At 34.5% G+C, this 72,089-nt stretch overlaps 1 protein-coding gene across 1 annotated transcript; it reads left to right on the top strand.

The window, feature by feature from the left end:
- Positions 1 to 40,021: 40,021 nt before the first annotated feature.
- LOC129902460 (patellin-3) lies at positions 40,022 to 44,487 on the top strand. The gene is made up of 4 exons (XM_055977701.1): positions 40,022 to 41,237; positions 41,850 to 41,974; positions 42,084 to 42,234; positions 43,810 to 44,487. The coding sequence occupies exons 1-4, from the start codon at positions 40,284 to 40,286 to the stop codon at positions 44,062 to 44,064; spliced, it is 1,485 nt and encodes a 494-aa protein (XP_055833676.1). The 5' UTR covers positions 40,022 to 40,283; the 3' UTR covers positions 44,065 to 44,487.
- The last annotated feature ends 27,602 nt before the right edge of the window (positions 44,488 to 72,089 follow it).

Below are 72,089 nucleotides of genomic sequence, written 5' to 3'. Positions count from 1 at the left end.
CTTGGTAAGAATCAAGGGAAAAGTCTTTTAATTCATTAAAGAAGGCCATTGTATCTGAACCAATATTGTGGCTGCCTGACTTTGATCTTCCATTGGAGGTATACACTAATGCATTTGATTATGCTATTGATGGTGTGCTGGTGCATGATAAACATCCTATTGCATTTGAAAGTAGAAAATTAAATCCTACAAAGCAAACATATTCTGATCATGGTGGCAGTACTCTATTGTCTTCAAATCTGGAGGGTGTATCTACTTGGGATGAATTATGTTGTCAAGACGGACAATGTGGCTAATGCATACTTCAAAACTCAACAGAAACAAAGTTCAAAGCAGGCTAGATGGCAAGAGATATGTGCTGAATATGACTTCGTGTGGGTACATAAACCAGACAAACAAAAGCAAATGGCTGATTCACTAAGTCGCAAAGAGGTATTTGTCTTTGTTTATGCAATTACTAGGATTGAATCTGATTGTCTTGATAAAATAAAAGTTAGTGTTGCATATGATTCATTATATGTCAAGTTGATGGACTAAGTGAAAGAAGTTACAATTAGACGGTATTGGATTGAGGACGATCTACTCTATTTAAATGGAGGGAGAATCATTGTTCCTCAAGGTGATGGGATGCGAAGAAAACTCTTAAAAGAGACACATGATTCTATTTATGTTGGGTATCCAGGTGTTAAAAGGATGATGGCATTGCTGTCTCGAAATTATTTCTAGCAAAAAATGGAAGATAACATTGAGTCCTATGTGAAATCATGTCTAGTGTGTGAACTGGACAAGACAAAAAGAAGGAAGGAAGATGGGTTACTTCAGCCTCTACTAGGGGTGTGCAAAAACCGAACCGACCAATAAACTGAACCAAAAAAATATTATTGGGTTATTGGGTTAATAGGTTCTTAATAATTTTATAAAAAAAATTATTGGATTATCGGTTCATTATCGATTTTTAGTATTGGATTATTGGGTAAATCGATAACCCAGTAAGACAATAGTATTTTACTATTTTACTCTTTATAAATATTAACTATTAGTAATAATTTAACATAATAGTATGATATAGTCTTCACAGTACTTCTACTTCACACTAGGTCACTTTAGTCTTTACACAAAACCTAAAGATTAAAGTAAGAACTAAGATTGTTCAAGATTGTCTTGTTTGACTGCTTGGTTTTAGTTTTAGTTTTACTTTATAATTGTAACATTTGCAAGTTCATAAATGTATGTAATTTGATTAACATCAAAAATTTCATATTATGTTTTGGTTGTAACATGTAATTGTAGCATTCGTACTACATATGCTCTTATTGATGCAATTTCTCATTATCTTTTTTGTTTCAGTATATCAAAGCATTTACAGGCTTACCGGAAAATATTAGAGAAGTGTGAAGTCATATATTTATTTTATGAACATTTTCTTATTGGATAAACCATAAATCGAATCGTTAACGACCAAAAATGGATAAACCAAAAACCGATAAAAAGTATCTTATTATTTTATTATTGGTTTAGCGTATTTAAAAACTAAAAATCAATAAACCGAATCGATAATACATAAAATCGAACCAAACCGACCGATGCACACCCCTATCCTCTACCTATTGCGGAGCGTCTGTAGGCTTCTATTTCAATGGATTTCATTAGTGGATTTCCAAGAGCGAATGACAATGCATCAATCATGGTTCTGGTTGACAAGTTCTCAAAATACAGTATTTTTGTTACTGCCCCTACTTTGTGTTCTTCTGAAATAGCGGCTGAGTTATTCTATAAGAATGTTGTGAAGAATTTTGGTGTTCCATTAGATATTGTGAGTGATCGTGATGCTAGGTTTACTTATCGAATTTGAGTGCTTTGTTCAAAATAATGGGTACTAATTTAAAGTTCTTAATGGCAAACCACCCATAAATTGATGGATGAATTAAAAGGATTAATCATCTGCATGAAGAATATATCAGACACTACGTGACTGCAAGTCAGAGGAATTGGGTTGAGTTGCTGGACAGTGTACAATTCTGCTACAACCTGCATAGGTCATCAGCAACAAAGAAGAGTCTATTTGAGTTGGTATTGGGCATTTAACCTAACACACCACTGGAAGTCACTAAGTCTAAACCACAAGGCAGTTGCCCTACTGCTTATAGGTATGCAAAAGACAAATAAGAGTAGCTAGATGAGGCACAGGACAACTTAAGGAAGGCAGCAAAATGGATGAAGAAGTATGCTGACAAACATCAGCGTGCTTTGAAATTTCATGTTAGGGATAAGGTGTTGTTAAAACTTACTCCCCAAATCTGGAAGAAAATCAGCAGCAAGACGATTCTTCCTGAATTGATTTCAAAATATGATGGAATTTTTGATGTCATAGAGAAGGTGGGTGAAGTTGCTTATTGGTTGAACTTGCAGGAAAGATTGAAAATTCACCCTAAATTCCATGTGAGTTTTCTAAAGCATTTTCATAAAGATGTTGAGGATCCAACAAGGTTAGCAACTAGATGTGCTCCTCCTATTATAAGAAACAATTTGAAGAACAGCTTGTGAGGATTCTGGATCATAAGACTTTGGGTCAAAGTAAGAAGAACCGGCAAACAAAATTTCTAGTTCAATAGAAAGGAAAGTCAGCGTGTGATGCTACATAGGAGAAAGGTTCATTATTATGGAAGATTGAGGATGAGATCAAGGTGTACTTGGATTCTACCTTATCGAGGATGCTGAGTTCATCTGGTGGGGGAAGTTTGTTAGACTCTCAGTTTGATGGTTCGAGTGGCTCAGGCATAACTAGTGATTTACATGATGAACCTAGTCAAGGCCCAATGTAATCAGTTAAGATTAAGTTCAATTGACAAGACCTTGGCAATGCCATGGGTAATGCATGCAAGGCAAGATGTGGCTAAGGCATGACAAGGACTGGCAAAGCTAAGGCAAGGCAAGGCTATTGTCACGACCCAACCCCGTAGGCCGCAACTGGGGTCCGACCTGGACCCTCCGTACATATATCTATTAGCTGAGGTCACATTGAATCATAAATAAGACAATATCATGTAACAGAGCCCCACTGGGCGATAACATTTTCATAAACCTATAGCCATTTTCATTTGTACCACAACCCGATAGGGCACGCAAGCCGACAAGGCTGCCATAACATAATAACATATATCATATATCATGTAGACTCAGCTTAATCAAACTGACATACACAACCCACATATACATGTCTGCAGACCTCTAAACATATAAATGACAACATATGGCGGGACATGGCCCCCGCCGTACCCCTGAATGGATAAAACAATTTCTATACATTCGTGGATAGTATCAAAAATTAGGCTCTGATACAATGAAGCCTCTTCCAGCTGAGCTGCATGGAATCCTAAGCTGACGGACTCCCAAAATCTGTATCTGTACCTGCGGGCATGAACGCAGCCCCCCGAGAAAGGGGGTCAGTACGATATGTGTACTGAGTATGTAAAACATAATATAATACAACTGGAAACATATCTGAGATAGAGAATCAGGGGATAAGATATCAATTCGGAAACATGTACCTGTACTTTATGAATTACAAAAACATGCATGTTCGAGTCATATCATATAGCCGGCCCTTTCGGGGGTCCGGTGAATCATCTCTGTAAAACCATCATGGCCCCAGTGCCATCACCACCTTATTACAACACATCATCATATATTTATACACGTATCCTGGCCCTCTATTGAGGGACTCAGTGAATAATGCAATGAACTGTGCACGAGAACATATCCTGGCCCGGGACTCAGGGAAAGAAGTGTTACAATATACACGAGTAGAGTAGTGAGTAACTATATGCAATTTAAATCATTATCAGAGACTCGACAAAATAAGAAAGTTAAGCTTTTGTTTGAGGACCCGAGTAACGGTGTAGTAATCTCGAGTGTCCTATAAATGCCATTATGGGCTGTCTCAATTATAATCTCAGGGCTCCTAGACATGTACTAAAGTAAATCCAAATCGCTTATGGAACCAGAAACATTTGTTAACATATAGTCTGTAAGACTTGGAGCCTGTACATTTGTTACCTTTTTAACATATAAAAGTTTCCAGGGAAATAGTTTGATTATTATAAAAGTTCGATATTCAGACGTAAATAAGAGATGCTAAGAATGGAGTTACCCCGGAACTCATATCATGTTTAACCTACAACCAAGACATGCCAGAAGCAGAAAGAGAATAAACTATATATGGTCTGTACTTTCCTTTATGGGATCTGCATACACATATTTCATATCCGGCCCATCATGGGGCTCGGTGAATCATTATGGCATCATAATCTCACTTTCGTACCAAATACGTATCAAAGGAAATGAGAGATAGCTTTCCACATACTAGTGTTTAACACATAGAAGCCTTACTAGGCAATACTCAATTCTTGCAGAAATTCCAATACTAAGCAGTGGATATGGGTTATGAGGCATACTTGGAGTTTTGGGAATGGAATTATCCCCACATTCCACACACACTTTATTTAAGGCTAAAACTTGCCAAAAGGAAAGAAAGATAGTTGTATGAACTTATACCAAAACATGCCAAGAGAAAGCTTTACATACCTCTTGGGAGTTACCCTTTATCCTGCTCGCCTCATCGTCTTATGAACCTATTCAATATAAATTAATATGAATATCAACTACTCTTAACTTTTCAGCATCTGAGGTTACGCCTTAATGTTAATGGAATCTATTTCCTTAGTCGTTTCCTCGGCTAGTCCTTTAGTTTGTTAAGGCGTTAACGAAAATTGGGCAGCACCTCCCCTATAATGTGCCCTATCCGAATTTCCAATTAGGTCCCTAAGACCTACAGCCAACCAACAACAACAACCTGCAGCAATTCATACCAACAATATACAACATAAATCCCAAACGACTTATTCAAAAATACGATATCTAAATAGGGCGTCTAGCCTTTATTTTTGTGACGCCTTTAATTATACGTAACGAGGGATCATGGGGTCTCAACCAGAAACAACCTAACCCACATTAGATCATATTTAGACCCTGCAACAACCAGCCAATACCCCTGCAGCAGTACTTCACAAAGCAATACTTTATTTCGACAACAATTCAACTATAACGACTACAAATTAGTTTATTCCGAACGCCAAGTATTTCTAAGCCATTTTCATATTTCCAGCCACCAATAGGGCGTGTAACATGCTCCATAAGAACTCATAAAGCTCAAATTTAAAGAAGAAACCTTACCTTACATTAAACTTGTCAAACTCGCCAAAACTATCCAAAATGTGAAATCTGGACAGCTTACTGTTTTACCTTGTCGCTTCATTTCGAAGGGGTAATGGAGGGAAACAGGATTTACGCCCTTCATGAAAGTTATAGACATATGTCTTAGGGTCGCAAACAATTTAGAATCATCCCTACATCAATTTTGTACAAAACGATATGACCAAAATACTTACAGCTGTCCGTGTGGAATTTCCAAAACCAAATTTGAGCAGTACCTCCTCTACACTTCATCACCACTTTTCAAGCTGATACAAGTAGAAATGGATTTTGGAGTCTGAATGAAAGTTATAGAACCACGAAATACCTTTCCAAAAAATATTAAATCACTCGAAACGAATCTGTACACAAGAAGTTATACAAATATTACTAACCACTGTCCCTTCCAAAAACGGGTTTATTAATTAACGTTTTCTCTTATTTTCTCTTCCAAATTCCAATTGCAAAGCTGGAGTTTTACTTCCATGAAGGTCTTAAAATACATATATACGTATCCACGTACTCAAGGTACACCTTATATAATTAATTCACGGAAGAAAATTGGAAAACTCACCTTTAATTCTTCAAAAAATGTTGCTGCCTCTCTATTTCCCTCTTTCACGTTTTGTTCTCCAAGGCTGCTGCTATTTTTTGGATAATGAACAACTAAGGAGTCATATACACATATATATATATAGGGTGACACATGTCATCCCCTAAGAGTGACACGTGTCAAGCCCTTATTGGGCCACCTCAACACACGGCCAATGGGGTGCTGCCACGTGGCAGTGGGGTCCACCTCCCCCAAGCAGGTGGGTCACCTACTTGACCCCAAGCAGGTGGGTCACCTGCCTGCTTGAGGTGCTGCCACGTGTCGCTTCATCATTGGCTACCATGTGTCGTCTTTTTTTTCCCCTTCCTCGCGGGCTCGTAACCTCGTCTTATTTTATGTACCTATGTAATCCGTGCTACGTAAGTTTGATATATGCTTAAGTAGCTCAAGTGCATATGACTTTTAACTTAGTAGCTTACATAGGTAAATCGAGTCCTACGACTCATTACTTGGCCTCCAATTCCTTCCGGACTCCTATGATTTCATCTCCAACCTTCTCTAGTATGGGGTATCACATTCTCCCTTCCATAGAGCCGTTTGATAGTGTCGTAGCATATCCGGTTCATATGGTAATGTCCAAGGAACTTATGAAACATTCTGAGTTTAAAAGGGTGAGGTGTAACAGCTATGATCGTGGCAAGGCCATGGCTAAACAAGTCTGTAGGCTAAGTGGTGGACAAAGGGGTAAAGGCTGAGGAGATTGAACCACAATGGTATGTTGTGCGAGGCAAGACCTGGGCACAGTGAAGATACATAGGAAGGCACTAGTTTGGGCGGCTAGAGATAGATTTTGGTGCCAAAATTGAAGGTTGCCCACGTGTGCCTCGCATATGCATGGGCAGTTGGGTGGTTGGGAAGTTTCTAGCCATTTGGCCTTTGTCAACATTGTAGATAAACTTGTTTTATTTGAAATTCGAATTTTGCCTATCATATAGGGATGTCAACTGACTTTGCAGGCACATGACTGGCATATGACTAGGTATTGTGGCCTATTTATTGGCACAAGCAGACCAATCACAGGCAGAGAGCCTTTGGGTCAAATTTTGTGTGCTTCTTTGTGGAATGAGTTTAATACAAAGTTGGAACTTGTTCATGTATATGCTAGTGTGTTTCTAATTTCGTAAGCATTGTCTAAGTATGAAACGAGATTAAAGAAAAAGAAAGAAAGGTTGAGTCTAAGTGTTAGGCTGCCGAAGTGGGTTAGATCATCTTGAGTTGACCCCCTTACACTTACCACCCGCGCAACTCTATTTTGTCGACATACTTGTCTCTCTTTTCATTTTCTCTATGCTATCACGGACAATGTCCTTGATCAGATCCTACTTGGGAAATCTTTTTTGAAGTCGATCTCTAAAAAATTTATATTTCTAATAAATTTTAGCACTGCCTATTTAGTTTTCTCTCATGTGTCATATCACAAGTAAATTCCCCTCTATAGAGTGGTTAAAAGGAAATTGACAATTTAGGAGTTCGTATGATAAACAGGTTATTTGTATATATATTTAAGGGGCTTGGTTCGGATATGATTATTAAAATTTTGAGTAAAGTTTTTCTCCATCCAATTATTATTTTGGCAAAGTATATTTGGCTATTTCTTTATCTATTTTGATAATGTGTTCAAGTGCCCACCTTCCTAGCAATTTACAAATAATTCTAGCTTCAATCTTAGAAACTAACAAATTGATGAAAGAGATTTATGTGATTTAAATTTTGATCTGCCGTAGGTGTGAATTATTTTAAATAAAATAACATATTAAAAGACTCAAAATATCAAAAGAAGCTCATATTTAATTGCATAAAGGGGATTTGAGTTGATCAAGATTGAAAAACAAATCAACTTATGTGAGGAAGATAGTTGTTAAGTGTATAAATAGTGTACATAGATGTGTTTATATATATGTACACTACTTATACAATATTCATACACACATTTAACTGAAAAATATTTTGGCCAATGATATATTTATGTAAGAATCCCTACTATTTTTTCGTTGATCATTGGTCCAACTCTTTCTTTTGTCTTTTCTTAAAGTTTTTTGGTAATAGTCTTTTCCAATTTACTATAAGTTTATGTACTCTATTTATATGTAATAAGATATTTTGTGTTCTTTCACATAATTCACTATAATCATGTAAGGTTATTTTGTTTATATGTAATTTTGTTTATATCTTATTACTTTATTTATATGTAATAAGATATTTTGTGTTCTTTCACATAATTCACTTTAATCATGTAAGGTTATTTTTTTTTTGTCTTAAACATTATGTATATCTATTTTTATGTGTGTGGATTATAATTCAATCTATCCTAATTAATAGTAACTTGTTAAGGCGTTTCAAGATTAAAATGAAAAAAAAATCAAAATTAGTACTCCTTTCTTTTTAATTTATATGATGTTATTTTAATGTGATATGTGTTTTTTTTTGCAGTAACTAAAAGGAAAATATAATGAATTTTTAGGTCATTTTCTCTGCTTTTTAGTATTTTTAGCATTTTGAGCTTTCCTATAGAGTCATCAAGTCATTTATGAATCACTGGGACTCATAGTTCAGTCAATGAGTCATTCGTTTGATTTTTATGATAATTTCCTCGTTTAGGAGTTTCTAAAGTTTGAACGGTTGACTTCAATCAAAACTTAAGGTAAACGACATTAGAATCCTATTTTGATGGTTCTATTAGCTCTGAAACATCTATTTTGATCTAGAAAGACCTTTGGTTTTGGTCCCCGAGTAACCAGACTCATTTCGAGCAACCTTGAGTCTTATGACAAAAATGAAGCTTGAGTGTGGGACCCACTTTTTATCGAGATGACCTCCATTGAAAGTTTTAACAGATCCATTGATTCTAAAATATCGTTTCTAGTTGGGTACATATTTGATTTACGTTATTTGGGCTTCGAATGAATCACATAGGTCTATTCGAGACTTGTAAATTAAATTCCAATTTTGCTGATACATTGTGCTTAGGCCGCCACCTCGTAGGAGCATGACTCACTTCGGTTGAGCCTCTCCGATAAATGTTCGATCGCTTCGGCGAAGGTGCCCTGTCAGCAGATATCCGCTCCGGTGGAGGGTTCTTCGCACCGACGAATCTGCTTCTGTGGATGTCCACTCTACTTTTGTAAAGTTTGACCGGTCAATGGACCCTTGCATCGGCGACCCATTTTCTTCTTCGAAGATGCCACTCCAGTGATGTCTGATCCACTAGAGCGGCTCTAACAGTGATTATAAGCAAACTCAATCATCCTAATTACCTCTAAAGTCGATCACACAAGCTATCAACATATCTGTCAAAGTCTGAACAGTTCATTTAGTCTGTTCATCTATCCACAAGTGAAAAGATGTGTTAAGCTTAATCTGAGTACCAAGACCTTTTTAAAATGATCTCCAAAACTGAGAGGTGAACTGAGTACCCCTATCTGAGATACTAGACAATGGAACTCCATGCAATCTAACCAATTCCCAAATGTAAAGTCTAGCATAATCCTCAATTGAATAGCAAATCTTAACTAGGAGGAAATGTGTTGCCTTACACTCTATTTGGATTGTGATTTATCATGGTTTTATAATGTATGATACTGTATGATATGGTACAGTACAGTACAATACTATGTTTGGATAGACTGTATGATTTGATATTATTTAATAATAATTTTGCTGTTTGGTTTGACCATATGATACTATATTGTAACTGATAAATTTATGAAAATGCCCTTAATCATTTTAAATATTAAATTTATCATTTTCACCTCTAATCTTACATCCTAAAGGCGACTAGTTACTAGACATTCTCCAATCATTTTAGACTTCTATATGTCAAGTCAAACTTGAGTATGGGACGAGAATGTAGGCTTTCTATCTGATAGAAAATTCACCCTGAGAGAGTACCCTAGGTGTGGCCAGCACTCAGAAACTTGAGAGAGTACCCTAGGCGTGGCCTATACGCAGAAACCATCTCTGGCCTCCAAGAGAACCACTTGGTCTGATCACTTATTCGTCATCAGCGAAAGACTTGAGTTAAAATAAGAATACTTTGTGGGCTCGCCATCATCAACATCAAATGAAAGAAATAATCATTAGAAGAAGTTTCAAAGGAAAACTACTCCAATTACATAATCAAACTCTATCTACGAAGCCTCTAAAACTATCAGACGGTGCCAATGACATGTACATGGCTACCTCAAAAGAAACATAATACTCAACAATAATAAAAGAATAAAGAGTTTCTCTGAATACAAGAAGGACTCACCAAATAGCTGGAAAGTAATGATCTTCAATTATGTGCCTGTTGAGGATCTCTAACAGTTGTATCTGCAACATAAAATGATGTAGGTCGAATGACATCGGTACATGGAATGTACGAGTATGTAAAATGACAGAAAAGTAAGGATAGATATCAAAAAACTCCTATCAGGAAGACTCGGCTCAGAACTCAACATCATCTCAACATCAATATGTAATACAAGTTTAAAAATAATAATAATAAGCAATGCTTACTCAGTTGAAAGTTTTTCTAACCGACAACCATCACTTATGAGCTAGTGATGATACAACGAAGCGATGTCATTGCCACATCCATCAAATACCTTGCCAGGATAAAGTACATCACCATCTTGGATCCAATCATCAAAGTCCTCTTTTGGGGACTTAAAAGGCATAGTCTCTATCCTACGTTGGCTACGTAGTTCTGGGATTTGAGTCAATTAAACTCTTACCCAAATCAGTGTTCAATACTACTCCCAAAAATGTGCTCATATTAACCTCATTATCTATTCTCATTAGACTTTACTTTAAAACATCAAACTCATCTCAATGCATCATCATTACCTCTTCATCAAATCATTATACTTCAAAATATCTTACTCAAAATATCATTTAACCCAAAGAATCAAATTCATTTAAACTCAATTCTTTTGCTCTTTCAAAACTTAATAAAATACATATATAGTATTAATTCAAATCACTCTTTTTGTCAATGAATATTAAAAAACAACATTTTTACTCAAAACATGCATAAAAAATATTTATGAATATCAAATCAATTAGGGTTACTGAGAGAGTAGCCAGAACAATAATTCCAATAACATGAACGATAAAAATAATAATAATCTCAATGCATAAATATATCTAACTCAATAGAAGAAGAATTAACTCATTTAGAATTTAAAAATTAGGGTAAAACTTAACTATAACCCTATTACGATGAATTTAAATATTGGGCGTATAGACGAACTCAATCCAATGCTATGAATAGACTTACATACCTGAAATTCAAAGATTTACTCCGAATTGAAGAATTCAATGGCTACTCTTGAACCCCTAGCCTTTTCTCTTCGCCGGAGCATTTTGTGTACTACCCGGAGTATAAGAATCACCGGAATAGTATTTCTACACTACTAAAAACTAAAACTATATTTGAGAATGAGTAAAGAAGTGTATAGAGAGAAGAGTTGCTTGAGAAAACTTTATGAATAAAAGGAGGAAATAAGGTGGGTATTTATTGGTGTGGAGGAGAGACCTAACAATAAATAAAAATAATTATAAAGGATGATCTTAAATATTCAATTGAGGATTGTGATCTCATAGATGATGTCAAATAGAGGACTATTGATGTCATGGGTGATGTCAAATAGATCTAGATCTTTCCATGATTGGTGAGATGGACCTTCTTTTAACGGAATATCCTTTTTTTGGAGCTACATTTGAACAAGATAATATTGAGTGAATACTTGGAGAAAAATGCGGCGAAAGTAAGATGATCAAACTGAATTGAATTGAGTACGCTTCCAAGGAAAGTCACAACCCTAGCCTCGGTTCACTTTTCTCCCGAAAAAAACGTGATTTCCTAATTAGGATTTGTTGTCTTCATATGAATTGTAGATCTAGAAGTATATTTTCATGTCGTTCAAGAATAAATCAATTTAGAGCATCCCACCGTGAGATATGATTTTTCTTCTACAAACACTCTATTTCGTCACAACACCATGTCTTACAAAAATTAATTTATTTGACCTACGTATCCTCCGAATCTTAAGATATGGTCTCACAAAAGTTGTAGGTAATGCCGTTGGAATTATTCAAAAATTTGAATCACCTAATTTAGACTATTTTATGAAAAGTTATGCCAAAATACAGAAATAGTATCATTTTCGTCGAGAATTGAAACACCACATACAACATTTTAGGGGGTGTTACACTATATTTCTCACATTAATTATCTTTTCGAATGAGGATTTTTTAGTGGCTTTATTAAGTTGATTTCAAGAATCAAAGAGGAACACCTCTCAAGGATTCACGTGAAATCTCAAGAAAATAAATAAATCAACCCTCAAGCAGTCAAGCCTCATATGGAAGCAAGTAAAATCAACGCAACAATTTGGAGGAAGTCACACAAACAGATTGGAACTGTCAAGCTACACATAACTATGGACAAAAGATGAGATACCAAGTCAATTCTCTATTGGGAAGCACATGAGCAGAAGCCGCCAGAAGAAGGAAACCCTAAAGACAAAGATCGACATATTATGAATCAAATCATTATCAAGGATAAATCAAAACACCTTGATCTAGAGCATATCCCTTGGGTTACCTTAGAGCAGCCTACAGAAGATCAAAGGAACTGATCTTCGACTTGAGACGAGCAGCCATGAAGATCTCTATATAAAGAAGACCAAGTTAAAGAATAGAAGGTAAATTAGAATTATTTAAAATTAAGTAAGGGTATAATTAGAAAAAAAATAAGTAAACATGGGATACCACTAGATTGGTGGTTTTAAAAAGTGAGGGTTTTCATGATTACAAAATCATAAAATCAAACCATACCATATCATGTAATTAAAGAAACAATCAAACCAAACGTGATTCTCTTACTAACTATACCATACATTACCACGGAAAACCACCATCCAAACAAGTTGTTAGTCATTCGGTCTACAACCACCCATATAGAATCATATTGTTGATGCGTGCGAGACAATCTTTTGAGGAAGTTCATATTCAAATCTTCCCACTTTCAAGTAGGCATACTAGTATCTTGAGTCATACCGTTTGACTTCTGATGCTCAACCTTAACTTGTTGGCAATTTGGACACTTAGCCACAAATTTCACAATATCCTTGTTCATCTCATTCCACCAATAGACCTCCCAAAAATTATAGTACATCCTGGTGGCTCCCAAATGAATAGAATATCAAGAACTATAAGCTTTCGATAATATTTGTTGCCTCAAACTATTAACAACACACAATTAATCTCGATAACGAAGTACACCATCTTTTCCTTAGGAGAAAGCCTTAATAGTCTTTTCGAGAACAACTTTCTTTAATCAACCAAGTTTGGATCATCATTCTTTTTTGCCTTAACATCAATCACAAGGGACAATTTTGAACCATTTTGAACAATAATTCCACAACCTTCTGAATCCACCAAATGAACTAAACATCTCGAACTAACTCCTTCTCATCTTCAATGTGAACAACACTATTTATGGACAATCTACTAAGAGCATCTACCACTACATTGGCCTTACTTGGATGGTAAAGAACACTCGTGTTATAATCTTTCAACAACTCAAGCCACATTCTTTGGAGAAAATTCAAGTCCTTCTGATTAAACATATACTGAAGGCTTTTATAATCCGTGAACACATCCACAATCAACACCAAAAAGATAGTGCCTCTAAAACTTTAAGACAAACACTACTAATGTCAACTCAAGCATGAGTCGGGTAATTCTTCTCATGAACCTTAAGTCGACTAGAAGCATATATTATGACCTTGCTATGTTACATTAGTACACAACCTAGGCCAATCCTAGAGGCATCACAATAAAACATAAAACCATACCTTTTGGTAGAATCAAAACTGGAGTTGTTATAAGTCGAATCTTCAACTCCTGAAAACTGTTCTCACAATCATCGAGCCACTGAAACTTGATTTATTCTGAGTCTATATGTAAAAACGAGAAGCAATAGAGGAAAACCCTTCCACAAATCATCTATAGTAACCGGCTAAACTCAAGAAACTCCTGATATCTAAAGGAGAAATGGGTCTAGGCCAGTTCTTAACTGCTATGGTCTTTTGAGGATCAACCTATATGTCCTCTTTAGAAACAATATGGCTTATAAATGCCACTAACCTCAACCATAATTCACACTTGCTAAACTTAGCAAACAACTGACGATCCTTAAGAATCTACTAGACAATCCTTAAATGACCTGCATGCTCATTCTCACTCCGAGAATAGATTAAAATGTCATCTATGAATACAATGACGAACATATCCAAATACCATTTTAACACTTTGTTCATCAAATCCATAAAAGGTGTAGGAGTATTCGTTAGTCCAAAAGACATAGCCATAAATTCATAATGACCATATCGAGTCCTAAAGATCGTATTCAAAATTTCAGATTCTTTGACTTTGAGCTGATGATAGCCTAATTTGAGGTATATCTTAGAAAAGAAGTAACCACCCTGAAGTTGATCGAACAAGTCATCAATTCTTGGGATATGATATGTATTCTTGATTGTGACCTTGTTTAACTGGATAATCGATGCACATTCTGAGAGAACCATATTCCTTACGCACTAAGAGAACTAGAGCACCCCATGGAGAAAATTTGAGCTTAATAAAACCTTTATCTAGCAGGTCCTTTAACTGATCTTTCAATTCCTTAAGCTCAGTTGGAGCAATTCTGTAAGGTTGGGTATCTGGAAGAAGGTCTACTCAAAAGTTGATTTTCCTTTTTAAGAGGGACTCCAAGAATATCTTTGAAAAATATTTTTGGGAATTTATTTATGACTGAGACTGACTGAAGGGTTGGGGTTTCGAAACTGGTATACTTAACTAGGACTAGATGGTGATGAAACCCTTGAAAATCATTTTTCTAGCTTTAAGGTAAGAAATAAACTGACCTATGGGCGCTGGGGTACTACCATTTCATTCAATGACTGGCTCATTAGGAAACTAGAAATTAATAACTCTAGTTTTATAGTCGAATGAGGCAAAATAAGAATACAATCAATCCATTCCAAGAACGATATCAAAATCAAGCATGTCTTAATCTACTAGGTCAATTGAGGTGATTTTTGGAAAAACTAAAATTAGACAATTTCTATATACCCATTTGGCTAAGAATGATTCACCAATAGGAGTAGAGATCGAAAAAGGTTCTAACAACATTTCGGGACTGACATCAAAATTCATAGCAATATAAAAAGTCACGAAGAAAAGATTTTCTCCTGGATCTAGCAAAGCATAGATATCAAACTAAAAGACTTGTAACATATCAATGACCATATCAGGGAAGTCCTCTTGACCCTGTAGAGTCTGAAGAGAAAAACTGTAAGACACAGGAAGTAAAGTTGGAACCAAAGAGGAATTTCCCAAAGTGTGGACTGACTTCAAGTCCATGAGTCACTATACGAGTTGTAGAGCTTTCTACGACTCATAGGAACGAGTCATACAGTGAGTTCTTGAACCTTTTCAAGACCATTCCCAGAAGAAGTCCTACAACTCAACATTACAACTCGTAAACCTGTTGACGAGTCGTAAGGACGACTCGTACTAAAACTTCAGAGACTCCTAATTTGTAGGTTTTGAAAACCTGTAGGACAAGTTGGGTCTATGACCCGTAATTCCAATGACGAGTTGCAATCATGACTCGTGGATGCAATATCAGAGGCTCTCAAATCCCAGGAAGTTCAGGACCCTGCACGATGACTCAAGTTCTTTCACCCTTCCGTTGACCAAACCAAATTTGGGCCACATCCTTCAATTGATGCGCGGTCAAGTCCGCCTTCTCCACCGAACTAACTCCCATAATGTCAACAATCTTATGAATATCCTCAATGAACTCTTGTGGATCCTTGTCCATCTTTGAATCATGGAACTCCGAGGGATTCATCCTTGTGAAAGCATGCATCCTCGTAGCCGCCATACCCATATTTAGGTTCACATGAGCCACCACTTCTCCATTGGCTATTTTGATTGTACATGATTATTGTTCTATCAAGAAAGTGTTTTATTATATGTAGTTGGCCATATAGAGTTTCAAAAACACACAACTCTTGTATATATATTGGGAAAGGCTCACCTCAAAGTCTTGTAGTCTACAACTGACGCCGATGGATTATGCCTTTTGTTGCTATGTTGAATCTTAAAGTTTAGATGATCATGAAAATAAATTAGTGTTGAGTATTTGAGTTGTTATAGTAGCAACAATAGGTTTTTTTGAATTTGATATTGTACTTCTTTTTAACAAAATTTACCCCAAGGGAAATTTGTTGGAGTTTTTTTATAAAATAAAAACTCACTCTAATTATTCGGTATAGTTATAGATTTATATTGAAACCTTCAATTTTATTTTTAAAAAAACTTAAAAACATTTTGGTACGTATCGATTTGATTGGTTGAATGATTTTTTTTAAAATCATTGATACCTCTAACCCCATTAATGCTCCATTCTCGATAAACATCAGCCCATTCCTTCGACTTCTTTATTTCCTTTTTCTGTCTTTCATTGTGTCCGACTGCAGTAGATTGATCGCATATGTGGCGTGTGTTGAATTGATATTTTCGTTAATTAATTTAATTATAAATTCATAGATCAATCTAAAACCTAGTGTTTAAAATACTTTAGGTAAAATCTATATATAATTTACAAAGTATGTTGCAACCTCTTTAGCACACTCCTCTTTCATTCAATCCTGCAAAATAAGATAATTTTGATGTAATCAAATATAATTTCATTAAATAAAAATGTACAAAAAAATGAATTTCAGTGATCAATATAAAAAAAATACTATAATCAAATTAATATATATAACTTAGCAGTGGCAGTAATATTAGGATTTAGTTTTAAAATATTTAAGATAATTTTATATAAATAATTAATATATTATTTTAAAAAATTATAAACACTACCAACATGCTATTATGAGTATAACGTGAAAATATATATGGTCATTTAAAATCAATTCTAATTTAAAATTTTGAAAGCAATAATATCAATTATTATCTTAGACTCATGTAGAGAAATTTCATTCTAAAAATGATAAGAATAAAGTTGATAAAAATGAAAATCTGAAAATAGCACTTTGCAAGTCATCATCCCTTTTATGAAAATCTTCTCAGCATGTTGGGTTGCTTGAAAAAAAAAACTATACGATAAATTAAGTTTGATTGTATGAGTTCTCATTAATCTAAAGTCTAACTTTTATTAACGTGAAACTCACAATTCATCGTTAGCTTTAATATTATTTATTATTTATAAGGGGTAAAAGGCTCTAATAATATGATTTTACATTATGACAATTTAATTTATAGGATTATTAATAAATATAATAGGGAATGCTTCTTATGCTAAGTTTGTATATATATTAAAATTTTAAAATATAATAGGGAACGTTTCTTATTTTTTTACAACTCAAAATTTAATTTTTTTTGTGATGTCGATATGTGACACTTTTGCATTTCTATTATATAGGTAGAAGATTAAAATATATAATTGAGTTTTGAGAGATTACGAAGGTAAGTGGGTGGGGGATTTTAGAGATAATTTAGGTTAGTTATTTTTTTAATCTGTTTTTTTAAAAAAAAAAAATTACCTACGTATTTTTAACTATCCATTTATTAATGTTTTCTTCTTTTTTTTTGTTAATTTTTTTTTTCATGGCATTTTTTAATTCAATTTTTGTTTCATTGCTATTGTCACTTTCAAGCACTACATAAAATAAACATAATGCATGTTTTATGAACCAAAAAAATCTGCATATGATAAAAATAAAAATAAAACAACTAACAAATTAAATATATTGCACTAATAATATGAAACCTTATAAATATTGTGACTTTTGTTGAGATAGAAGATTTTATGAGTAAGAATTTAATCATCTGTAAGGAGAGAAAATGAGAAAAGTGGGAGTAGTGGTAATTTTTAAACATTCTTCTGTCAGTTTTTTATTTTTGACACTGTCATTTGACAGATTTTTACATAATTATTTTATGAAATTAAAATTATGTCTTTATTGGAGATAATTATTGTTTAAAATAATCAAATTGAAAATTCGGGAATTATTTTGATGATGAAATGTCACTATTTTACAAAATGCAGATTTATAATATTTTAATTTTTTTTCTTTTTAAAAAATGATAATTCGAAAAACATTTATGTTGATGACTTCTTCTTTTTTTACAAAATACAGATTTCGAATATTTAAATTTTTTTTCAAAATTCCCAATTTAATTTTTTTTTGTATTAATAATACGTGATACTTTTGTTTTTCCTATTATATAGGTAGAAGACTAAAATATGTATTTGAGTTTTAAAAGATTAGGGTAGTTAGGTAAGTGGGTGAGGGATTTTAGGGTAGTTTTTTTTCTTCTTTTCGAGCTATATCTTTTTTTTATTAATTAATATTTAAATTTTAAATTTAAATTATCGGTTTTAAAATTGTCCAATACACACCCACATCTACACAATCTCTAAATTTATCCAATTATATATTCTTTTTTCAAAAAAAAAAACCCAACTAATATCATTATCCGTTCAATTTTTCCTTCCATTTAACATTTTAAGTATCTCTTTATTAAGGTTTTCTTCTTCTTCTTTTTTCGTTAATTGTTTTATTTTTTATTTATTTTTGTTATGACATTTTTTAATTATTTTCAGATCAAATGGTTAATTTTAAATGTCTTAATGTTTTTCTTTTGCTTTAAAATTCTCAAGTAGATAAAAATTAAAACATAACAATAGCTTTTATGTTCCAAAAAACACTTTAACGATGTTTAAGTTTAATTGTTTTATTTTTTCTTTATTTTTTTATGGAATTTTTTAATTATTTTCTAATCAAATAGTTAATTTTAAAATTTATTAATCTTTTTCTTTTGTTTTAAAATTCTCATGTAGATAAAAATTAAAACATAACAATAGGTTTTATGTTCCAAAAAAAACTTCAACGATGTTTAAGATCCAAAAATTTAAGTATAAAATAATGTCTTTTTAAATTTTTCTTTATCTAAATAATAGGTTTATTTTCTTAAATTTTAAATTCTTAATAATGAATATGTACATCATTTAGTGTTAACCCAAAAAAAATTATTCGTTAATTAATATATTCGTAATTTATTTTATGGAACAATAAACTAACAAAATGACTATATTTCAAAGAATTATTATAATACTTGATCAATTAATGTTCGACTCTCTTAGCATTATTGGTCCTTCTCAATGAGTGGCGATGAAGATGATGTGGTGGAACTTTAAAAATCATTACCACTGATATATTCATTTTTCTCAAGCCTCATTATTTTACTCTTCTTCTTATTTGCTTTATTTTTTTCTTTAACGGCCTGAGCTGTCGTTAATTATGATTAAAAAGAAATTCGCAAGAATTTGTCTTGACTGGATTCCATCACCCCGCCGGAGCAGAATGGTCCCGCCGGGGCAGCGCCGCCAGAGAGAGAATAAGGTCGCCAGAGGGGGAAGTTGTGGGAAGAACTTAAGTCACGAATTTTCTTATTTTCTCCACTTCTCCCAAGTAGAGGTTAGAGGTGAGAGTTTCTGCAAAACCCCCCAAAACTCCTGCTCCTGACGTGGGGAGAAGAGGAAAGGGAATCTCCGCAATCGGAAGGTTTCAACCGATGGAATTCAATCCGATTTTACCGTAGGACATTGAGGATCAATGGTTTCAACAACACTATCTCTCCATGGATTAATTGGCGCCCAGGTAGGTTAGGCTTCTCTTTGCTGAGTAGTAAGTCTATACCTACTGCGTAGTGTAGAAAAACATTTAATGAGAAATCATACAATTAAGCTATGGATCATGGGTCACGGGTAGAAATTTGGTCGTGTGGGTGTCTGATTCAAATGTGACCAGGTAAAAAGGTGCTGTAATAATTTGGAAAAGTGTTTTTAGTGATGACATTATTGTATATAGACGGTTATTTGATAACGGGCATAGTATTGTATATAGGACTATAAACTAAGTAGATATTGTTGATAAACCCTAACAGTTTGGTAGTGTAGGTGATAGTCTAGTTTCTCGTATGTGTTTCATATACTTGTTAAATTGCTTCATGCTAATGATATGCATATATGTATATGAATAGGGAAACATGCTAGATTATGTATGAAATGATCAATTGCTGGTCTATTTTTGGTGATGAACCTATTTTTGGTCATATAAATATTGTAAATACTAAATGTGATTATTATTGTGGTATGCCTGGATCGATTGTCATGTTCTGACACATATTTGGATTGAATGTCATGTTTTGATATATAATTGAATCAAATGTCACATTCCGACACATATTTAGATCGGGTGTCATGTTCCGATACAAAATTGATTGTTTGTAGGTCCCATGAGAGGACCCATGTATGTAGCTATAACATGTGGAAACTATTGAGTTGTGATGTTGCTGAATGTGGATTGGAGGTGATATTTGCACTTCCATGAACTAATAAGATTAGTGGTAAACGAGCCCTGGACTAAGGACCTGTAAACAAAACTTAAGTTGAGGGGTATCGGTTATTAGGGGTGATTATCTTGAAACAAACTGATTTGTGGATAAGAGAATGGGCCCTGTTAGTCCTGGATGTGATCTATATGGTATAATTATATTCTATATTTATACACGTAGAAGTTGTGGTTTCTAGTTGTCAGAGAATTTTACTATTATGATGTCCATGGATAACTGGGGTAGGGATAGTGGCTACCTATAACTCAGGTGAGTTGGAAGAGTGTGGTTGTAAGAGGGATATGTTTTATGTTATAAGACCGTTGGACTAGGACTAGTGATGGGGTGAAATCATTGCATAGTTAAGGTTGTTAGGTGGGGACTGTTATAGTAAATGAACAGTGGTATGGTGGGCTTAAATCTACGGGTATAAAATTGTAACTAGAATGGTTGTGGAACTCTGAAATTTAGAGTGGGAAACACCTTAAGGTGGGAGTAAGGAGTGTACTTATTTGGTTGGGATGAACAATATGATAAAGTTTAATTATTATGATATCTCTTATTTTTTTGTTCATATACTATGCGGTGGATAGCAGATTGAACGATGATGCCTACCAGTATATGTTGTTTGTAGTGATAGTACTGTTGCTATTCCACTTGGCATAGTCTGGTTGTAGGGTCAGTTATGTCTCTTAGATGAAGACGAAGGCGATCCTACAACAACTTCTATTTTTCCCTTCGCTTGGTGAAAGCTGGGTCATTGGTCTTTATTTATTTCTACTCTTAGCAGCTCTTGTACTTGTTTTGACTAGTATCTTTGGGTTTTTTTGTATAACCTTGTATAAACTAGATTAAATATAGTTTTCCTTGGAAATTTTAGTTAAATTATTCAAGTCTTTGATTTTAACTTCCGCAATATTTTCTTAGAATGGTTAAGGGTTCTCCCACTTAGGGTGTATAGTGGGTGTCCGCACAGCCCGATGGATTGAATCATGATAATTTGGTATCAGAGCCCAAGTTAGCGGTCTTTTAGTACAAGAGCGAGTGTGGAATAGAATCATGTGAATTGGTGTGTTGACGTCCATATTTAATCTTCAGAAAGATATGAAGTATTTTAGGAAGTAGTTCTGTTCCTTCTTTCTTACTCGTGCGGTCTGTCGCTTGTGGTATAGGTTGAGTCCAATTGGTATCTCTAGATTTCAATTGGTATCTTAACGAGGTAAAACTGGATGCCGTTGTCACGACTGAAGGAACACAAGTAAGAAAATTTGAACCAAGAAGGTTCCAATTGGTATCTTGCCTTAGAAGCTATGCGAATGAATAGGTGATCAACTAATGATCATCCATGGAGCAAACTAAATTACTTTACTTGGTTGAGTTATGAAGCTAAACATTTAATTATGTGCATAGTGACTCCTGATTTAAAGTGTGAAATACCCTTGTTACGTGTTGAATTTGTGTGGTATATGTTTTCTAAAAAATTCTGTGAACTAGATTTTAGGGAGGAGTCATAACTGTATTATGTGCATTGAACTATGTAAGACCCAAGCCTATTAAGGGATGAGTCCCAATGTGTTGAATGATATACTCGTGTGAGGGAATGCGGACTGTAAATGGTGCATGGACTTACCATTTGTGCTAATTGGTAAGGAAATTTAACTAGTGGGGACTGTGGAGAAATTCTGGTTTTGGGACAGTCGGAATTTGATTTGAAATCAGTGAGAAAAAGATGTAGTGTTGTACATTAGTCTAACGGTGATCACGAAAGATCCTTGGCATATTTTGTAACTGTGCTAAAATAAGGTGTTGTTGAATTGTGTCTATCTGATATAATAGATTGAACTATAGGCTTGAGTTAATAAAAACTTGATGTCACAAGTTGGTTTAAATGATGACTTGTTTATCTTGATTTCCTTGGTTCTAAGGGGAGTGATAACCCCCTATGTATAGTACTGGATTCGACTTTGGGACAGTACTCATCAAAATTCTCGTGGAAAAAGGAGTCAGAGGGGTTGAGTTTAACCTTGGGAGTCTAAGGGGGAATAGGAGGCAAGAAGAATGCCCAAGGAAATTCTCTGAGGCTACTATCTCAGCGAATCCCATACCAGCAGAAATATACTGCTAGAGTGCGATCTCACGAGACAAAATCCTTAGAAAGAGGTCACATGTTGTTCCCCTGGTTTTAGCATTGATCTTCTAAGCGCAATGTCTAGATCTAAGGTTGTGTAGTGATCAACTAAGACTGAATAGCTATAAAAATGGTAGTATTAATATGTACGAAGATGTGAAGGAATTAAAAAGCATTCGGTGCTTACAAAAATAAGAGAAATAGTAAATGAAAGTGATAAATTATTTGTTCCTTGTCCAAACAGGGCAACCCAATCAAATAACAAATCCTAACGAGGGTGAAGGGGAGTGTCAACATTTGAATCTAGGGCTTTCGGAGATACTCTCCTGCCCAGGCCTCATTTAGGAAGGGGAACTTATGAAAATCGAGTTCCAACCTGGGTGATTCCCTCTGAGGAGAGACATGGGAAAAGATGGTCTTGATAGTCTTCCATATCCTTATCATGAGGCGGTCTCTCTCTATGCTCTTCCTCCTCTTCCACTACAACTGACGAAGAAGCATATCCACCTCCATAGCAGTAACTGGTGGCACTGGAGCAGGGGTCTGGGCAAAGTGGCCTCCTAGTCTCCTCCGAACCGCAACTATGTCCTCCTCCAAGCGAGGGTCAATTGGTAGTTATGACTGAGTGAGAGGGGCAGCATCCTTGTCCCCGTCCTCATTTTTTACTACTGCTTTTCTGCTGCTTTTGGCCCCTTCAAAACTCTATTTCTTCGGTACCCAAGAGAAGGTTCTCCTAATAAGCAAGGGATGGAAAGAAGGATCCATGGGGAGTACTTAATCGGAGTCCAACAGTGGCACCCCGGCCATTTTGCACATGGCAGTGATTAGGCCCGACAGGAAGATTGCCTTTTTGTTGCCACGATAGAACATCTTCCACTCTGATATAATCTGGTCCCCCATATTGAAGTCTATCCCCTGAATAACACAAACCACCACTAGAGCCCTTAGAAAGGTCACATCCGTACGGTTGCTGGAAGGGCAGATCCTTCTGGCCACCAAGTATAGCCATCTCTTAGCATCGTTAGACCAGTCGGTGCTAGTGATCCCCTCAATGCTGGGCTAGTAGACCCTGCTCTGGCTCTGGGACCACTAGAGTGTCTCGTAACCACTCTAGGTTCATCTCCCTCAACTTGGCCTTATACTCAGGATTTGAGGCCTCCGGGACTTCGAGCACACCATTAATATAAGCAGGACTCATAGGGGGATTTCGACTCCTCTGATGCAAATAGTGAGGTCAGGATTATCCCAGCAGACCATAGAAAGGATGACATAGAACTCCCTCACCCAACCAATACATGCGGAGGTAGGGTATTCGGTTAAAGGACCCCACCCGAACTCCTCTAGTCGGGCATAGAAGGCAGGTATCTTGTTTGCCACTCTTAGCATGTGGAAGCCCCTCTCAGGAAGGAAATTTTTGTTTCTGAAGTCATTGTGCCTTTCCCGAGAGGCGGCAGTGGGTAACTAGGCAGAGGAGAGGTTAGCATCGTTATGGTGAGCCATAGTGAAGTACCTGTAAGTTTCATAAAATTTCAGTTAGAACCAAATAGGGTAAGTGTGAAATCAAAGGTTAAAGGGGAGAGGGTCTCTAAAACGAGGCCACTGCTTGGCAAAATCTCGCTAGAGCGCCAGGATCCCGCCAGAGTGGGATGAAGGCTGCCAGAACGGACTTCATCTAGGATGAACACCAGGTGCGACCATGGCGCCTTCTCACCCCAATTCATAAATTTCTTCCAAACTTTTGCAGATCGATACTCCTAAGTGTCGTAACAATATTATTCACAAAAGAATTTGGATAAAAAAATCCAAATAACTAGCGTAATTAAGGTTTGGGCCAAGAAAAAAAAACCTTTAAACTTTCACCCCATATTCTAATCTAATTCGGGTGCAAATTATTGTTAACCTTACACTCAAGACATCAGGGAGACATTGTGTATGTAAGGAAAAAGTCCATGCTGCTTTAATCCAGCAATGCAGGCAAAATATTTCAAAATGGAATTGAAAACTACCCAATGGGCCTTTGATTCTACGGATTCTTGACATCGTAAGCACTAGAATGTAAATAATAACATTAAATTAAAGTTAAGGACAAATTATTACTATTGCACAGACGATCAGAGTGGAGAGTCTGAGAGAGTGTGAGGGGATTTGAGTGAGGAATTATAAGAATGGGGAGAAACCATTAATCTCCCCCACCCTATACTGATTTGCATCACCCAGCCAAAGTGGCAGGATTTCTGCTTTAGCGGCGCCGCTCCAGCGGGAGTATTCCTGCCAGAGTAGGATGAGGCGGGGGCAATGTGTTTTGAAAAGTGAGTTCACTTCTTTTTAGTAATCCTTATTGAGCATGTCTTTGAGTTAATTTCATTTGCCTGTAATTCAGAAAGCATGAACTTTTTCCTTCTGCCCTGAGAAATAGCGCATATTCCAAGCTCGCCCTAAAACGTTCGTACCTTCTTCTCATGTGTCGTTCGGAGATGAATGAAGGGTAAATTGATATCTATTGTAACGACCTGAGCCATTGTTAATCATGATTAAAAAGAAATTTATTTGGCTTGACTGAGATTCAAAAGAGATTGCAATGATGTTCACTTCTTCCTTCTGTTATATTCCCACTTTTTGGATTTTTTAGTCAGGCAAAGGTCCCACCACCCTGCTAGAGAGGGATAATCCCACAGGGGTAGTGCCGCTATAGCAAAAAGCCGTGGAACATAACTTAAGTCGCAATTTTTTTTATTTTTCCAACTTCTCCCAAGTAGAGGTTAGAGGTGAGGGTTTCTTAAAAACCCTCCAAAAAAACTGCTCCTGACCTGGGGAGAAGAGGAAAGGTAATCTTTGCAATCAGAAGGTTTCAATCGGTGGAATTCAATCCGGTCTTACCTTAGGACGTTGAGGATCAATGGTTTCAACAACACTATCTCTCCACGAATTGCTTGGCACCCAAGTAGGCTAGGCTTATATTTTCTAAGTACTAAGTCTATACCTATTGTGTAGTGTAGAAATGACTTTAATGAGAAATCATATAACTAAGTTGTGGGTCACGGGTCACGGGTAGAAATTTGGTCGTGTGGGTGTCTGATACGAATATGACTGGGTATAAAGGTGTTGTAATGACTTGGGAAAGTGTTTTTAGTGGTGACATTATTGCATATAGATGGTTATTTCATAAAAGGCATGGTGTTGTATATACGACTATAAACTAAGTAAATATTGTTGATAAACCTTAACAGTTTGGTAGTGTAGGTGATAGTCTAGTTTTTCATATGTATTTCATATACTTGTTAAATTGCTTCATGAGAATGATATGCATATGTGTATATGAATAGGGAAACATGCTATATTATGTATGAAATGATCACTTACTGGTCTGTTTTTAGTGAAGAACTTGTTCTTGGTGATATAAATGTTGTAAATACTGAATGTGATAATAATTGTGGTTTTATTTAATCGGGTATCACGTTCTAACACATATTTAGATTGGGTGTCATATTCCAATACATAATTAGATCGAATGTCATGTTCCAACACATATTTAGATCGGGTGTCACGTTCCGACATAAATTTAATTATTTGTAAGTCCCGTGAAAGGACCCTTGTGTGTAGCTATAACATGTGGAAACTATTGAGTTATGATGTTGCTGAATGTAGATTGGACTTGGTGATATCTGTACTTCCATGAACTAATAAGATTAGTGGTAAACGATCCCTGGACTAACGACCTGTAAACGAAACTTAAGTTGAGGGGTATCGGTTATTAGGGATGATTATCTTGAAATAAACTGATTTGTGGATAAGAGAATGGGCCTTGTTAGGCCTGGATGTAATCTATATGTTATGATCGTATTCTATATTTATACACATAGAAGTTGTGGTTTCTAGTTGCTAGAGAGTTTTACCATTGTGATGTCCATGGATGACTGGGTTAGGGATAGTGGCTACCTATAACTCAGGTGAGTTGGAAGAGTGTCGTTGTGAGAGGGATATGTTTTATGATGTAAGACCATTGGACTAGGACTAGTGATGGGGGTGAAATCATTGCGTAGTTAAGATTGTTAGGTGGGTACTGTTATAGTAAATGAACAGTGGTATGGTGGGCTTAAATCCACGGGTATTAAATTGTAACTAGAATGGTTGTGGAACTCTGAAATTTTGAGTAGGAAACACCTTAAGGTGGGAGTAAGGAGTGTACTTATTTGGTTGGGATGAACAATATGATAAAATTTAATTATTATGATATCTCTTATTTTTTTGTTCATATACTATGCGGTGGATAGTAGATTGAACGATGATGCCTACCAGTACGTGTTGTTTGTACTGATACTACTCTTGTTATGCCACTTGGCATAGTCTGGTTGCAGGATCAGTTATGTCTCTTAGATGAAGACGAAGGCAACCCTCTAATAGCTTCTATTTTCTCCTTCTCTTGGTGGAAGCTGGGTCATTGGACTTTATATTTTTCTACTCTTAGCAACTTTTATACTTGTTTTGACCAGTATCTTTGGGGTTTTATGTATAACCTTGTATAAGCCAGATTAAATATAGTTTTTCTTAAAATTTTTAGTTAAATTGTTCAAGTCTTTGATTTTAACTTCCGCAATATTTTTCTAGAATGGTTATGGGTTCTCCCACTTAGGATGTATAGTGGATGCTCCCACGGCCCGATGGGTTGGGTCATGACATTTTCTTTGTCTCTACATAAGAGAAAAAATTATTTTGAGTACGAAAAAGGGCCAAAATTACCCCTGAACTTTGAAAAATAGTTTATTTATGCCCTTCGTTCTACTTTAGGGTCAATTATACCCCTACCGTTTTACTTTGGGCCAAATATTCCCTTGAGATTAAATCTGTTTTTTATCTATTTTTTAAAATCAGTTTTTTTATTTTATTTTAAATTTGTTTTTAAAATCCATTTTTTATATGTTTTTTAAATCCATTTTTTAATCTATTTTTAAATCTGCTTTTAAAATTATTATTTTTAAAATCTGTGAATGCAAATTTATTTTAAAAACAAATTTAAAATAAAATAAAATAAACATATTTTAAAAAATACATAAAAAACAGATTTAAAATTTTTTATTTTAAATTTGTTTTTAAAATTTGTTTTTATATGTTTTTTAAATCCATTTTTAATCTATTTTTAAATCTTCTTTTTAAATATATTTTTTTAAAATCTGTGAATGCAAATTTATTTTAAAAACAAATTTAAAATAAAATAAAATAAACATATTGTAAAAAATACATAAAAAACAGATTTAAAAAAAATAAATTAAAAGGCAGATTTTAAAAATAGATAAAAAAACGAAATAGATTTTTTTTTAAAAAAAATATGTTAAAAAAATGGTTTTAAATACAGATTTAAAAAAAAATTAAAAAAACATATTTAAAAGGGAAATAAGTTGACCACTAAGAAACTGACACGTGGCATTCTGTTATACTCAAGGGCATATTTGGCCCAAAGTATAACGGTAGGGGTATAATTGGCCCTAAAGTAGAACGAAGGACATAAATAAACTATTTTTCAAAGTTCAGGGGTAATTTTGACCTTTTTCCGTTTTGAGTATTATGAATGACAATAGAAGAAATTTAATAAAGAATCTTAAAAAGTAAGAATGTCAATTTGTATGTCCTAAAATATGTAGAAATGTCCCTCCTCTCCTTCTGAAAACAAATATTTTCAGGATGATATTATTTCATTAGTTGATGTTTAGGTTCGATATTCGTCAATTAACAACTCATATACTACTTCAAAATATTTAAGAGTAATTTTATCATTGAAAAAGATCACACTTACCTTGATCTGAGTTACACCAGGACCATCAAGTGAGGTCACAATTTTTTTTTTTGTAACATCTTATATTCTAAAATGCAACAAATTCAAGATTTAGCATCTTCACTCATGTTTTGTATATTTTTTTTTCCTTATCTAATTTCCTGATATACAAAATATAAAAATTAAGATATCATAAACATAAGCAAATTAAGCAGATATTCAAATAATTTCGAGATAAAAATAGAAAATAAGATGCAACAAATAAACAATACATATGCGTGCCCAAAACACTACTTACTCTTCGCAAGAATATTGATGGCTTATTCCTGCTGCCTTACCATTGCAATTTGCAACACCGGTAGCTTGGTTAAAAGGGGGATGGATAGAAGAAAACACAGGCAAATTTATTTTCTAATTCCACAAATATGAAACTCAGAACAAATATATGAGTTTTTAAAAAAAAAATCAATAAATACAAAATGTTACAGAAATAGAGAATCAACAACAATAAAATCAAGATTTGAGAGATTGTTGAAAAGAATGAAAAATACTATATGGCTGCAAACGTGGTGGAAGTTTTAATACTTTTGAGATGACTGTTTTTTCTTTTCATTTTTTTTTAAAGTTTATTGACAGTTTTTTTTAAAAAAAAATGTTTACAGTTTTTTTCGTGATTTTTAATTTAAAAGGCTCTTAAAAATTTATTTATATGATAATTATTATTTTTAAAAAAGAGGCCAACGTGGGACAAATTCGATTTTTATTTTATTGTGAAGTTTCAATTTTTTTTTTAAAAAAAATATGGTGGCTTTATCCTCTCCTATTAATAACAACAATAATAACAATATTATATATATATATATATATATATATTTAAACACTCTCTTATTCAATTAAACACTCTCTTCCTATTATATAGGCTTTAGTACACACCAGAAGTAGTGGTTTAAGGGTGATAGGAGGATTATGCATACAGGAAGGGGGATATGTTAACGGAGGTTGCTTAATTTTTTCGTTCTCTCTTTCTAATTTACACAATGCCTCCTTTTATAGGCATAAGGGTATAAATCTAACGGTTCTTAATAAGCTACGTAACCTTCAGATGAGAGGCCGACACTTTGAGATAAGATTCTCAATAATGTGAGTAGGGTGAGCTGTGGGCCCCATCGTCATATGCATTATGAATTATCTTTTTGACTGACACAGACTGACAGACGCGTGCTTCAACAGTTTTTCCCTCGTTTGGAGGATAGTGATAAAGTGACAGCACTTATTATTACAAGACAGTTATGGGCATACCCACATGGCACACTATTATTATGTACATAGGTTGTGATAATCTTCTTGCCACGTCTCTGACCTTATCTTCTTCTCTTTCTATCTTATTGTCTTGGCTTTGTCATCTTCTTCTTATCTTCCAAATTGTTAAGTGTCTAAGTTGTGTAAGGCGATTGAATCGAAACTCATTACTGAGTCATCATCTTCATATGGATCTTGTGCATCTTGAAAATTGTTACTTTCATATTCACCTTAGTCTGATGGAGTTTACACTAGACTATTATTATCTTTGTCTGAACTAGGGACTAATCTATCATCACTGGGACTTAGATTGTCTTTGCTAATAATATGTTTGTCTTGTCCTTGAATTTTGAAGGATTGTTCTAGTGTCTGTTTAATTATGGATTCTATTTTGTCATTTATTTTTTTTAAGAAATTATTTTTTTTCTGGAATTGTCTTTCTGGAAAGATTTAGGTAGTCTTCTTCGTGAGGAAGAGGACCCCTCGTCTTCACTTTTTGGCAAATGTGACAGCCATTAACGAATTTGATGAGTCTTTATCGGCTACCATTTGAACCGGACTAGCTGTATCTCTATCCGATATAATGAATTTCTTAGCATTCAAAGGGAAATGTACACTGGTCTCATCCATTTTTAAGTGAGATGGAGAAATCATTTCCGGAGTCTGAGTGCTTGTATCAGTCTTTGGTGCAAACTTACTTTGGAATATCTCAAGTTGCTTCATTAATCTCATATTTTCTTGAATGAACACTTCATTTTTTGCATTGAGTCTCTTGAAGGCCTCAGTCGTTGAAAAATAATGATCGCAAAAAACTATTTTATCTGAGCCTTTCTGATGTTATATTGAGGAGTTTGGGTTGGACTTTGTCTGAGAGCTGGTGAAATATAATAATTTGGCCCAAGCATTCCTCTCGCGTAGTTTAAAGCTTTGCTAAAATTATTAAAATCTTTGAAAAGAGGGTTTTTAACCCCATTTATTGAGTCCACTACTTCTATCCAAGTTTGAAAAACACTATTTGTCTTACCATGTATAACAACATAATATTTAAATTTATTCTCCCTACTTTTATCTGAAAAGTATTGACATAAAGTATTATTTGTTGCAATAAAATATTTAGTGTCTTGTTTATTATAGGCTATTCATAAATTGTCTTCCAAACGTTTTTGGATTTTGTCTAAGGTACATTCTGATATTATTCTAAAGGACAAATTACACTGAGGATAGAAGATTAAATTAAACCTATCAAAGTAAATTTTCTCCATCATGTCTACAGTAGTTTGAGGTCTAAAATTTACCTTACCTAATATAGTCTGAGCGTAAGAGTCTGGCTAGGCTATGCCCTTGCCTTTGTCTGTTGGCTGTTGGCCAGTTGGTCTCATGTTGAACAGAACATTGCATTAGTTAGTTTTGAGTTGTAATCTACTTAATTTATCTGCTAAATCATTATCCTTCCCTATATTCAAATACAATATTATTATATATAGATATTATGTTCATGAAGTTAAGCCATCTTCTTTTACTACTAGCTTTACTATTTATCGTCTGATGAAATTTGACCATGGTCTCACCGTCTGTTCTTACTAATACTTTGTTTTTATTTAAGATATATAATTTGAAGCTATTTAACCTATATATTATTGTTAATTCTTTGGCGTCTATACTATTCATATTTTCTTTTTCTTTGTATCTACCACTTTCATATGCACATATTTTTTCTTCACTTTTATTACTGTATTTATTATGTCTTGCTTTTAGAATAACTCTCCATCCTAACTGGCTTTCATCAGTTTGAACTATTAAATAATCTGATTCTAGCGGAATTTTTAAGTCTGGTATATTCTTAACTTTTTCTTTTATTTATTATACTAATTTAATATCTTCTATATTAAAATATTTTTGACCCTAGTTCTAGTTTTTGCATATAAGGGTCCTGCTATTTTTTCTAAGTCTTGGATAAAGTTTCTAGCATAATTTACCAAGCCTAAGAATTTTTGTAAATCTTTTGTATTATCTAATTTGTCTGACATATCTAATACCTTTTTCGCTATATGCGGCTGTAACTTTATTTTTCCGTCTCCTAAAGTAACTCCTAAGAAATTTATATGTGTCTTGCATAATTCCATTTTCTTTTTGCTAATTATTATTCTATATTTTACAAATAGTCTAAACATTATTTGTAAATGTCCTAAATGTTCTTGCATGTTTTTACTGAATACTAAAATATCGTTTACATATACTAAGACAAAATTTTTGTAATCTCCAAACATGTCATCCATTTTCCTTTGAAAAATAGGAGGTGTTGTTTTTAGGCCAAAAGGCCTATGCAAGCCATTCAAAATGTCCTTCAGGACAAGTGAATGTCGTCTATTCTATGCTTTCTTGGTGCATTTTGACTTGCCAATATCAGGATTTACAGTCAAATTTACTAAATATCTTTTTACTTTGTATTTTATTTATTAGTTTACTTTTATCGGATAATTTATAGGCATCAGTTCTAGTATTATCATTTAGTCTCTTATAATTTATTACCATTCTACCTTTTTCTCTTACCTGCTCACTATGATTTCTTACTATAAATGCTCTAGATCTGTGTTTAGAGGTAGATCTTCATACTACTTCTAATTTTAATAACTCTTTTATCTGTTTACTACATTTTTTGTGTCTTCATTATTTGCTTCTATGGTTGCCGTCTTTATTGTGTATTCAGGGTTTATGATATCTAATTTACACATAATTTTGTTACATCTCTAAGGTACTAATGGTTTTTCTCCAATTATTTCCATTTCATCTAATATTGTTACAATATTATCTAAGTCTTTGGAATTTTTTATTGTTCCTATCTTATTTATTTCTTTTTAAAAATTATAGAATTTTATCTCAACGTTTATTAATGTATAATTTTTTTCGATATCCTCTAAGTATGCTTCTTCTAAATAAGCCCCTTCCTGGGTTTTTTCATACAGAATTTTTGAAGAACATTTACCATGGTCACCACAGTCATCACAACATGGAGTTTGACTAGCGGCGGATTTAAAATTTTCTGTATTGTTTTTTATCTGGGATCTTCCTTTTGTTGGATTTTTTATAGTCTGAACTGGAGTATAAGTTATATTTCTAAATAACATTATTCCATCTCGAGAGAATAACCAACTTTCGTTATTTTGTATAAGGAACTGCAAACCTATTACTAGATCAGTTTTAATGTCTAAGTCTCTTGCTAGTATTTTATACATATTATAGGTTGGTCTGTAAAATTCATTACATGTATTTATAAAGCTTATTTGTGCTTTTTCTATTTAATGATCATAAAAATTATATGTTATATCCATTTATACTGCAGATACTAGTTCCTATAAAGTTTTTAACAGATCTTGTAATACTATTTTTCTATTTATGAGGTAATTTGTGTATCCTGTGTTTACTAGGACAAAGGTTTCTATTTCTAGATCTTTAATCCTTATTCTTGCTAGTACTTTTACTGTTCCAAACTTCTTATCCACATTGCATACAAGGCTTGTATTATTTTCTTCTATGTTCATGAGTTCAGTTTCTACTTGGTCTAGGTGTATTGTAGAGGTGCTACTAATTTTGACTTTTTCTTTTCCTTTTTCTAACGAACTCAACCTTTGTTCTAAGTCATTTATCCGGGTTTCTAATGTTATCAATCTTAGGTTAGTAGATTGGTCTTTGATTTGAGTATGTTCTTGTTGTTTATTGATTTTTACTTTTAATTTTTCTTCTACACAACTAATACAAGCTTCCATGTAACACCTTTTACATTTAACTCTATTTATTTTGCTAGGGTACCATTTACATATACTACATTGATTACTATTTATTCCCTTTTGTCTTTCAAAATCATGATTACATTCTTGCATGACATTCATCATAGTACTTATTTGTAGATTTTCTAAGTTTAGTTCATTCATTTCTAATCCTATTTCATTAATTAAATTCTCTTCTTTTGAATCAGATGATTCGGATTGAGTCTTTTCTTCTATCTCTACACTCACAACAGAGTATATACTTTCTGTATCTGACATAAACTCCTCTACGTTTAGTAAGGTCTCTTGAAAATCTTCTATTAACTGAGAATTTCTAGTTCTACAATTATTTCTTTTAGGGCATATATTTGCCAAATGTTCTATACTTCCACAAGTATCTAGGAAGGTTTTCTTGAAAGTTTACTAAACCCTAGAATATTTCTAAAATGTGTTAATGATGTTCTTGAGTTAACTTTGTTGAGAGTATGGATTCATGTATTCATTCACATGAACCCAAGATGAGATTTCTTTTTATCGTAATCTATCTTGAGGATGAGATTGATGGTTTTTATGTATAATAAGAACAATATTATTTTCATAGTGAAATGAGGTATTCTTTTACATGAGTTTGATGAAATTAATTTTGAGTTATATGAGAATTGGGTTAGTTATGAATGTGAATGGCATAAAAAGAAATGAGACATTGGTAAAGCAAGAATGTTCTTTTGTTTCTATAAATTGCACATAGGATAAAGTAAGGATTGTGGAGTAGATGTTTGTCGATAGTGATGTGAATGATGATGTTTGATAGTGATGTGAATGATAATGTTTGATAATGATGTGAATGATGATGTTTGATGATGGTGTGAGTGATGATGTTTGTTGATGATGTGAATGGTGGTTATTTAACATATGTAAAATAATTGATGAAGAGGTATGTTGATGATGATGCTTGAGATGAAATGGATTGGAGTCTAATGCGGCTACATGATATGTGACTTGCATAATTTGATTTGATTGGAGTCATATGAGTGTAAATTATGGTTTGAGAATGAGTTTAAGTAAACGATTTGTGAGCATCTTTGTATAAACTATTTATACACTATTTTGGGTTTAAAGAATGATTATTTTCATCTTCGATTTAAAAGGAGTTTAAGCATGAGTTGAGTTTGAGAAGTCTTTTAATTATTTTGAACATTAGTATTTTGAGTATAAACGAGTTGAGTATTTTTACACAAAAAATAGCTATTTTGAGTTTGAGTTGAGGAGTTGAAATTACATTTTAAAGACATCTAATATTTTCTGCATTCATTGAGTTGAGATAGTGTCAAATCTTTAAAATAAGATTTTGATGATTGAGATGAGTTGATTTGAAAGAAGGTCCAATAAGTCCATATTTGATTGAGTTTTGAAAAGAGTCAAATAAGACTAAATGAGTTGATTTGAAAGAGTCCAATGAGACTAAATGAGCATTTTGAGTATTTTACTCACCTGATAGATATGAGCATATTGAGTCTTGGGAGGAGTATCGAGCACCGAATTGGGTAAGAGTATAGTTCATACTCGAACCAATAAACTACGTCGCCAAACATAGGAGAAGATTGAATCGTTAAAGTCGGATGCTTCCTAAATTACTGTCCTGACATGATAGGACTTGGTTGGATTGGATCCATGATTGGTTGATTCGTCCATACCCTGGCAAAGTATGAACGGACGCGGCAACAACGTCGGTTTGTTGTACTATCACTCGCTCATATGGTGATAGTTGTCGGTTAGAGAAACTCCCAAATTGAGTGGATTGTGCATGATATGATTGGTTTGATTGTGATTGTAGATGATTGAGTTCAATCATAAAACATTGCATAATTTAATTTGCATATTTATTGAGTTGAGTCCTTTGAGTTGATTGTTGAGTTGATTGTATATGATCGGATTGGATTAGATGATATGTGATTGGATTGTGTACGATTGGATCAGGTTAGATGATGTGTGATGGATTGGATTAGGTGATATGTGATTGGGTTGAATAGAATGGTATGTGATTGGATCGGATCGGGTTGTATATGATTGGGATTGGATCGAATCGTATATGACCAGATTGAACCGGTTGTATATGATTGGATTTGAACTGTATTGTACATGATTGGATTATATGGTGTGTGATTGGTCTTTGTCTAAAATATATTCTTACTTTAGACTTATGATACTTTGATTGAGTCTCTCTTATCTTTCTGATTTGAGATATTTGAACCGATGTTATTCTTCCTTGAGGTATGTTTCATTCTGCCATATTACATACTTGTACATTTCATGTACTGATGTCCATTTGGACCTGCATCGTTTCATGATGCAGCGACAGGTTTAAGAGATCGTCACTAGGAGCACCATTGAGGATCTATTCACACTCAGCGTATTGGTGAGTCCTCCCCTACATTCGAAGGACACCGCTTATATTATTCTTGCGTCGAGTTAGCCTTTTTCATTTTGATTTGAGGTAGCCATGAACATGTCATTGGCACCAATTAGATAGTAGTGATAGAGGCTTCATAGACTAGATAGTGATGGGTCAATTGAATATTTTATTTCCTTGAAATTATTCTTGTCAAACTATTTTAATGACAAAGATTGAAGTTTGATTTGTTGGCCCATGACCTTTCTCTCTTGAGTTAGATTGTTGATTTGGGATTTGTCCACCAAATATTCTCTTTATTTTAAGTCTTCCGCTGATTGAATGAATGAACGGATGTGTGATCAGGCTATGTGGTTCGCTTGGGAGCCAGAAATGGTTCTTGAGTGCCGGTCACGTCTAGGGTACCCTCTCGGGGCGTGACAGGAGATTACAAAAAAATTATCTTAGTATATGTAGATGATATTTTAGTATTCAGTAAAGATATGCAAGAACATTTAGGACATTTACAAACAGTCTTTAGACTATTTGTAAAATATGAAATAATAATTAGTAAAAAGAAGATGGAATTATGCAAGACACATATAAATTTTTTAGGAGTAACTTTAGGAGACGGAAAAATAAAGTTACAGCCGCATATAGCGAAAAAAGTATTAGATATGCCAGACAGATTAGATAATACAAAAGATTTACAAAAATTCTTAGGCTTGGTAAATTATGCTAGAAACTTTATCCAAGATTTAGAAAAAATAGCAGGACCTTTATATGCAAAAATCGAAACTAAGGGTCAAAAATATTTTAATATAGTCTATTAAATTAGTACAACAAATAAAAGAAAAAGTTAAGAATATACCAGATTTAAAAATCCCGCTAGAATCAGATTATTTAATAGACCAAACTGATGGAGGCTAGTTAGGACGGGGAGCTATTCTAAAAGCAAGACCTAATAAATACAGTAATAAAAGTAAAGAAAGAATATGTGCATGTGAAAGTGATAAATACAAAGAAAAAGAAAATATGAGTAGTATAAACACCGAAGTATTAACAATAATATATGGGTTAAATAGGTTAAAATTATATATATCTTAAATAAAAACAAAGTATTTGTAAGAACAGGAGGCTATAACTTCATGGACATAATATCTATATATAATAATATTGTATTTGAATATGTTAAATGAAAAGATAACGATCTAGCAGATAAATAAAGTGGAAATGCTATTATTATTATAATAGCATTAAACTATTATGGTAACTTCCCCCCAAAAAAGGAACCACACATTATCTTTTATTTAACTGTAAAAATTACTTTAAAATTATTTTAAAAATTAAATAGTAATTATTATTTAAACCTATTATATATAATTAATTTTAATTATTTAAAAAATCTATTTTTGTGATTCTAGGCGTTTTTACCTCTCCTATTATATATAGATAGAAGATAGATTTATATTTTTTTAAAACGATAGATCTTAATCAGTTACCTCAATTTTAGGAAGTCACCTGGCAACAATGAGATAAATTAATTAATTTGATAACCATATGAGACAAAAATTAACCTTCTAGTTGCTATTAAAAAAGAATTACAAAAACGTGATTTACTCTTTTGTTAATCGTATCTAGTGAATTTGCAAAAAAATGTCAATTTATTTTTTTATTTTTACGAAATCTATTTTATTAATTTTGGTTAATCAGCTTTTAGAGTTTGTGCATAAATGGGAAGTTTTAAAACTCCCTATTTAAATTCTAATTGTAATTTTAAAAATATAATTTTATGAAAAAAAAGAAACGCGGTAATTTAGTTAGTTACTCAAATTTTATATTCATTTTTTATTTAAATACCGAATTTAAAGTTTTTTAAATTTTTAATTTTTGAACAAATCATTTAATTATTAATTTTTTTTATTTATATCGTTAATTTTAAGTAATTCTTTAAAAAAATATTTTGAAATTTTTGTTTTTGAATTTATTATAATTACAAATTACAAATAATTGATTTTAATGCCTCTCCTATTATGACGTGTGTCCTTTTTTTTTTCCAAATTTATTAATAAAAGTTTTAATTTGTTGTTATTTAAAATATGAAATTGTGAAAAAAAATGTGACGCTAACACATGACATTTTTGCTTTCTCCTATTATATATATATATATATATATAGATAGATACTTCTTGTAGTATATATTGCATATACACTTCAAATACAATGAAATTTCACAAACTCGACAGCCTCGTGTTTTTCCTGTGTTTTCGACGGGGGCTGCAGGAAGTGGCTGATTTATGACGTGCGTAGTTGATTACAAAGTCAAGAGACAGAGGGAGTAGATTTCAAGTCTTTTTCTAAGAAGATAACATATTTTCAAAAGTGTTTTGAAAAATATTACTTTTGGTGATAAGTCATTTGTATTTAATCAATAAATTTGTAAAATTATTTTGAGCAACAATTAATATTTGGTCAAACTTTTAAAAAGTATTTTTAAATGGTTTTTTTTTTCAAAAGTGTTTCGAAGAAAAATATATTATTTTAGCTTTTAAAAACATAAAACACTTTTTTTTTTCAAAAATTAAACAACTTATTTTAAAAAATATTTTTAAACATAAGCACTTTTTCTAAAATAAATAAATAAATACATACGTAGACTATATTGGACCACACTGCATGTGCCAATTCCTATCCTTTTCGCGTTGAATACAAGAAATTTATAATTTGTTAGTAAGTCGTGTGTTTTCCCCAAAGCAGAAAACCATTTCGACATTTCCCACTTATGAAGATAATTAGGAAATTATTTCTAATTATTTCTTCCTATGTTATATTATTTCGTCCTATGTTGTACTATTCAATTTTCTACGCTGAATTGATTTGATAGTTCAAATGTTATTATTCATGATATTGATCTAATTCAAGATCATTAAGGAGAGCTAATATTAATTTATTGAATTTACAGGATAAAGATTTATCATCTCTATGCAATTAAATCTCGAGTTATTGCGAAGTAAAAAACATGAGATTATAGAACTAAATATTCTTGCATTTATTGCTACTCCATTATTTATTCTAGTTCCTACCGTTTTTTACTTATCATTTATATAAAAATAGTCAATTAAAATGATTAATTATCGATTAATTAAAATGAAATTTGACTTTTGAGTTCTTACCTAAAATTGATGAAATAAAATGAAAAAGAATCCAATTTTATGTCTTAAATACAATGAGTAGTTGGTGTGATTTTTTCGTTGGTATACTCAAATTTTGTATTTTTTTTTATGTTAGTTAGAACACGTAATTAAACTTTGATGAAAAATATGATACTAGTAGCTATGTATCCATGATGAATTTACCCATTATTAGAGGATATACCCAAGTAAAAATGGAGCACAATCCTTATAGTTATATAACATATATATACATATATATAAAAGATATTGTCAAAAATATATCCTAAATTATTGGGAATATAAGTTTCATACCTAAACTATTACTTATTAGTTTGAAAAACATACATCAGTGATGTGTGTAATACACTCTCTCTTTTTATTTGAAAAACTCATACCACATGACATTGCACATGAATAAAATATTTGACAAAATAGAATAAATTTTTAATAATAGTTAAAAGTTAAAAATCAAAGTATAACTACCCCCCAAAAAAAAAACTAGAAATTATTTTTAAAGAACATAATTATTTTTTTAAAAATAAAATTTAAAATATTTTTTTCTACTTGCATATCGAATATAACAAAAATAAAAATTTTATTTAATTTTTTTTTTACGGCAAGTAAAATAAAATTTAAGCGAAGAACGAAAAAAATAAAAGCGAAGAATTAAGTAGGTGTGATAGAATTATTTCTTTTAAAAAATTAAAACAATATTCTAAATAAATTATTATATTGGGGGGATGGAGATGAAGTAAGAATTTCTTTAAAAAATTTTACAAAAAAAATTAAAAAATAAACTAAAAATGTGGGGGAGGGGCGTGTGCAGTGCTAAATGGCAAGCAAAATATTTTATATTTTATTTTATATTTTTCTTTCTGTCAAGTAATACTTTAATTTTAATTAATACTGATATTTTATTTAATTTTTGTTAAGGTAAAATATTTTATTTACATAAAATATGATGTGATTTTTTTTAAAAAATAAAAGAAAAAGTATAGTACAACATCATGATGAAAGTATAATAAAAAATAATATATATTTTTTAAATTAATAAATGATAATTTACCTTTTCAATAATTTAGACACGAAACTAAAAAAAACAAAAAAACAAAGCATAGTTTTGACACTTATCTGTATTAAAAAAATGAGGGAGGGTGATGGCATGTTTTCTGGGTTGCTAGGATTCTCACATTGTAACAAAAAAACCGGAGAGGCCTAAACCCTTTCGTGTCAACCCTTAACCTCAACAGCTCATAAGCAAAACAGCATCACTCTGCTCAGCCGTTTCCTCTTTCTGTCCAAAAAAGATGCCTTTTTTTATTCTCTCTCTAGAATGAACTGAAAGCTACTACTACTCTTTTTCAGCTCACTACTACTGTATGTGCGACCAAACCAAAGCACCATCTACTCCCTAAATATTTACTTTTCTAGCCAAGAATGGCTGATACAGAGCATACCCATCAGCCCCCACCGTTGGCTGAGGAAGATATCCTACCCCCACCTTCACCAGAACCACCTCTTGCTTCAGTTGAAGTTGAATCAGTGGTAGAAGGTGTGGAGCATCACTCTGCTGTTACTGTAGTTGAAAAGGAGGGTCCTTTGACTGAACCACAACCAGAATCAACAACACTGTTTGCAGCTGAACAGGTGTCTGTTACTCTTCCTGAGAAAGAACCTGAAGATGTTAATGAATCTGACAAATCTAAACCTGTTGAAGTGAAAAAGATCCCTGAATCTTTGGTTTCATTTAAAGAAGAAAGCAACAAAGTTTCAGATCTATCTGATTCTGAAGGAAAGACACTTGAAGAACTTAAATTTCTTGTTCAAGAAGCTATTAAAAATCAGAGCTTTACTACTGGAACCCCAGCAACAACAGATTTACCTCAGGAAGTATCCATTTGGGGAGTGCCACTATTGAAAGATGATAGGAGTGATGTCATTCTGCTCAAGTTTCTTAGAGCTAGAGATTTCAAGGTTAAGGAGTCATTTGCTATGTTAAAGAACACTATTTTATGGAGAAAGGAGTTTAACATTGAAGAGCTGGTAGATGAAAATCTTGGGGATGATCTTGAAAAAGTTGTGTTTATGGATGGTCATGACAAAGAGGGACACCCTGTTTGCTATAATGTGTATGGGGAGTTTCAGAATAAGGAATTGTATAACAAAACGTTTGGAGATGAGGAGAAGAGAAACAAGTTTTTACGCTGGAGGATTCAGTTCTTGGAGAGGAGTATAAGGAAATTGGATTTCAATCCTGGTGGAATCAATACTATATTTCAAGTCAGTGACCTCAAGAACTCACCTGGTCCAGGGAAAAGGGAACTTCGAATTGCTACTAGGCAGGCCTTGCAATTGCTTCAGGATAATTATCCTGAGTTCGTGGCTAAGCAGGTATCATAATCCTTCAGTGAGTGACTGTCTCTTTAATTCTTGATTAAACTAGTGTAAAGTTTTCTTGGCTCGCAGATTGTATATTTTGCAATTAATTCGGAGCCTTTCTGTGTGATGATTTTAACTGATAGAAAATTGTCTTATTCCGCCTGCAGCATTTACCAAATAGTGCTGATAAGCACTTGTTTATGTTGTGATTCTGGCAGAGAAGGTTCATGTAGGTTCAGTTACATCTATGAAAGTATGTTTAATAGGATTAGTTCTTAATTGATATCTATTACCTTTAAGACAGTCTTGTAGCCTCGTGTACCATACCTTGGATATCAAAGAAGTTCCCTGTGGACTTCCCACTCGACTCCAGTTGACGCAACTCTGAGGAGTATGGGCCGCCCCTCCTCTTTACGTAAATACATGCTTTGTTCACACAAGGTTCAAACAATGACGTGCACCAAACCATGAGATCATGTGTGATGATATCCTTTCTACTGATACCTCGGATTATTACTGTTCTTTTGGTAGTTTGGTTATTGTTTTTGTTTTTTTGGCTTAGGGCACAAGTTCAGATGTTGTAATCTGGCACAAAGTTTATGGTTCATGTTTTGATTTTTGAAGGTTTTTATTAACGTCCCTTGGTGGTATTTAGCTTTCTTCACAATGATCAGTCCATTCATGACCCAGAGAACAAAAAGCAAGTTTGTATTTGCTGGTCCATCAAAGACTGCAGAAACCCTTTACAAGTGAGAGCTTTTAGCTGTAATTTGTATCGAATTTTTGCATGTACAAGTTTATGGCCGTTACTTTTAACAACGTGGAAGTAATCATGTCTGTATAACTTACTTGGTGCAGGTATATATCTCCTGAGCAAGTACCTGTTCAATATGGGGGCCTCAGTGTCGATTACTGTGAATGCAACCCTGAGTTCACTTTCAATGATCCAGTCACAGAGATCATTGTAAAACCTGCAACAAAGCAGACTGTGGAGATCATTGTAAATGAGGTGAAGTTATTACAATGCATTTAAAGTAGTTTACGCTTTCCTTTAATCCTCTCTACGGAGAAAATTGGAGTCCGGAGACAAAAGGACAACAATTTTTTGTTAAAATGCCAAAAGGCTAACAAAAAGCTGAAAAATACCAAAGGGGCAAAGGCGCAGGGCTACCCATGTCTTGCCCCTTATCCTGTTAACGCCATTTAACACTGCTAAGGGGAAGGAACAAGGACCCACACGCCTTATAAGGTGCACGGGACATCGAGTCTTACACCCTGGTGGACCCCTTCCCCTTTTCACCTCAACCGCCACACACACTGCCCCAACCCCCCTTCCCCTCAATTAGTGCAATCTGTTCACCAAGACACCCTCACCCCCCTCCTCCCTTTTTGGTCATTATTTTGTGCTACTTTTACCACTTCCATTTTTTTTATAATGATGATACTATTTTATTAAGTTTAAGCTCATCTTAATTATTTCATCAGATAGTTAATTAGCGTTTAATCATAGATTTTAAAATCTTATTTTCAAATATCTATTTTATCATGAAATTGGATTTGATTGTGGAAAAAATATTTTTAAGTTTTCAATAATTGGCTTAGATTAGTGAGCCAATTTTCGAGACTTCCACTAGCAGAACTTCAAAAAAAATAAAAAATCAAGTAAATGCAAGTCCAAACACAACTTTGAATTTCAAAAATCACAACTTCAAAAACTCAAAAATATTCAATTTCGAAATCTACCCAAACGAGAGTTCACTATTTCACATGTTTTAATTGATGTGAATAATCTAAATTAACACAATTTTAAAAGACTTTTGAATTTATAATTTAAATATGGAATAATAATATTTGTATATATATAAAATGTTCGAATCTTATAATCTTAAATATGTCATAATATTTGTGTGATTATAATTTTTTTCCATTAAAAGGTAAAATGAGAAGTATAACACAGTAAAACAAAGGATTTTACTTTATAAATCATATTCACTGTTATGTGCCATTTCCGATTTCCTATTTTCTTTTTCTTTTTAATATTATGGTTCATTTTATATATTATTGATTTAATGGAGAGCAGATTTAGACCTCTTTATAATGTGATTTATATGCTAATTTGTTAAAAGTGCAAGAAAAAAAATAAGAAGATCAAAAGAGATACAAAGTACTTGGACAATATAAAAGAGAACTTCCTGAGGTGAACATATTGCATTATTGAGGGGAACGGGAGGTTGGCCAGTGTGTGTGTGGCGGCTGAAGTGAGAAGGGGAAGGAGGTGTAAGGCGTGGTGGCCCCTGCGCCTTATAAGGCATGTGGGGCCATGCGCCTTCCCCTTAACATTGTTAAACGGCGTTAACATGACATGGGGCAAGGTTATGCTAGCCCTGCGCCTTTGCCCCTTTGGTATTTTTAAGTTTTTAATTGCCCTTTTGATATTTTAGTAAAAAATTGTTTGCCTTTTGGCTCCGAACTCGAGAAAGTTTCCAACTTTGTTAATTTATCCTAGTGTCAATTTGTTAGAATGATAAAAACCAACTTGATCTATTAGTGATGATAATTCACCATTGAAGCTTCTTGATTGCAGAAGTGCATTATTGTCTGGGAGCTACGTGTATTGGGTTGGGAGGTGACATATAGTGCTGAATTTGTGCCGAATACAGAGAGTGGATACACTATTAACATACAGAAGCCTAGGAAGATGACCACAGCTGATGAACCAGTTGTTAGCAGCAGCTTCAAGATTGTTGAGCTAGGTAAGATACTATTGACGATTGACAACCCTACGTCAAAGAAGAAGAAGCTTCTGTACAGGTTCAAGGATAAGCCCTATTCTGATTGAGATTCTCATCATTTCAACTGTGAGACTCCAAATCATGGGATGACTGTGGATATGAATTTTGACATGCTCACATCTTTATGTATGAGGTGGAATTTGTGTTGGTTCACTTTGTTAGTTGATGGATATTCTGGGTTGTTTTTTCATCTTTTGTTGGGATCTATATATGAATTTCTTCTTTGTAGCTGAGATTGTACTGTCCTTACTTTGGCTTGAGGGCAAGTGTTAGGGTTCTCCCTGTAGCTTTGGTAGTTGTGTTTGATACTTGATTCGTGGTGTTGTTCTACGGCTTCTAGCTCAAGGATGAAGAATTTGAGGGTAGCGGGTTTGTACCTTGAGGGAAAACATGTTTCTGAAACCATCTGCTTCTTTGCTTATTGTCTGTTGTATATTCTCTTTTACCATCAGAAAGTTCATTTTCGGGAAGACTTGGGCATGTACATTATGATGTACACATGTACTCAATTAACCTATCTTCATATGGAACTAAAACACAAACTTGGTATCAGAGCCTTGGTTTTAGAATTTCATCCTCCTCCTGGTTAGAAAATGCCGTATGCCTCTGTTAATAATAGTAACATGTTATCATTTTTTATTTTTTTTTAAAAGCATAATAGTACTAACATGTCATCTACCATATATTTGGCCAGACTACCTTTTGCTGGTGATTGTAAGCATGGCCCTACTAAATCTGCTAAACTTTCTGGTGTTGTAGTGCAACTTTTTGAGACGAGGTTGAGGCTCAAAGACTGTCCACCGTTAATATGCACAGATTAGTCACTAGAAGAATATATTCATGTGTTAGCTTTATTTGGTGAGCTAATTACTACAACGCCATCGTAAAACACAAATATAGATTAATCACTAGCTACTGCTAGGAGAGTATATTCACTTGTAAGTTGTACGTTACACATTTTTTTTCCCCATCGGTTCCAATTTACTTCGACTTGATATAGTATTTAAAAAGAATTAATAACATGTGATATTATTAGAAAATTCATAGGATTTTTTGTAGTTAAAAAAACTTCTCACTAAAAATATAATCCTGCATGTAAAATATGTTACTATTTGTTCAATTGGATTAATTAATAAAAAAAACAGTGTTACTTAAATGGGGTAGACGGAGTATTAGGTTCTGGACTCATCTCTATCCAAATTCTTTGAATAAATGACTCATAATACTGTTCAATATTCACTTGATTGATTCAAAGTAATGTTTGCCTATTTACCTTTGTACCAAACATACCCTGGATGGCATTATAAAGTTTTTTGTTGCCTTCTTTCTTTTTTTCTTCCGCATAAATTCCTATTTTTTGATATTTTCTTTTTCTTGCTTCCAATTTTTATGTTATTGCTTTTTTTTTTTCCTAAAAATTTTCCTAGAAAGAACACACTGAAAAGGCAAAAGATATTTCTGAACAACCCACTCAAGAAAGAAAAAAGATATTAAGTGTCATGAACTTTTTAGAACATGGTTATGATTAATTATTGTAAAGAAGTCTAAATAAAATACTTAGATTAGTCATTGCTACAAATGATAATTATTCCTCCACTTTTTCCAGCTCAAATAAACATTTCGTGACTTGTGAGTTGTGAGGATGAGATTCTTCGTTAATTTTGGGACCGTACCAATAAAATGACTAGGGATTACCCCTCTAAAAAAGTGAAAGTTAAAAGTGGGAGTGTTTATTCAGATTAAATCGAAAAGTCAAATTGAATTGATTTTTTTTGTTATTTGGTTTGATTTTTCACTTTTGTTTTTTTTTTCAAATTTAAAATATAGAAATTTTGGTTTCTTTTGTATGATTTCGGATTATAAAAAAAAAAAAAAGAGATTTAGTTTTGTAGTACTTTACCAACTTGTTTTTTATTTTGTCTTTTTTACATGACTTTTTCATATTTTACCTATAAGAGATCTTTCATTTTCATACTTTGAAAATATTTTTTTTTAAATTTAATTTGTAAGTAGTCCTTTAAGATATTTTGACAAATGTTATTCTTGACTTATTCCATTATGCTTTTATAGGAGACTAGGAGTGTTTGGTTGTCTACTCACACGATAACATATGTATTGCTATCTTAATTTAGTGGTGTTCATTTTTTCAATAATGTGAGTTGATTTAGAAATGTATTAATTTAAGAGATTTGACATTACCACGTTTCATCATTTACAATGATATTTTTTTTCATTCAATTGTAACTATTTGATTATATTAGATCAGTGTTTTCTTATATAACAAAATTGAGTCAATTATTTGATTATCTAAAATTTTACCCTGAGGAAGATTCAAGTCCCATCTTGTAATCCCCTTCCCTATTTCACCTTTTCTATCCTAGTTTAAAAAATAAAAAAAATAAAAAAATTACACAATTGAATTACCAAAAACTCAAACTGAAATGAGCACACCGAACCAAATAAATTTTTTTTTGGTTTGGATTAGATGATATTTTAAATCTCTAAACATGACATGCGGAGGCCACATACAGGCCAAATGTTTGACATATGTATCATATGTCGACCGTATGTGGTGGCAACATGTCAGACCTGACAAAAAATCTATAAATACGTGTTTTTGTGAAATTTTGAAAATCCTATTTCGTTTTGGCCAATTATTTTAGAAGAAAACACCCTACGACTTTCGTAAATTATCTAAGGTGAGTTCCTACTTAATTTCTATGATTATTTTATCATTCTAACAATAAGAATATGTTAGAATGTATCACCAAAATTTAAAGATAAGTTTTATAAAATGATTGTTAGATTAGTTATGTTATATGTATCGAGTGTTGATCTGTTAATAAAAACTTGCTCGTCCAAAAAACGAAAATAGCAGAAATGGAGATGTTGAGATGGATGTATTGGCACACTAAAAGAGATTGAATTGAAAACTGGGATAACTGGACATGTGAAAAGAAAATGCTCAAATATTCATTGAAAAGGAGAGTGAGATTACGGTAGATCGTTAGTTTAATATCAAGTGTTTTATATTATCTTATTATTAGATTTGGATACATATGAAGTAAACACACTAAGCTAGCTAATCCATGCCAACTTGAAGTAAGTGATGTGTCAAGATTTGGCGGTACTTTCGACTCTTTTTAACGACGAGTTTTATAGTTTTAAATGTATTTCATGTGATATAATGAAATTTTATGTCTGTGTAAAAAAAACAGGTCATGAATGCTATATATCGAGTTGTATATTTTGAATTTTAATTAACTAATCCTGATATATTATTTTTGTTGTAAATAATTGTATGCCCATGGATTTCACTATTGTAAATATTCAATGTCCATAGATCCCATTGTTGTAAATATTCAATGTCCACGGACCCCATTTACTGTAGAAGTGCGACTTCTCCAAGTAAGTTTTTGTCTATAAAAAAGGCATTACTTACCGCAACAAAGAAACACACAGATTAATAGAAAACATATAGATACTACTATTCACTTTCTATCTTTGTCCTATTACTCTCTCTCTCCCTTTGTTGCTCTTTATCTTCATTTGTTCTTTAAGATATATTATAATTATTTTATAACACATTATCAGCACGAAACTCTGTTAGCTTGAGCTATTTTAAACAGGTAAAGAGGATAATAATTTTATTTTTCTAAAATGTCTAGTATTTCTAAACTTGAATTTGTTACCTTGGATATATCGAGCAAAGGCTCCTCATCACCTCTAGATGCTGAAATCCACCTGAATTCGATGGGTCTAACAGATACCATTAAAGATAATAACCAGACATCTAGCCAAAACCATGCCAAAACTATGATATTTCTTCACCACCATCTTGACAAGGGGTTAAAAATGCAATACCTCACAATTAAAGACCCCCTTATACTGTGGAATAATTTGAAAGAAAGATATGACTACCTGAAGTTGGTTATTCTTCCACAAGTACGTCATAATTGGTTCAATTTGAGGTTACTAGACTTTAAAAATAAAGCTGAATATAATTTTTCCATGTGTAGAAATATATCACAGTTAAATTTATGCAGGAAAGAGGTCACTGAGCATGCTAAGCTTGAGAAAACATACTCTACATTACCTCCCACGAATATGCTCCTGTAGAAGCAATATCGCGAAATGAGTTTTAAAAAAATTCTGAATTACTTTCACACATTCTTATTGCTGAACAACATAACGACATATTAATGAAAAATCATGAAAGTCGGTCCGTTGGTTCTATGACAATCCTTGAAGTGAATCAGATAAATTATTAACAATGAGAAAGAGTTTGTGGCCCCAGTCATGATCGTGATCGTGATCGTAAAAGAAAATTATAATCATGAGGGTCACCTTGCACCAAATAATGACCAGCAATATAAAAGGAAGGGTGAAAAATATGAAGCTGTGTAAAAGAAAAATTCAGAAAGTGTATGTGTTAGATGTGGAGGAATGGGTCATTGGTCACGTACTTGTCAATCCTCAAAGTGTCTGGTTCGTCTCTATCAGGCATCCTTGAAAAATGGTGATAATAATCTAGAAACAAATTTTATCTTAGAAGATAATGTTGAGCCTATGCATCTGGATGTAGCTGATTTCTTTGAAATCCCTGAAGGAAAATGATCACCGATGAGGCCGCTATAATCTAGACAATTTTCTTTTCGTTGTTTATGCTATTTGATATTTTTATGTTTTTCTAATCCCTATAAATAAATAAAGTTTGTATAATAGCCTGTTTAATAGTAATATTTATTATGTTTATGTCTTCTTTTTGAAGAAAATATGAATATGCCTTAAACTTTTTTTGGATCAATAATCAATCATGAAGATATTTGCGTGATTGATATTGGAACAACACATGCCATATTCAAAGATAAGAAATACTTTTTCTTACTTTCTTAAAAGGAAAACAAATGTTACAACAATTTCTGATAATTCAAAATTGATTGAATGCTCCGGAAGAGCTACTATATTTCTACTTAAGGGGATAAAACTTGTTATAGAAAATGCGTTGTTCTCCTCTAAATCCAGCAGAAACTTGTTAAGTTTCAAAGATATCCGCCAAAATAGATATTATGTTGAAACATTAAATGAAATGAATATTGAATACCTTGGATAACCAAGAGCGTCTCAGGCCAAAAATATATTTTGGAGAAATTACCAACCTTGTCTTCTGGCCTATATTATGAAGAAATTAGTACAATTGAAGCACATTCGATCATAAACCAAAAGTTTACTGATTTACATGTATTTGTGTTATGGCATGATCGAATAGGTCATCCTGGAGCAATAATGATAAGACGAATTCTTGAAAATTCAACTGAACATCCATTAAAGAACTTGAAGATTCTTACAAATGATGAATTTTCATGTACTGCTTGTTATCAAGGCAAGCTAATTGTCAGACCATCATCACTGATGGTTGGCATCAAATCCCCTAGATTTTTAGAACGTATACATGGGGATATATGTGGACCTATTCATCCACCCAGTGGGTTATTTAGATATTTTATGGTCCTAATAGATGCATCTTCAAGATGATCTCATGTGTATCTCTTATCATCTCGCAACCTGGCATTTGCGAAGTTATTGGCACAAATGATAAGATTAAGGGCGCAATTTCAAGATTATCCTATTAGGGCTATTCACCTTAATAATACTAGAGAATTTATATCCCAAACTTTTGATGATTATTGCTTATCAATTGGGATAAGAATTGAACATCCTGTTGCTCATGTTCATAATCAAAATGGTCCTGTAGAGTCATTTATTAAGCGCCTATAATTGATAGCAAGACCACTACTTATGAAAAAAAATTGCCCACTACTATTTGGGGTCATGCTATCTTACATGCAGCAACACTCATTGGTCTCAGACCGACTAATTATAATAAACACTCTCCATCACATTTAGTATTTGGTCATGAGACAAATATAGCTCATTTATGAATTTTTGATTGTGCGATTTACGTGCCTGTAGCACCACCACAACGCACTAAGATGGGACCTCAATGAAGGTTAGGCATAGATATTTAGTTTGACTCACCCTTCATAATTCTCTACCTTGAACCGTTGATCAGAGGTTTATTCATCGCTTGATTTATAAATTGTCGGTTTGATGAAACCAATTTTCCATAGTTAGGGGGAGAGAAAAACAACCTAAAAGGTAAATTGAGTGGAAAATTTCATCATTATCTCAGTTTGATTCACGTGTCCCTATATGTGAGCAGGAGGTCCAGAAGATCATCCACTTATGAAAAATAGCAAATCAAATATCAGATGCATTTACTGATTTAAAATGGATAACTAAGTCACATATCCCTGTAGTAAATGTACCTATCCGAATTGGTGTTCCAAAAGGACCATCTACTAATGTCATAGTGTAAGACCCTGAAAGTTGAACAGTCAAAATGAAAGAAAATTCTAAGAAAAAGGACTGACTATCCCAGAGTTTATGACTTAGCCTACGAGTCGTAGGGATTCCTATGGATTGCAGAAGCATCTCGTAGGAATGATATTGAGGTTGGAAAATCGATCAAGTTTGGAGCTGAGTTTACGAGTCAAGTTGACGACTCATAGGAATGATGACGACTTGTAGCATGAGTCATAGAGTTAATCTCCGATTTTGTGAAATTGAGAAGCTTCAGTACTTTTGAAACGACTCAACAAAATGAGTTGTAGGATGAGTTATGAGTCATAGAATAGACTCGTAGAAGGGGGTCCTGAATTTTGAACTTTGGCTAAGTGTGGGTTTGATGAGTCATTTGTATGACTCGTGTAAGTGTTGATGACTTGTAGAAATGATTCGTGGGGACCAAATTTCATTCCAGTAGCCTATGATTTTGGTGCAATACTTTGACGACTTATATTGACGATCTGTAGACTAGATGACGAGTTGTAGAAGCCATCCTTAGGATCATAAAGGGTGATTCTTAATTGTTAATAGGTGTTAAGGTCAATTCTTAAGTGTGGATATATAAAGAATTAAGTGGCCCATGACTTATCAAAGTAAAGGTCTTTGAGTTTTTTTCCCAACGCCACCAAGTCTGCCTTATTTAGAGTTCAGAGTGAAAAGTTATGACTATTTTACTAGAAAATGCCAGATCACAAAAATATTATGACTCAACTCTACGACCTGTAGAGTTTTCTACGAGTCGTAGAAGTCAAAATCTCAAAAATATCCTACACATCTTCTAAGGCTATTTTGGTCCTTTCACAAGCCTTTTAACCTTATTCTAAGTCATTTTTGGGTGTTTTGAAGGAATATATCATTCCTTTAATTAGTTTTGCCTTCATAATATCCTCTCAAGACTCTCTTCTTCTTCTACAAGACTCCATTGAAGGATCAACTAGGGTTTGGAATTCTTCCATCAATTTTCAAGCTTCAATCAAGAAATCCACCCAAGGTATGCAGGGATTGATCCATGGGTTCCTTTCAACCATGGAGTCCCAAGATTTTCCTAAAAAATCTCCTTAGATTTCATTGTTTTCTACCCTTAGTTTTGATGAATTGCATTGGACTGTTTCAATCTCATTTTTAATTATTATCAATGATCATTATAAGCATGATTCTACATTTATTACATGATTTCAAGTTGGATTATGAATGCCCATGCATAATGCTATTTTCAATGATAATTTTTATGAATTATGATTAATTTCAAAGGGTTTTTCAATGAAGGCTTTTATAAATGATGTTTGAAACATATGGAGGTTTGGTGAAGATTATAAATGATGATTTCATTGAGTTTTCTATAATTTTCCTACATTGATCTTTAGGATTGATACAAAGTATATGGTCATGCATGTTTTTCATCAAATTCCATGATGTCAAGTCAAATTGATTATGTATGCATGCTTCACCTAAGTTACAATTATAAGCTATGATATTAATTTTCAAGTTATATTCAACGAAAGCTTTATGAATGTTTGACAAGGTCTACGAATGAGTATAAAGGTGCTTTTTGTAAGGAAGTCCTATGAATGATGATTCTATAATGTTCAAGCAAGTTAATAATAGGGTGAGTTAAGGCCATAAATATGTCTTCTGAATAAATATATGAAATGGTGAAAGGAGCTATTCTATGGCTATGCTTTTATAAAGAGTAGACGGGTAGTAGATATGAACCCTCCCACATTATGTTGACTTATTATTTTATAGCTAAAACTATTCCGTTGAGAGTTTACTTAGCACTGAGCGGATGTTGGGATAGGCACTCTCTCTCGTAGTTGAGGCAAGAGACCCATAGTAAGATCCCATTATCCCATAACTACATGTCACTATAGGATAAAGGATCACCTGTAGTAGAGGCTCGATTCCTTTAAGGGTCATCCGTAGTTGAGGCTCGATCTTTTATGTAGCTTAGTGGATCCACTTAGGCATATAAGAGTCTACCTTGGCAAGTAGTGTCCCCCTTTCCTCTGATGTATGGGTAAACATTGAGACTCCATGTTATAGCTCATATGGTTTATGTCGGTTAACAGTTTCTCTCACAAAGGTAAAAAGTCTCTCTCACAATATTTAAGGTATTTCTTACTATGATTACTAATATCATTCATATGTCCATGATTTCTCATAAGGTTAAAGGTCCTATCTCACGCAAGTTATATGAAATGAAGTAAGTTTTACTATGATGTTTATGATGCATTGATCACAAGTTTTTAAGATGATTTTAAATGCTTTTCAAGCCTTATTCATGCCTTTCATTACATTGGTCATGCATCCTATGTTCATATTATTTATGCCTTATTTCATTATTCATGCATATCTCACTTACTTAGTACATTCAAAGTACTAACGCATATATTTGTTTGCCTACATTATGTAAGGCTTAGAGGTCACCCTACATACTCTCGTGGCTAGATAGAAGACTTGTTCACTTGATTGGAAAGTCCTCATGCTTCGGGGACTACCTATCGAGCTTGTATTTTCTTGCTACTTATAGACTATGTTGTCATTTGAGACGTTCTTTTCTTTTTTGGAGAGCTAGTGGCTTGTTCTATTCCCCCACCTATGTTAGTATAATAGAGGCATGCTTAGATATAGAGTTGATGTAGTCCGTTTGGACATATGAATTGAGATTTTATTTCATCTCTAGACTTCCATGTTTGAGATTATTCTTCCGCTTATTTTTATTATGTTTTATATTATCTTATAAATACAATGTATGATAAGAGGCTTGGTTGGAATCCTTCGGATTTTTAATCACCATATCACGGCTAGGCCCTAGTCCAGGTCGTGACACATAGCTTCTGAATCCCAAACACGCTTGAAATGTTGTAGACCATTGGGTTCAAAGGATAAAAATACTAGAAAAAAAGCGCGAGAAATGATAAAGATGACACTATAAAAGAATTTCATGAAGAAGTTCAAGATTTGATTAATCCTGATATTCCTGAAGAAATCAGTGGATCCGAGACTCAAGTGAATGAAGAACTTTCAATGATTTCTACTGGTGATGAGATAAATTTAGATCGATCAAAAATTATTGTGGATAATGTTTTTGCGTATAATATTGCAATTAATCTTATGTAAGACAGTGAAGATCTTGAGCCAAAATCTGTCAAAGAGTGTCGACAAAGATGTGATTGGTCAAAATGGTAAAAGGCAATTCAATCAGAATTTGAATCACTTGCTAAACATGAGGTTTTTGGACCTGTAGTCCAAATCCCTAATGATATAAAATCAGTTGGCTATAAATAGATTTTTTTGAAAGCAAAATAAGAGAAATGAAATTGCAAGATTCAATGCACGCTTTGTTGTACAAGAATTCTCTCAAAGACCCAGCGTCGACTATGAAGAAACATATTCATATATTATGGATGCAATAACTTTTTGATATCTCATCGGTTTAATTATACATAAAAATCTTGAAATTCATCTAATGAATGTGGTTACAACTTATTTTTATGGTTCACTTGGTAATGAAATTTATATTAAAATTCCATAAGGATTAAATTACTTGAAGCATGTAACTCTAAGTCACAGGAAATGTTCTCAATCAGATTACACAGATCATTGTATGGTCTAAAATAATCTGGGCATATGTGGTATAATTGCCTTAGTGAGTACTTGATAAATGAAAGTTAAATAAATGATGTCATTTGTCATTGTATTTTTATTAAGAAAATGAAATTAGAGTTTGTTATACTCATCGTTTATGTTGATGACATAAATGTCATTAGATCCCATGAAGAGTTCCAAACGGCAATTGAATATATAAAGAAAGAATTTGAGATGAAAGATCTTGGAAAGATAAAATTTTGTCTCGGTTTGCAAATTAAACATTTAGTAGAAGGGGTCTTCATCCACCAATCTGCCTACGTTGAGAAAATTTTAAAGAGATTTTACATGGACAAAGCACGTCCCTTAAGTACTCCAATGATTGTTTGATCACTTGAAGTGAATAAAGATCTGTTCTGACCTCTAGAAGAGAATAAATAACTTCTTGGTCTTAAAGTACCTTATCTCAGTGGTATTGGTGCACTTATGTATCTTGTTAACTTAGCCAGACCTGATATATTATTTTTTATTAATTTACTAGCAAGGTATAGTTCTTCCCTGACGCGAAGACATTGGAAATGTGTCAAACATATTTTATGATATCTAAAAGGGACTGTTGATATGGGTGTTTTATACTAACAAAGGTTGTGTAGACCTTGTTTATTATGCAGATGCAGGTTATTTATTGGACCCATATAAAGGTCAATCTTAAACATGCTATCTGTTCACATACAGAGGAATTGCTATATCATGGCGATCTATGAAGCAGTCCATTGTTGCTACTTCTTCAAATTATGCTAAGATAATAGCGATTCATGAAGCAAGTAAAGAATGTGTGTGGTTGAAATCAATGATACAATTCATCAAAAATAGATACGACCTAGAGTATGATTTCAAAGAACCCATGGTCATGTATGAAGAAAATGTTGTATGCATAGCTCAATTGAAAGGAGGCTTTATAAAAGGAGATAGAATGAAACACATTTCACCAAGATTATTCTTTACACATGATCTTCAGAAGAATGATGATATTGATGTACAATAAATCCGTTCAAGTAATAATCCAACAGATTTATTCACTAAATTTTTATCAACTTCAACTCTTGAAAAGATGGTACACAATATGGGAATGTGAAAACTTAACCATCTGAATCATGGTCTTCACCAAGGGGAGTAGAATATGCATTGCACTCTTTTTTCCTCAGTCTAGATTTTGTCCCACTGGATTTTTCTAGCAAGGTTTTTAATGAGGCAGAAATCAATGCGTATTAGGAATGACTATGTATAATTTATTCTTTCATTAGAACCTTTTACATGGACATTCAAGGGGGAGTGTTGTAAATAATTATATTCCTATGGACCCCACTTACTATAGAAGTGTGACTTCTCCAAGTAAGTTTTTGCCTATAAAAAGGGCATTACTTACTGTAGCAAAGAAACACACAGATTAATAGAAAACATATAGACACTACTATTGTTATGCCTCGTACTTTTGGTACTTCGGAATGCTTCCTTAAGCTTCTTAAAAGTTGCCACATGACCTAGATTAGCTACCACGCTATCAAATAATCCTAAGGAAAGGAGAATGAGATAGCCCATAATAAGGAAGTTGGAAATAGGGTTATAAGAATCCAAAAGGAGTTAGAGGCCAAGTAATGATTCGTAGGACCCGATCTACTTGTATAAGCTACCAACTTGGATGTCCTACGAAATTAAGCCACTTAAGTGCATGTCGAGCTTAAGTAGCAAGGGGTATATAGGCTATTAAAGTGAGATGAGATTACGAACCCACGGAAGAGAAATAAGGAGACGACGCACCTACTTGAAGCAAGTAGGTGACTCACCTACTTAGGGTGGACCCCACCTGCCATGTGGAAGCATATGGATGGTTGCATAGCGTAAAGTGGCACCCTAGGGGGCTACCACGTGTCACCCCTAGGGGGATGCCATGTGTCAACCTTTAAGTAAGGATATATACAAGTCTTTTATGACTAAGCCTACATTTCAGCATCTTAAACTTGAGAGAAAGGAAAAGCAAACCCTAGGAACTAGAGAAAATGGTGGCGGCCAATGGATAAAAAAGGTAAGTTCTCAGATTTCATTTCGTGATTTAATTATTTAAGGTATCCTACGGTTATATGATGGTGTTTAATATCAAAAAATTACTATTTGGGGCAGCAAAAAGTGCAGCGAGCAGCCCCACCAATTTTTCAGCACGTTAAGGAGCTTCCAAAGTTAATTTTCAGCAAGGTAAGGTTTGATTCTCTTGTCCCATATTTGGGTAAGTATTTAAGCATGTTATGGATGTGTAAATATGATTTGGAGACGTGAAAATATGTACGTCACCGCTGAAGGAGGCTGCAAGTCATGTAGGGACTATTTTGGTGTATTCTAGCTGGCTTAAAGTTTAACTAGTGTCGTTGTTATTATGGAGTTGTATTGGGAGTTGTTTTGTAGTGTTGCAGAGATGGAAATATGTCTAAATATAGGTATAAGTTCTTCTGGTTTCATCCACATCACGTCCCATTTTGTGTGGTTAAGATTTTATGAAATAAAGATTGAAAACCATATTTTGAAGTCGTAGTTTGAGGGGGCTGTTTGGGACTTGTTTTGTGTAATGTTGAAGTGGTTTACTTGTATATGAGATGCAAATTGTTGTTGTTGTTTGGATTTTGTAATTAAGGATGTAATTGGAAATTCAGATAGGGCATGTTATAGGGGAGGTGCTGTTCGATTTCCGTTAACTCCTTGACTAATTAAGGGACTAGTCGAGAAAGGCGAACCACAGAATAATTCCTATAGATACTTGAATATGAATGTAGGAACTGTAGGGTTGAATATTATTAATATGAGTATTATTTTCATGCCAAATAGGTTCAGGGGACAACAAGACAAGCACGGTTAAAAGAAATCTATAAGAGGTATGTATGACCTATCTCTCCCTTGGTTTGGCATGTTTCAAATGTATGTAAAACCTATCCATTTTCTTTTTGGCATGTACTAGATATAGGTTATGGACGATGTGTATATGAAGCTTGGGGTAACTCTATTCATAAGCTTCGACCACGACTCATTTCCCTTATCCACGTCTGAATGCTAAAACTCTAAAGATGGTTGAGCCACTACTCTCGAGTCTTTTATATGTTTAATAGTAAGTGGAGATATAAGCTCTTATTCTTAACGACCCTATAATAAAAAATGTCCTCAGTTCCATAAGCTGTTGGGCACTTCCTTGATACATGTTTCTGGTTCACTTATAGCTGTTAAGACCCTTAAAGGAGTTAAGCTCCTATTCCTCAAGTCTTCTATACAATTGAATAGTGATTGGTACAAAAAAGCTCCTTTGTTTAAAAGGCTCTGAGATAGTCAATACTCAAACTTCTATAAGATGGTTCATACTATAGTAACGTATGACTATGAAGTTGAGGCTCCAGTTGACATAGTCCCTAATGGCATCTAGAGGGTACTGGAGATGATTCCTACCCTAGTTTCCAAGTGATGGTTTATTTGACCATTTCGTTGAGCCTTAAATGATGAATTTATTCGCATATGATTATTCGCTAATCCGCTCATGTATACTACTAATATATTATTCACCGCGTACCATGATGGAATGGGCATGATAAATAATAAAATGCTTATTTACCGTATCCCATGAAGGGCCGAACATGATACACGATGAAATGACAGCTTCACCGAGTCCCTCACTGAGGGTCCAGATACAGTATATAGGTATGCATATGAAAACATAGAGATACATTTGTAACCCCGAGTCCCACAGCGGGCCGAGTACGGTATGTGAGGAAGATATACATGCCCTCATTTCACACGGTGCAGGTATAATGATTCGTTAACTATTATATTTGTTACCTGCATCCCTATTTCAGTTGAAAGCTCATTTATGCTATGTTATGCTTTATATACTCAGTACATGTATCGTACTGACCCCCCTTTTGGGGGGATGCATTTCATGTCCGTAGGTACAGACGCATGTTTTGGGGATCCGCCAGCTTATGGTTCCACTCAGCAAATTTGGGAGAAGCTCCATTGAATCAGAGCCAAGCTTTTGGGTACTAGACCCTTTATGTATATATTTGTATAATCAGGGGTACGGTAGGGGCCCTGTCCTATGATATATTATTATTAATACTCTTAGAGGTCTGTAGATATGGGAGTGGGTTGTATTTATACGTGTGCTCGATCGTGTCTATATGATTTATATTTAGGACATTCTCGTTGTCGTGGCGGCCTTATCGACTTGCGTATATGTATATAACAGGACGACCTCACATGCTATGATAGCTTCATCGACTTATGCGTTATATACCTGATTGATAAGTTGTGAGGATTAATGTAACTCCTCAGAAGGCGAGTGAAATGCTATGTGTATATGGAAATGCTGTGACCCATTGGGGTTCTTATATGTGTTATCACGTTGGTTGTAGACCGATGTGACTACATCTGTTAGCTAGGTATACGGGGGTCCAGGTAGGACCCCAATCGCGGCCCACGGGGTTAGATCGTGACAACTATTCTCTCTCTATCTTTGTCCTATTACTCTCTCTCTCTCTTTGTCACTCTTTATCTTCATTTTTTATTAAGATATATTATAGTTATTTTATACTAGTTTTGTATTATTTAATATTGTTGACTAACTTATTTAAATTTTAGGTTGAGTTTCTCAATTTTTGTTTTTGCTTCTTTTTCCTAGATAGTCCCATTAAATCAAATTGATTTTTTGAGTAAAGTTTTAAAATATTGTTAGGAGAAACGAAAAGGAAAAATCATTTTGACTTAGTTGATAGTGGCATATTTAAACCTACTTCGAGTAAGTACTTCCTAGTGCGTGCTTGTGGATTAATAAAATAATTTTTTTTGACACTTAGGCCTCATTTATTTTCATTAAGATTCAGATATCTGAATCTAAATGCACGTCTGAATGATTAAAATATTGTCTTTAGCTTTGAGCACTAAATGATTAAGACTATTTATTTTTCAATATCTGAATGTACATAACCTATTTACATGTACGTAATTAATATACAATTTAAATAAAAATTAATTAAATATTAAAAAAAAGTTTTAAAAAATCATTATTTGATTTTAAAAAATAAAACACTTATACTTGGTAGTGATGGTGGAGATAGTTTATAGTGGTGGTGATGATAACAGTTGTTGTTAGTAGCTAGTAATGATGGAGATGATAGTTGTGACGGTAGAGGTAATTCGTGTTGTGGTGACCATCATAATGGTGGCGATTGGTAGCGGTGTTGGTAGTAATGATGAAGTTGGTTGATGTTAGTAATTGGCAGGTTGATAGTGGTAGCTGAATAATGTGTGGTGGTTGATTAGTAGAGATTGACCACAATGGTGGTAGCAGCTAATAGTAGTAGTGGTGGTGATTGAGAATTATATGGTGATAATTGGTGATGGTGTTAGTAGTGATGGTAGAGTCTGTTGGCAGTAGAAGTTGACTGTAGTGGTGATAATGGTTGATAGAGGTAGTGGAGGTGGCAGAGGCTATAGAGACGGAGGTGGTGTTGACAATGGATATAATTATAATGATGGAGGAGGTAAGAGTGGTATGGGCTGATAGTAGTAGTTATCAACTGTGGCAATTATGATAGAGGTGGTGGTGATAGATGACGGTAATGGTGGTTGACAATGATGGTGATGGTTATGACGATGGTGGTGGTGATTGTGATGGCAGAGATGGTTAGTGGTGATTACTAGTATTTACTAAAATTATCGATAAACATACTTAGAAATAGTTCATTAGAATTTTTTTTAATTATTTTTTTGTTAATTATATTGAAGTTAAAGAATGTGCAGCCATTCTTGTTACTACAAGCAAATTGGCCAAATCTTAAAAATAACACGTAGCAAACAACCATATAATAATGGTTTTAACTTTTTCAATAGAAGTTGTTATTGCAATTATTCACTAGAATCTCACGGAGGAAAATAATGAATTGATTGGTTGTTAGTGGCCGAAAGATATGTGACAGGTGGTAAATTTATTTTTGTCGATGGAGACTAGAATTTTAAGGTCTTAATGGTGTTAAGACTCTATCACATATCTGATTCATTCGAGATCCTTTCAGACCTATTAAGAGATTTTTAAGTAGAAAAAAATGCACTCAATGACTTAATTTTTGAACTATTTAGATTTAGACCTCTATTAAGTGCAAACAAATGAGGCCTTATTCTCTGTAAAGATCCGAACAGTCGTTAATTAGAAAAGGACAATTCATAGAAACTGAGTCGACTGGACCCGCATTGTTAAACTCCGTACTTTTGTACCTTGGAACGCATTCTTAATTCTCTTGAAAGGCTCTTAAGTTTCTTGGAAGGATCATTAGCCTCTTAAGTTTCTTAAGGTTTTCTAAAGTTTCTTAACGCTTCTTAAGACTTCTTAAGAAATCTTAAGCTTCTTAAGAGTTTCCATGTGAGATGGATAATCTACAATGCTATCAAACAACTCTAAGGAAAGGAGAATGCGATACCCCATAGTAGAGAAGATTGGAAATAGAGTTATAAAAATCCGGAAGAAGTTGGACACCAAATGATGAGTCGTAGGACATGACTTATTTACGTAAGCTACCAGCTTGGAAATCTTACATACTTAAGATTCTGGAGTACATACCAAGCTTACGAAGAAAGGATTACATAGGTTCGTAAAGTAAGACGAGATTATGAACCCATGAGAGGGAGAAGAGAGTGCCATATGACAGCATGAGAGAGTGCCACATGGTAGCACGAGAGAGTGACACATGGCAGCATGAGAGAGTGACACATGGAAGCAGTTGGAGCAAGAGTGGTAGACCCCTACATGCCACATGGCAGCCTGTGATTGGAGGAAAGGGGTGTGTTGGCCCAATGAGAGCCTGACATGTGTCACCACTTAGGGCTTGACACGTGTCACCACTTAGGGCTTGACATGTGTCACCACTTAGGAGATAACATATGTGCCCTCCTAAATTATCCTATATATATACATATCTTATGACTCATTAAGTTTTATATTCCTCTAGAAAATTCAAGAACAAGAAAGAAGAGAAGAGAAGAAACTAGAGATGGAGAGAGCCACGGTTTTGGAAGGACAAAAAGGTGAGTTCTTCGATTTTGCTCCATAAATTAATTATCTAGGGTGTACCACGATATTATGAAGATATTCGTAATGAAAATTTATGGTTTGTAGCAGCACCAAAATGTTAGCAAGTAGCCACAAAGTTGTAGTCGTGCTAAAGGAACTTCCGATGTAAGTTTCGATGAGTTTGATGAGTTTTGGGAAAGGTAAGATCTTCACTTTAAAATTGGAGTTTATGATGTTGTTATGAGGTATATTATATGTCTTAAATAGGGTTGGAAGTGGAAAAATTGCATAAGTATGCTTGACGTTAGAAACAAACTAAATTGAAGTGGTTGTAGCTAAATCGAAGTCTAGTAGTGGGTTGTCGTTGTGGTGCTGTGGGTACAGATGGTTGGGTTGAGTGTTGTAGGAATTTAAAGTGTTTTAAAAAGGATGTGGGTGCTTCTGTTCGCATCCACACGACCCTCCATTTGGTATGGTTAAAGATTTTTTGAAATAAAGATTAAAAAACTCTATTTTCGTATCATAGTTTGGAGTTTGTATTGTGTAAGGTTAAAGTGATTTACTTGTAAATATGCTTTTGGTTGTTTTTGGTGGTATGGTTGTTTATATTGTGGATGATTTGAAATCTCGGGGATGTTGAAGTTACAGGGGAAATGCTTCCCGGTTTTTGGTAGCATCGGAACTAGTAACAAACTAGTCGAGGGTAATGGATAAGGAAATGACTCCTAGTAGTACTTGATTGTAAAGTGGGATATTGGAAAGTGAAAGTCTATTAAGCTTAGTATTACTTTCATGTCAAATAGGTTAAGGAGGTATCAAGGCAAGCCGTATTTTAATTAATCCCGAAAAAGGTATGTGAAGCTTTCTCTTGGCATGTCTTTGGCATAAGTATGTGTAACTCTGTCTCTTTTCTTTGGGAATGTCTTAGCCTTAAGTGATTGATATACGAAATGTGGGTATAATTCCATTCATATAACCCCAAGTATGACTCATAAGTCTTATTCACTTCTCAATGGTAGAATTCCTATACTAGTTGAGTTATTGCCTCTCAAGGCTTCTATATGATGGAGAGTAGTAAGTATGTGAAGCTTTCTCTTGGCATGTTTTGGCATAAGTATGTAGAGCTACCCTTATTTCCTCTTGATATTTCTTTGACATAAGTGTGGGATATGATGGTAAGGTAATGCAATAATAAGGTTATGATACCGAGCCTATGATGGGCTGGGTACGATATATGTAAATGATGACTCCTTGAGGAAAAGTAGAGGCTAGGTAAAGCTTATTCTTTCTCTTCCTTTGGTGTGTCCTAATTGTAAGTAAAATGGGATACGAACTCTGGGGTAACTCCACTTTTAAGTCCTAAATGTAATCCGTATCTCTTATTCACTTCTGAGTGTCAAACTCTTGTAGTAAGTTAATGTTACACCCTACATCTTTGAACTCGGAAGGTTCCTTAAGTTACTTAAAAGCTAGTATGTGAGCCACTTAAGTTACGACCCTATTGAACGACTCTGAGGAAGGGAGAATGTGATACCCCATAGTAGAGAAGGTTGGAGATGAAGTCATAAGAATCCAGAAGGAATTGGAGGCCAAGTAATGAGTCGTAGGACTCGATTTACCTACGTAAGGTACCAACTTGGAATTCTTACATACTTAAGCTATTGGACTACGTACCAAGCTTGCGTAGCATGTATTACATAGGCTTTTAAAATAAGACAAGATTACGAACCCACGAGGGAGGAAAGAAAATTAGACACATGGCAGCCTAGGAGGGTGACACGTGGCAGCACCTCAAGCAGGCAGGTGACCCACCTGCTTGGGGTCAAGTAGGTGACCCACCTACTTGGGGGAGGTGGACCCCATTGCCACGTGGCAGCACCCCATTGGCCGCGTGGCAGCACCCCATTGGACCCCACTGACATGTGTCACCTCATATATATATGTATTATGTGACTACTCATTTGTTCATTATCCAAAAATCAGTCCAAAAGAATAGAGAGAAAACGTGAGAAGAAGGGGCAGCCATGGTTGAAGAAGTTTAAGGTAAGTTTTCCAACTTTCCTCTGTGAATTAATTATTTATGGTGTTCCTCAACCACGTGGATATGTATATATGTATTTTACGATGTTTACGGAACCAAAACTTCAGCTTTACAATTGGAAATTTGGAAGAAAAAGAAAAGGGAAAACGTAAGAGGCAAGAGAGGAGGGGCTACGGGTTTGGCTATTGGAGGTAAGCCTCCGGGTTTCGTTCCGTGAATTAATTATTTTAAGTGTCCCTCAGATGTATAATGGTGTTTAATAACATAAAAGTTCAATTTGGGGCAGTGAAGAAGTAACACAAACAGCCCGCTCAATTTCAGCGCGTTTGAAGAAGTTCCGAGTTGCGATTTGGCTAGTTTTGGCCAATTTCGGGTAAGGTAAGGCTTCTCCTTTAAATTTGAGATTTATGGTGTTGTTATGGATCATGTTAAACGCCCTATAGGTGGATGTAAGTGTGTAAATATCATTGGAACCCTTGACGTTCGGAGCAAACTAAATTAAAGTCGCTACAGTTGAATTGTTGTCGAAATGAAGTGTTGTTCTTGAGAGGTTCTGCTGCAGGAGTGGGGCTTGTGAATGAAGGGTATAAATAGGTTCTAAATGGGTTGGTGGAGCTGCTTGTTTCAGCCATATGACCCCCGCTTCGTACGGTTAAAGGTTTTGCCAAATGGAAATTAGAAACCCTATTTTGATATCGTATTTCTGGAACAAGCCGTTTGGAGTTTATGTTGTATATTGTCGATGTGAATTGTTGCAGGTTGTTGTTGTTGTTTGGATTTAGGTCTTAGGGACCTAGTTGGAAATTTGGATAGGGAACATCATAGGGGAGGTGCTGCCCAATTTTCGTTAACGCCTTAACAAACTAAAGAACTAGTCGAGGAAACGACTAAGGAAATAGATTCCATGAATACTAAGGTGTAACCTAAGATACTGGAAAGATAAGAGTAGTTGATATTCGTATTAATTTCATTTTGAATAGGTTCAGAAGACAAGGAGGCGAGCAGGATAAAGGGTAACTCCCAAGAGGTATGTAAAGCTTTCTCATGGCATGTTTTGGTATAAGCACGTACAGTTATCTTTCTTTCCTTTTGGCAAGTCTTAGCCTTAAGTGAATTGTATGTGGAATGTGGGAATAATTCCATTCCCTGAACTCCAGGTACGCCCCATAATCCCTAACTACAGTTAAGTGTTGACACCCCTACAAGGATTGAGTATTGCCTGTTAAGACTTCTATGTGCTAAAGAGTAGTGTATGGGAAACTGTCTTTCCCTTCTCTTGATATGTATTTGGTACGAAAGTGAAATTTGAGTGCCATAATGTCTCACCGAGCCCCATAATGGGACGGATATGAAATATGTGTATGAAGGTCATCTGAAAGAAAGTACAGACTACATAGAGCTTATTCTCTTTCTTCTCTTGGGCATGTCTCTGTTTAGCTGTAAGTTAAGTGTAATCTAAACTCCTGGGTAACTCCATTCTTAAATATTTCTTATTTACTTTTGAACATCGAACTTTGATAGTGGTTGAATTATTTCCCTGAAAACTTGTATATATTAAAGAGGGATCAAATGTACAGGCTTCAAGTCTTAAAGACTATACGAGATTAAGTGTTTTTGATCCCATAAATGATTTGGCCCTACGTTAATACATGTCTAGGGTCCCCGAGATTACTTTTGAGACAGCCCACAATGGTATTTAGAGGACACTTGAGATGACTACACCGTTACTCAGGTCCTCAAACAAAAGCTTAACTTTATTATTTGGTCGAGTCTCTGATAATGATTTAAATTGCATATAGTTACTCACGACTCTACTCGTGTATACTATAACACTTCTTTTACCGAGTCCCAGGCCGGGTATGTTGTCGTACACAATTCACTGTATTGTTCACCGAGCTCCTCACTAGAGGGCCGGGTACGTATGTATATATATGATGATGTATTATAATAAGGTGGTGATGGCGCCGGGCCTATGATGGTCCTACAGATGTGATTCACCGGACCTCTGAAAGCTATATTGTATAAATTGAACATGCATGCTTTTGTGATTCACAGAGTACAGGTACATGTCTTCGATTTGATAATTTGTTCCCCTGCTTCTCTATTTCGAATATACATCTAGTGTATTATGTTACATTTTACATACTCAGTACATATGTCATACTGACCCCCTTTCTCGGGGGGTTGCGTTCATGCCCGCAGGTACAGATATAGATTTTGGGATTCCGTCAGCTTAGGATTCCATGCAGCTCAGCTGGAAGAGGCTCCATTGTATTGGGGCCTAGTTTTTAATACTGTTCACTGATGTATAAAAATTGTTTTATCCATTCAGGGGTACGACGGGGGCCCTATCCCGCCATATGTTGTCATTTGTATGTTTAGAGGTATACAGACGTGTATATGTGGGTTGCGTATGTCAGTTTGATTCAGCTGGGTTTAAATGATATATGCTATATGTTATTATGTTATGGCATCCTTGTCGGCTTGCGTGCCCTATCATGTTGTGATACAAATAAAAAGAGCTACAGGTTTACGAAAATGTTATCACGCAGTAGGGCTTTATTACATGATATTGTTTATTTACAATTCAATGTGACCACATCTGATAGACATGTGTACGGGGGGTCCAGGTCGGACCCCAGTCGCGGCCTACGGGGTTGGGTCGTGACAAAAGTGGTATTAGAGCAGTTCGTCCTTGGATTGTCTGCAGACTGTGTCTAGTAGAGTCTTGGTTATCGATGTGTTGTGCGCCACATCTATAAATAGGAAGCTACAAGACATTTAAGATGTTACCTTCCTTCTACATCTAAGATCGTGCTTTAGATCCGAGTCATAGGAAAATTCTTTATACTAACCTTGGATCTTAACAGAAGGACGACACCAACAGAAGGAAGTAATTGATGACATGGAAAGTTACGAAGCATGCGGGTAAGTAAAGTAAAGCCACGGAAGATATCCGTCGGGTAAGATATTGAAGTAGAAGTACTATTGAAATGTAAAGTTGAAACTTGAAAGGAAAGCAGACAGAAAGTGCAACAGATGTAGTTTGAAGTTGGATATATGTGGTAAGTCCAGTATTTTTATATTATTGTTGACTTTGAAAGCCCTGTATGGCTGCGATATGAGATGACATTGAAAGCCCTATGCGGCTGTGATATGATATGTATATATATATGTTGGCCCTGTGAGGCATTGTTGGTATTTTCTGCGTGCAGGTTTTGGGATAGTAAGAAGTGTAGAGGAAACTCTGTCGAAATTTTCCCAGAACGGGGAAAAAGAAATAAAACATAAATTTTGAGATGTCTAAAAAGTTGATACCAAGTACTCCTATTGTGTTCAAATTAAAGCTGTAGGAGGTACTCTTCAGGTCGTCGATAAGGGACACCCTCTTTACTTGGGAAAATTTGTTTCAGAAGAACTGAAGCTTATTTAAGTAGTAAAGTTCAGACCACGATATTTCCAGCCGTATTTGTACTATAGGAATATAAACAGAGGGCTTAGGGTGAATGATAAGATGTCCCGCAAATGAGTTTCACTCTTTTTGGAAAAAAATACCAAGCCCTCAACTCCTATTGTAAATTAGATGAGTTATTCGTAACTCGAAGATAAACTCGGAATGAGACCAGGAGGGTCAAGTATTAAAATGAGTACTGTGATGTTTCAGAGATTCTGGGTTCTTTCAACAATGGTTGAACAATGATTTTTGATAACAGTTTATAGTTCTCCACCGACTAATTAGGAAAAGAACTCCTAACGGAAGCATCTCAAGGAGATGTCAAGGACTGAATACGAATACGAATTAAAAAGGAGATATGTAAGTATGAATTGAACAGTGTGATACGAGTATGCAGGGACAAAGTGGAACCACTAGTAAGACGCACTTAGTACGCATTGACTATGTTAAAGGCCTGCGTTGAGAACGCAGTAAGAGCATGGGGCTTAAGATATAAAAAAATGACGCGTGTACACAATGTCGCCCCGAAAATGGTGGAACCCTTAAGGGACGAGGATGGCAAACTTAAGGAATAAATGGCACAACTCCTATTCGCCCCAAGAAGCACAGGATATAGGTTAGGATAAAGCTACTACTCCAAGAAAACCTTATCGTCGGAATATTAGCACTGCCTAATTAGAATTGGAACGACTACAAGTACAAACAAAGGAAAGTATGAGTACCCTCTAAAAGGGTGAAGTTAATGAGAAAATGGCAAAAGTAAGATGAAGGCAATCGATATGGGAATATATTTAAGATGGACGTCTAAACATCAACAAGATATATTGCCGAACCAAGTTAGAAAGGTCCGAAAGCTACCAATAATTGGATGGAAGCCAGAATGCTACATAAGGCAGCGTTAAGAAGTTTTTGATGAGACCCTAACTGACATAACACTAGAAGGCAACTGCAGATAAAAACAAAAGAGTGTAACCATGAAAGGATATCAACCAACTTAAGAGACATTACGAAGGATAATGACAGCATGCTAGACCAAAAGCCAAAATGTTGGTTATAGAGTTAGTCGCAAATGATGTTACGATAGATAAATAATCAAAGAAAAAGGAATAGAAAGCCTCCTATGGTAGAAAATGAGGAGAACACAAAGTAAATAAAGGATCGTGGAGCTAAAGATCTATGCCGATACTGGATGCAAGATAACAGACGAAAAGATAGGGCAAAACATAAAGACTCGCGAGACAACGCTAAGGTAAATCTAGAGCTGAGTTGAGTGCCCCACACATTATGGCAAGGATTACAATGAAACGCGACACGAAGACTTTCCAGGAAGGTTACCCATCCCAGTATTACTCTTATCCTAGCACGCTTAACTTCAAAATTCTGATGGAACTTAATGTGTTAGTGCTGGTATGATCTCACTAGATGGAAGAATCGGAACTAGCGGCGGAGGAACGACATGAGATTATGTTCCTGGAATACTATACGTTATGTTAAGGCAATGGTAACAAGGGCTTAAGCAAAATAAGAAGGATTAGCTAATTGCTAACTGACGACACAATCAACTATCGAGAAATGCAAAAGTAGGTTAAGCTAGACTACTGAGATGGAATTAGTACTACGAGTAAGGTAAGACATGGCCACGATTGGACCAAAGACCTACCCCAACATTGAATGTAGTATAAGAGAGAGAAAGGCAAGGTAAGAGATGAGAACTAATGAGATAACACTGGTATATTTCTTGTACCCTCTCATAATCTTGTAAAGGTAAAGAGTGACACAAGATAATGTGTCTAGAAGGTTACAAGTGGGGGTAAGGAAAGTGGTGAAAGAGTTTAAATGAAACTGGCAGAACTAGCTGGTTACTACAGGATGACGAGTATATACGCAAAAATTCCATCAGAATTATACCAGATAATGTTAGATAAAGCACATAACAATTATGAGAGCCATTACACGAGGAGGGCTGCAGCATTATTCAGTAGCTAACCCTAAGGATTGAAAAGTAGAACCCAAAAGATAGAATGTCAGTTAAAGTTCTGGAAAGAGCCGAAAAGGACTATACGAGGCTAACGATTCCCAATTTATCAACGTCATTACACACCTATTTTATACTCTGTAAGAGTAGGGTGCTATATGGGTTATTAAGAGTAGGCTAATGAGTCAGCCCATTTGCTTCCAATCAAGAGCACCTATGCTACTGAAATTAGGGGAAGTTATAGAACATGGAGAATGGTAAGGTTCCATGATGTTTTCCCAATTAATATTTCAGATAGAGGGACTTTAATTATGATTAACGTCTAGAGATCAGTCCAAGAAGAGATTGGGAGCACAGACCGGTCTTCGTACCATATTTTCCTTCGAGCTGCTAAACAGACTGAGCAAACTATCAGACGCTAGAAGATATGTCATGAGCTTGTTTTGTTAACTTCAAAAATAGCTGGGATGATTATCTATCACTTATAAAGTTGTCTATAATAATAACTACTACTCCCGTATCCCAATGGCCCCATACAAGATTGGTAGAGCAAGACGTGTAAGTCCCCTATTAGATGGGTCGATGTTAGAAAAACTAAGCTAAAAAGGCCCCGACATGATTAAGCAAGCTATTGACTAAGGACCCAGAATCGGCAGAAATGATATACAGATAATCGACCTCGACATTCAGAGTTCAAATTGATGATTGGATGTTCATAACGGAGTCACCCAAAAAGGGAACTTAACCCAAAATATATTAGACGGTATCAAGTTACTCATAAGGTGGGCAACGTGGTGGGTAAGTTGAGCTTACCACCTTATTTGGAAACTATACGCCCAGCCCATCAGGTAAGAATGCTTTGCAACGGTACGGACGAGTCACCTAGGGTATATTCCATAGATGAAATACCATGAGGAAAAACCTATCGCCCTCTTAGATCGGCAAACTGGAAGATTATAGACTAAAGACGTGCCTTCTGATAAGATACGGTGAAAAAAAAACCAAAACCAGAAAGAGGGTGACCAGGGAAACTAAAGAGAACATGGAACACAAGTATTCGCACCTATAACCGATGTCTACAGGTAACTCCAACTCTCGAACACTCGTATGTTAATAATATAGGTGGAAATGTATGTGATAGCATAAAGGAAAGGAACCCCTCTATAATCTATATAAAGTCTTAAAGGAAGTTGCATTTAACATTTGGGGACAAATGTTCTAAAGGGGGGAAGGATGTTACACCCCACATCTTTGAACTCGGAAGGTTCCTTAAGTTACTTAGAAGCTAGTATGTAAGCCACTTAAGTTACGACCCTATTGAACGACTCTGAGGAAGGGAGAATGTGATACCCCATAGTAGAGAAGGTTGGAGATGAAGTCATAAGAATCCAGAAGGAATTGGAGGCCAAGTAATGAGTCGTAGGACTCGATTTACCTACGTAAGGTACCAACTTGGAATTCTTACATACTTAAGCTATTGGACTACGTACCAAGCTTGCGTAGCATGGATTACATAGGCTTTTAAAATAAGACGAGATTACGAACCCACGAGGGAGGAAAGAAAATTAGACACGTGGCAGCCTAGGAGGGTGACACGTGGTAGCACCTCAAGCAGGCAGGTGACCCACCTGCTTGGGGTCAAGTAGGTGACCCACCTGCTTGGGGGAGGTGGACCCCATTGCCACGTGGCAGCACCCCATTGGCCGCGTGGCAGCACCCCATTGGACCCCACTTACATGTGTCACCTCATATATATATGTATTATGTGACTACTCTTTTGTTCATTATCCAAAAATCAGTCCAAAAGAATAGAGAGAAAACGTGAGAAGAAGGGGCAGCCATGGTTGAAGAAGTTTAAGGTAAGTTTTCCAACTTTCCTCTGTGAATTAATTATCTATGGTATTCCTTAAACACGTGGATATGTATATATGTATTTTATGATGTTTACGGAACCAAAACTTCAGCTTTACAATTGGAAATTTTGAAGAAAAAGAAAAGGGAAAACGTTAGAGGCAAGAGAAGAGGGGCTACGGGTTTGGCTATTGGAGGTAAGCCTCCGGGTTTCGTTCCATAAATTAATTATTTTAAGTGTACCTCAGATGTATAATGGTGTTTAATAACATAAAATTTCAATTTGGGGCAGTGAAGAAGTAACACAAACAGCCCGCTCAATTTCAGCGCGTTTGAAGAAGTTTCGAGTTGCGATTTGGCTAGTTTTGGCCAATTTCGGGTAAGGTAAGGCTTCTCCTTTATATTTGAGATTTATGGTGTTGTTATGGATCATTTTAAACGCCCTATAGGTGGATGGAAGTGTGTAAATATCATTGGAAACCTTGACGTTCGGAGCAAACTAAATTAAAGTCGCTACAGTTGAATTGTTGTCGAAATGAAGTGTTGTTCTTGTGAGGTGCTGCTGCAGGAGTGGGGATTGTGATTGAAGGGTCTAAATAGGTTCTAAATGAGGTGTTAGAGATGCTGGTTTCAGACATACGACCCCCGCTTCGTACGGTTAAAGGTTTTGCCAAATGGAAATTAGAAACCCTATTTTGATATCGTATTTCTGGAACAAGTCGTTTGGAGTTTATGTTGTATATTGTCGATGTGAATTGTTGCAGCTTGTTGTTGTTGTTTGGATTTATGTCTTAGGGACCTAATTGGAAATTTGGATAGGGCACATCATAGGGGAGGTGCTGCCCAATTTTCGTTAACGCCTTAACAAACTAAAGAACTAGTCGAGGAAACGACTAAGGAAATAGATTCCATGAATACTAAGGTGTAACCTAAGATACTGGAAAGCTAAGAGTAGTTGATATTCGTATTAATTTCATTTTGAATAGGTTCAGAAGACAACGAGGCGAGCAGGATAAAGGGTAACTCCCAAGAGGTATGTAAAGCTTTCTCATGACATGTTTTGGTATAAGCACGTACAGTTATCTTTCTTTCCTTTTGGCAAGTCTTAGCCTTAAGTGAATTGTATGTGGAATGTGGGAATAATTCCATTCCCTGAACTCCAGGTACGCCCCATAATCCCTAACTACAGTTAAGTGTTGACACCCCTACAAGGATTGAGTATTGCCTGTTAAGACTTCTACGTGCTAAAGAGTAGTGTATGGGAAACTGTCTTTCCCTTCTCTTGATATGTATTTGGTACGAAAGTGAAATTTGAGTGCCATAATGTCTCACCGAGCCCCATAATGGGCCGGATATGAAATATGTGTATGAAGGTCATCTGAAAGAAAGTACAGACTACATAGAGCTTATTCTCTTTCTTCTCTTGGGCATGTCTCTGTTTAGCTGTAAGTTAAGTGTAATCTAAACTCCGGGGTAACTCCATTCTTAAATATTTCTTATTTACTTTTGAACATCGAACTTTGATAGTGGTTGAATTATTTCCCTGAAAACTTGTAAATATTAAAGAGGGATCAAATGTACAGGCTTCAAGTCTTAAAGACTATACGAGATTAAGTGTTTTTGATCCCATAAATGATTTGGCCCTACGTTAATACATGT

This window comes from Solanum dulcamara, chromosome 9 (assembly GCF_947179165.1).
Source record: "Solanum dulcamara chromosome 9, daSolDulc1.2, whole genome shotgun sequence".
NCBI lineage: Eukaryota > Viridiplantae > Streptophyta > Magnoliopsida > Solanales > Solanaceae > Solanum > Solanum dulcamara.
This window is presented reverse-complemented; position numbering and strand designations above follow the sequence as displayed.

What these genes read in the sequence shown, in the direction of transcription:
- LOC129902460 (XM_055977701.1), top strand. Translation starts at nt 40,284, where the DNA reads ATGGCTGATACAGAGCATACCCATCAGCCCCCACCGTTGGCTGAGGAA. An exon ending in CTGAGTTCGTGGCTAAGCAG is followed by an intron (nt 41,238 to 41,849) that starts GTATCATAATCC and finishes TGATTTTTGAAG; the next exon opens with GTTTTTATTAACGTCCCTTG. An exon ending in ACTGCAGAAACCCTTTACAA is followed by an intron (nt 41,975 to 42,083) that starts GTGAGAGCTTTT and finishes TACTTGGTGCAG; the next exon opens with GTATATATCTCCTGAGCAAG.